At 42.1% G+C, this 71,829-nt stretch overlaps 5 protein-coding genes across 9 annotated transcripts in view; 1 reads left to right on the top strand and 4 right to left on the bottom strand.

Annotated features, from left to right (window-relative positions):
* The window catches only part of slc22a15 (solute carrier family 22 member 15), a 9,333-nt gene extending 7,581 nt beyond the window's left edge, over nt 1-1,752 (bottom strand). For 3 of the 4 annotated variants that reach the window (XM_071393299.1, XM_071393302.1, XM_071393301.1), the window contains exon 1: nt 1,561-1,752. In XM_071393299.1, the coding sequence (XP_071249400.1) occupies nt 1,561-1,644 (84 nt within the window). In that variant the 5' untranslated portion in view covers nt 1,645-1,752. The remainder of the gene's footprint in view (nt 1-1,560) is intronic. The other variant, XM_071393300.1, reaches the window with a different exon arrangement.
* Nucleotides 1,753-12,626: 10,874 nt separating this feature from the next.
* LOC139570944 (kinesin-like protein KIF11) lies at nt 12,627-33,446 on the bottom strand. Of its 2 annotated transcripts, XM_071393296.1 has the most exons (23): nt 33,298-33,446; nt 32,967-33,077; nt 31,273-31,405; nt 31,061-31,158; nt 27,631-27,709; nt 27,358-27,543; nt 27,079-27,203; nt 26,894-26,984; nt 26,505-26,747; nt 26,304-26,399; nt 26,095-26,183; nt 25,874-25,961; nt 25,574-25,762; nt 25,198-25,405; nt 24,933-25,105; nt 24,669-24,794; nt 24,413-24,571; nt 24,003-24,142; nt 22,484-22,757; nt 16,912-17,134; nt 16,654-16,811; nt 13,043-13,153; nt 12,627-12,940 (listed from the first exon to the last, which is right to left on the bottom strand). In XM_071393296.1, exons 2-23 carry the CDS (start codon nt 33,041-33,043, stop codon nt 12,827-12,829), a joined length of 3,180 nt encoding a protein of 1,059 aa, XP_071249397.1. In that variant the 5' UTR covers nt 33,044-33,077; nt 33,298-33,446; the 3' UTR covers nt 12,627-12,826. The 2 variants fall into 2 exon arrangements, with proteins under 2 accessions (XP_071249397.1, XP_071249398.1); XM_071393297.1 differs by lacking the exons at nt 31,273-31,405; nt 32,967-33,077; nt 33,298-33,446 and having other exon boundaries at nt 31,050-31,158.
* Nucleotides 33,447-39,570: 6,124 nt separating this feature from the next.
* Nucleotides 39,571-50,754, top strand: LOC139570943 (early growth response protein 2b-like). Its single transcript, XM_071393294.1, has 2 exons — nt 39,571-39,802; nt 45,247-50,754. Exon 2 carries the CDS (start codon nt 45,457-45,459, stop codon nt 46,180-46,182), a length of 726 nt encoding a protein of 241 aa, XP_071249395.1. The 5' UTR covers nt 39,571-39,802; nt 45,247-45,456; the 3' UTR covers nt 46,183-50,754.
* LOC139570942 (2-aminoethanethiol dioxygenase-like) lies at nt 49,503-50,926 on the bottom strand. Its single transcript, XM_071393293.1, has one exon. The coding sequence runs from the start codon at nt 50,633-50,635 to the stop codon at nt 49,883-49,885; it is 753 nt and encodes a 250-aa protein (XP_071249394.1). The 5' UTR covers nt 50,636-50,926; the 3' UTR covers nt 49,503-49,882.
* A 13,993-nt stretch (nt 50,927-64,919) lies between these two features.
* LOC139570941 (protein ZNF365-like) lies at nt 64,920-68,534 on the bottom strand. Its single transcript, XM_071393292.1, has 5 exons — nt 68,074-68,534; nt 66,499-67,275; nt 66,065-66,236; nt 65,654-65,697; nt 64,920-65,333 (listed from the first exon to the last, which is right to left on the bottom strand). The coding sequence occupies exons 1-5, from the start codon at nt 68,094-68,096 to the stop codon at nt 65,153-65,155; spliced, it is 1,197 nt and encodes a 398-aa protein (XP_071249393.1). The 5' UTR covers nt 68,097-68,534; the 3' UTR covers nt 64,920-65,152.
* Between the last annotated feature and the right edge of the window lie 3,295 nt (nt 68,535-71,829).

Raw genomic sequence — 71,829 nt, 5'->3', positions numbered from 1 at the left:
GGAGCTCGGAGGTACCGGAACGCATAAAAAAATAACCCACCTTTATAATAAAGCATTGAATGTATATCAACACATTTGCCGAGTGACATAGGGCAGAAGAGTAGAGCCACTTACAGATATTACACACATGGGGACATTATTTTTGGGGCCTTTATAGACGCATTTCATGCAATTCTTCGTCATTTTACATGACAATCTTTTTTTAATGCCGCGTTCAAAACTGGGAACACGGAGCTGGAAAATCTCCGACTTTAGTACATTTAAGTCAACTGGGAAATAGGGAAAAACAAGCTCCGACTGGGAAAATTTGTTTGGGACGTTTATCTAACTCGGAATTCCAAGTGGGGAACTACCTGAAGATGGATCACTGACGTCATGATTCGACCTCGTTTCCTCCCCGAGTTACCAGTTTTCTTGAAAGAACCATTATACCGCACAAATGATCGAAATGACAAGCTACTTTGACACCGAAACTGAGATCAGTGAAAACGACCTCGTCTTGAATCCATCAATTTCCTAGGCCTAGATTTATGGAGACAATGAGGAAATTATATTTAAAAAAATGCTTTACCGTTTCACCCAATGATATGCAGCTCACTCGCTGGTGATGGCATATTAGTGATCACGTTTATTAGAATTTTTACATTGCAAAAAGTTACAATTATCGTTTATGCCACTAGAGGTAAAGTATTCAACAAAATAGGTTCCGGAACGACAGCCACAGGTGTCAGATCCTGTTCCGGCAGTCATTTAGCAAATGCTCTTATCCAAAGCGACTTACAGGAGCAATTAGGGTTAAGGGCCTTGCTCAAGGGCAGAGACATTTTCCACCTAGCCGGCTCAGAGATTCGAACCAGCAACCTTTCGGTTATTGGCCCAACGGTCTTAACCGCTAAGTTACCGGTTGTGAAGGAAGTTGTCATGGTAAGTGAATTTGTGTTTATACAAGTCCTTCCGCTCTCACCTACCGTCCACCAATCATGTCAATGCAGAGCTACATGAGACCTCATTTTTACAAAATTTGAGATGCGCATGGCGATGCGGTGCTCAATTTGTCCTCTGCGTGCCTCCAGAGACTTGGCAATTGCGTCACACACCCATACAGCGCCTCCGAAAACATTTTCGGATCAAGCATAAATTGGCTCTTAGATATTGGGTTATAGGATAAACCATTTGTCATATTTCATTTATAAGTTATATTCTTCAAGAACTGAGTAAAATTAATTAAAATGGCCATTAAACAGCAGGAAATATTGCAGACTGTGGCTTTAATGGGTATGCAAATGACGGTAGAGATAGCTAGCTAGGATTCAGCAAGCTACTTCAAAGCTTCTGTGATTTCATTATCTAGCCAAATAACGTTAGCTAAGTAGTTTAGCTATGGCTGGATAACAATAACAGCGAGACTACTAGCTGGCTTGCCCCACACTAAGTTTGACGACATACTATAATGCATTCAGAAAATATAGTAAATGTATTAGATTGCTAGCTAATACAGCTAACTAGCTGTGGGTGGCATACGTTTTCCACGAAAAAAAAGGAAAGTTAATAAAAACAAACCTGTAGCAACACAAGAACCAACACCATCTGCTTCTGATATGATCCGAATTCTCCGACTAGTTGAAATGCCTCTTCTAAATCCATTCCAAGAGGAAACAATATTCAAGCACATCACACCAATTTGACAGACTACGCAAACATCATTTCGCAGACGTGGATTACTATCACATGTTTTCATATAGGGAAGCGGATTGGTCAAGGAGCCTAAACAGTATAGGGCGCATGCGCAGCAGTAACCAATTGGGCGAATTCGTTCTGAACGTATCCGGCGGATGGAATGGATAAACTGTGATCAATTGGAGGCTAAAGAAATGAGCGTATAGAACTCTGAGATAGCCTCCAGGCAGTGGCGACCCATCATTCAGGGCAGGTTTTGAGCCCCACATTTTTAGCATGTTATTTTGGCATTTATACGTGTCACATATCAGTTTGCAATAAATGTAAAAAAAAAAAAAAAAAAAAAACATTAAGTTAATAAAGCTGCATACAAACTTGGTCCCTTTTTTATTCCTTGAGTAAGCCACCTCAAAATGCTGGTGTTTTAGCCTAGCTCTGTGCTTTCAAATCAAATCAAATTTTATTGGCAACATACACATGTTTAGCAGATGTTATTGCGGGTGTAGCAAAATGCTTGTAATGCTTTTTCCGAGTTCTGTGGTGATGGGGCAGCCAGCGGAAAATATGGAGCGTAGGGGTTGGTAATGTTCTCTAGTTGCGCCGTGATTGGCTCAGTGTTCTGTCACTCATGGGGACACTACGACACCGCAAAATCGAAGGGTAGAGCTAAAAAATTCATGCCCCTTCGGTGCTGCCATAGAATTACATTAGAAGTGCCCATCAAAGAAGGCTCAAGGTCAATGGCCACAGATAAAATTACGTCAAATCACATTATACAGTGGCAAGCAAAATTATGTGAACCCTTTGGTATTACCTGGAATTCTGCATAAATTGGTCATAAAATTTGATCTGAGTCAAATCAAATCAAATAGTATTGGTCACATACACATGGTTAGCAAATGTTAATGCGAGTGTAGTGAAATGCTTGTGCTTCTAGTTCCGACAGTGCAGTAATATCTAACAAGTAATCTAACAATTTCACAACAACTACCTTATACACACAAGTGTAAAGGGATGAATAAGAATATGTACATAAATATATGGATGAGCGATGGCCGAACGGCATAGGCAAGATGCAGTAGATGGTATAGAGTACAGTATATACATATGAGATGAGTAATGTAGGGTATGTAAACATTATATAAACTGGCATTCTTTAAAGTGACTAGTGATACATTTATTACATCTAATTATTAAAGTGGCTTGAGATTTGAGTCTGTATGTTGGCAGCAGCCACTCAATGTTAGTGATGGCTGTTTAACAGTCTGATGGCCTTGAGACAGAAGCTGTTTTTCAGTCTCTCGGTCCCAGCTTTGATGCACCTGTACTGACCTCGCCTTCTGGATGATAGCGGGGTGAACAGGCAGTGGCTAGGGTGGTTGTTGTCCTTGATGATCTTTTTGGCCTTCCTGTGACATCGGGTGGTGTAGGTGTCCTGGAGGGCAGGTAGTTTGCCCCTGGTGATGCGTTGTGCAGACCGCACTACCCTCTGGAGAGCCTTACGGTTGTGGGCGGAGCAGTTGCCGTACCAGGCTGTGATACAGCCCGACAGAATGCTCTCGGTTGTGCATCTGTAAAGGTTTGTGAATGTTTTTGGTGACAAGCCAAATTTCTTCAGCCTCTTGAGGTTGAAGAGGCACTACTGCGCCTTCTTCACTACGCTGTCTGTGTGGGTGGACCATTTCAGTTTGTCCGTGATGTGTACGCTGAGGAACTTAAAACCTTCCACCTTCTCCACTACTGTCCCGTCGATGTGGATAGGGGGGTGCTCTCTCTGCTGTTTCCTGAAGTCCACGATCATCTCCTTTGTTTTGTTGACGTTGAGTGTGAGGTTATTTTCCTGACATCACACTCCGAGGGCCCTCACTTCCTCTCTGTAGGCCGTCTCGTCATTGTTGGTAATCAAGCCTACCACTGTAGTGTCGTCTGCAAACTTTATGATTGAGTTGGAAGCGTGCATGGCCACGCAGTCATGGGTGAACAGGGAGTACAGGAGAGGGCTGAGAATGCACCCTTGTGGGGCCCCACAACAACAGACAAACACAGTTTGCTTAAACTAATAACACACAAACAATTATACGTTTTCATGTCTCTATTGAACACTGTGTAAACATTCACAGTGCAGGGTGGGAAAAATACGTGATCTCTTAGATTTATTAACTGGTTGACCCTCCTTTGGCAGCAATAACCTCAACCAAACGTTTTCTGTAGTTTTGGATCAGACCTGCACAACAGTCAGGAGGAATTTTGGACCATTCCTCTTTACAAAACTGTTTCACATCATCAATATTCTTGGGATGTCTGGTGTGAACCTCTCTCGAGGTCATGCCACAGCATCTCAATTGAGTTGAGGTCAAGACTCTGACTGGGCCACTGCAGAAGGCATATTTTCTTCTGTTGAAGCCATTCTGTTGTTGATTTAATTCTGTGTTTTAGGTTGTTGTCCTGTTGCATCACCCAACTTATGTTGAGCTTCAATTAGCGGACAGATATCCTTACATTCTCCTGCAAAATGTCTTGATAAACTTGGAAATTCATTTTTCCGTCGATGATAGCAAACATTTCCAGGCCCTGAGACAGCAAAGCAGCCCCAAGCCATGATACTCCCTCCACCATACTGTACAGTTGGGATGAGGTTTTGATGTTGGAGTGCTGTGCCTTTTTTTCTCTACACATAGTGTTGTGTGTTCCTTCCAAACAACTGAACTTTAGTTTCATTTTTTGCCAGTAGCACTGCTGAACATCCAGGTGCTCTTTTGCGAACTTCAGACGTGCAGAAATGTTTTCTTTTGAACAGCAGTGGCTTCGTCCGTAGTGTTCTCCCATGAACACCATTCTTGTTTAGTGTTTCACGTATCGTGTTCCAGAGATTTCTGTAAGTCTTTAGCTGACACTCTAGGATTCTTCTTAACCTCATTGAGCATTCTGCGCTGTGCTCTGGCAGTCATCTTTGCAGGACAGCCCCTCATAGGGAGAGTAGCAACAGTGCTGAACTTTCTCTATTTATATACAATTTGTCTTACAGTGGACTGATGAACATCAAGGCTTTTAGAGATACTTTTATAAGTCTTTCCAGCTTTATGCAAGTCAAAACAACTGGAAAGTCGGAACTAGGAAATCTGACTTCAGTGAGTTCAAGACAACTGAGGACTCGGGAAAAAACGAGCTCCAACTAGGAAAATACGTTTTGAACGGTCATCCAACTCGGAATTGCAAGTCGGGAACTCTGGCCTCTTTCTAGAGCTCTGACCTGAAGATCACTGATGTCACCATGATTCAACCTTGTTTTTTCCGAGTTCCCAGTTGTCTTGAAAGCACTATAAATCCAGAGAATGCCAGACTTTGATGACAAAGTGTCAACACAAGATTTCCCCACGAAGGACCGCTGCGCTGTTCAAGTGAGCACAGCACAACAAGGTGAGTCCAAAAATGTCTTGTATGCTGCTGCATAAATGATGTAATATCCCAGGGGTATACTATCTGTAGCTAAGAAAATAATACTAAGTGTATGTTGTGTATGTAACAGTATAACTTTAGTATGTCCCCTCGCCCCGACACGGGCGCGAACCAGGGACCCTCTGCACACATCAACAACTGACACCCACGAAGCGTCGTTACCCATCGCTCCACAAAAACCGCGGCCCTTGCAGAGCAAGGGGAAACCCTACTTAAGTCTCAGAGCAAGTGACGTAACTGATTGAAATGCTAGTAGCGCGTACCCGCTAACTAGCTAGCCATTTCACATCCGTTACACTCACCCCCCTTTCAACCTCCTCCTTTTCCGCAGCAACCAGTGTTCCGGGTCAACAGCATCAATGTAACAGTATAACTTTAGTACGTCCCCTCGCCCCGACACGGGCGCGAACCAGGGACCCTCTGCACACATCAACAACTGACACCCACGAAGCGTCGTTACCCATCGCTCCACAAAAGCCGCGGCCCTTGCAGAGCAAGGGGAAACCCTACTTAAGTCTCAGAGCAAGTGACGTAACTGATTGAAATGCTAGTAGCGCGTACCCGCTAACTAGCTAGCCATTTCACATCCGTTACATGTAGTAAGCTGTTAGTAACCCATGTGCCTCACCCTAATAATTTGGTCACTTTCCCCCTCATAATTTAGCCTACTGTTCTGACTTGGTGGTGCACATGTAGCCTATAGCCTGTTTTAGAGAAATGTAATCTTCGACTAGAAGATTACAAGAGCTTTCATTGTCTGCTTATATGCCCTATTTATTTATCCAACGGTTCTGACTTGCTGTACAGGGAGAATACTGTAAGAACGGCCCATGTTCTGAATTATGTCGCTGTACATTTCAAAAGTGCTGAGCAAATAGTTATATTGACTATGTCCGTCCTAGCTCGCTCATGAATGTCTTAATTGAAATTACGGATGACCTCTTATCCGCTCGTCGTGACCTTATGCCATAGTTTGTACATCTAAATTATTCATAGAAACCACATTTGTTTAAGCAAGTCAGCCATATCAGCTGTTTTTTTTAAGGCAGTAACTGAGGCTGAATGAACTGTTTTACTGTCAGACGAGGCTCAGCTGATAACCAGGTGTAGCAGTGGTAAGGTGTTGGGACTGCTGTTGGGCCAGTTTTATTTAGACCCAAACAGTTTGTGGGCACCGCTTGAATGCAATTAATGTCTTGTTTATTGTTGTGTAGTGGCTTTGCTGGCATGCATCCACCCATTTTTTGGGGGTAGTTTGCCCCACCAAGATTTACATGCTAAAATCAGCGCTGGATCCAGGCACATGCTCATTGCTCACATTGAGCACTCAAAACTATATATATTTTTTGAAATGTTACAAAACTCGTAATGGTTATGTAATAAACCAAAACGTGTTTCTTACAAGTGTAGCAGGTTGTGAACACCGCAAACAACGTTTCCAGTCCGAGAATGGTAAATGACGAATTAATACATGCATTAACAGAAATCAATGTAACCAAATAACGGGGGATTAACAGTACATTTCCTAGGCATATTAGTGGCATATGTAATGGGGAATTGATCAAAAACAAAACAATCAAAGGGTAAACATTTCACACAATGAAACATGAATGCACAAGAATTGGCGGGAGACAGCTGAGTGCATTCCGGAGAGACTCACCATATCTTAGCCACACACCCCTGACAGTCACAACTCAATCAGTTAGACCTATTGCCACACTCACTACCCAAATTGCGGTCTTCCCAAGTAGGCATAGGCCAACACGTTTGTGATTTGAATAAATTCACAGCAAAACATTTTTAAAGAAGCTAATGATCATCTGTAGCTAAGTAATGCTCCCTGGTGAAGTATTTTGAATGATTTTATTTAGACAGGAGTAATTATAGCCTATACTTTTGGCGAAATACCAATTCTCTTTAGGGGAATCCAGCTACTAACAGTGCACTGTGCACCCGCCAATTTTCCTTTCCAATTCGCAAGAGGCTGAAACCAGAGATCTGTATATAATGACGAAATGCTCATATATCCGCAATGGGAGTCTTTGTTCCAAAGGCGGGAAGGCAGCAGTGTTGCCAATTTAGCGACTTTGTCGCTATATTTAGCGAGGATTCAGACTCCTCTTGCGACACATTTTCAAAAAAGCGTCTAGCGACAAATCTAGCGACTTTTTCTGGTGTTATTGGAGACTTTTGGAGACTCTGACGTGAAAGCACATATCGTTCTTCCTCTTCTCAACAAGCAGCCCCGTCCCAAAGCACTCACAGGCGGCCCAGTCCCTCCCGGGTCCAGTCAGAGCAGGAGATGTTCACCCCTCCGCGTCCATACTGCAAATGAATCGTGCAGCGGGAAGCGGCCTTTGGCTGATCCCGCCCTGGCTTACATAAAAAACGTTTTTTTACCTGAATTAGTGCCAGACTAGTTACCATAATTTTCTCACATTGCCATTGACAGTTTTTTCTATTGTCTCGTTTTGGTCCATTTAGACTGTATACAAAAAATAAATAAAATGTTATGGTTAAAAATGTTCATGTCTGACTGTGACTTGTTGTGGACTCCTAAGTGGACCATAAGGTTAAAAACCAAACTAAATTAAGTAAACTAAAATACAAAACCCCCCCAAAATTAAATAAAATAAAAAACGAAGTAACTCCGCCAGAGTGTCTCTTTTGGGTCACTTTTGCCGGTCCCAAGCTAGGATAAAGGAGGAGGGTTGGAATTGTGACATAAAAAAACAAGAATCGACAGAATAAAGTTCATTTGTAGTTCTAAACATATTTAGGGTGTTTTTTACTCACTTTTTGTCTCTCCCACGACGTTATTCCTTTCTCCTACAGCGTCCATCACAAATATTACACATGGTCAATTATGCAAATTAGGCGATGACATCATATAGCGACTTCTAGCTACTTTTAGGACAGCCAATAGCTACTTTCCTTACTGAGGAGTTGGCAACACTGGAAGGCAGGCGACAAGCTTAGGTCTGCATATTATGCACATGGAAACGCGTTGGGCTTATTCTGGACACATTTTGGCGAGTGAGTTCTCTCGTTTCGCCTCTTCCTATCTGCCGAAACGACACTATATTACCAAAAGTATGTGGACACCTGCTCGTCGAACAATTTATTCCAAAATCAAGGGCATTAATATGGAGTTGGTCCCTCTTTTGCTGCTATAACAGCCTCCACTCTTCTGGGAAGGCTTTCCACTAGATGTTGTAACATTGCTGTGGGGACTTGCTTCCATTCAGCCACAAGATAATTAGTGAGGTCGGGCACTGATGTTGGGCGATTAGGCCTGGCTCGCTGTCGGCGTTCCAATTCCTCCCAAAGGTGTTTTATGGGGTTGAGGTCAGGGCTCTGTGCAGGTCAGTCAAATTGTTCCACACCGATCTCTACAAACCATTTCTGTATGGACCTCGCTTTGTGCACGGGGGCATTATCATGCTGAAACAGGAAAGGACCATTATACAGTTGAAGTCGGAAGTTTACATACACCTCAGCCAAATACATTTAAACTCAGTTTTTTCCACAATTCCTGACATTTAATCCCAGTAAAAATTCCTCGTCTTAGGTCAGTTAGGATCACCACTTTATTTTAAGAATGTGAATGTCAGAATAATAGTAGAGAGAATGATTTATTTCAGCTTTTATTTATTTCATCACATTCCCAGTGGGTCAGAAGTTTACATACACTCAATTAGTATTTGGTAGCATTGCCTTTAAATTGTTTAACTTGGGTAAAATGTTTCAGGTAGCCTTCCACAAGCTTCCCACAATAAGTTGGGGGAATTTTGGCCCATTTCTCCTGACAGAGCTGGTGTAACTGAGTCAGGTTTGTAGGCCTCCTTGGTCGCACAAGCTTTTTCAGTTCTGCCCACACATTTTCTATGGGATTGAGGTCTGGGCTTTGTGATGGCCACTCCAATACCTTGACTTTGTTGTCCTTAAGCCATTTTGCCACAACTTTGGAAGTATGCTTGGGGTCATTGTCCATTTGGAAGACCCATTTGTGACAAAGCTTTAACTTCCTGACGGATGTCTTGAGATGTTGCTTCAATATAGCCACATAATTTTCCTTCCTCATGATGCCATCTATTTTGTGACATGCACCAGTCCCTCCTGCAGCAAAGCACCCCCACAACATGATGCTGCCACCCCCGTGCTTCACGGTTGGGATGGTGTTCTTTGGCTTGCAAGCCTCCCCCTTTTTCCTCCAAACATAATGATGGTCATTATGGCCAAACAGTTCTATTTTTGTTTAATCAGACCAGAGGCAGGAAACTGACTTGTTGGAAAGGTGCCATCCTATGACGGTGCCACGTTGTAAGTCACTTAGCTCTTAAGGCCATTCTACTGCCAATGTTTGTCTATGGAGATCACATGGCTGTGTGCTCGATTTAATACACCTGTCACTAACGGGTGTGGCTGAAATAGTCTAATCCACTAATTGGAAGGGGTGTCCCAATAATTTTATATATGCAGTGCATTCGGAAATTTTTCAGACTGATTGCCTTTTTCCACATTTTGTTACGTTACAGTCTTACTCTAAAATTGAAATTGTTTTCCTCAGCAATCTATTCACAATAGCCCACAATGACAAAAATGACAATGTTTTTGGCTAATTTATTAAAAATGAAAAACAGAAATACCTTATTTACACAAGTATTCAGACCCTTTGCTATGAAACTCAAAATTGAGCTAAGGTGCATCCTGTTTCCATTGATATGTTTCTATAACGTGATAAGAATCCACCTGTGGTAAATTCAATTGATTGGACATGATTTGGAAAGGCACACACCTCTCTATATAAGGTCCCACAGGTGACAGTGCATGTCAGAGTAAAAACCAAGCTATGAGGTTGAAGGAATAATCCGTAGAGCTCCGAGACAGGATTGTGTTGAGGCACAGATCTGGGGAAGGGTACCAAAATATTTCTGCAGCATTGAAGGTCCCTAAGAACCCAGTCGCCTCCATCATTCTTAAATGGAAGAGGTTTGGAACCACCAAGACTCCTTCTAGAACTGGCCAAACTGAGCAATCAGGGGAGAACGGCCTTGGTCAGGGAGGTGACCAAGAACACGATGGTCACTCTGACAGAGCTCCAGAGTTCTTCTGTGGAGATGGGAGAACCTTCCAGAAGGACAACGATCTCTGCAGCACTCCACCAATCAGGGCTTTATGGTAGAGTGGCCAGATAGAAGCCACTCCTCAGTAAAAGGCACATGACAGCCCGCTTGGAGTTTGCCAAAAGGCACCTAAAAGATTCTCAGACTATGAGAAACAAGATTCTCTGGTCTGATGAAACCAAGATTGAACTGTCTGGAGGAAACATGGCACCATCCCTACGGTGAAGCATGGTGGTGGCAGCATCATGCTGTGGGGATGTTTTTCAGCGGCAGGGACTGGGAGACTAGTCAGGATTGAGGGAAAGATGAACGGAGCAAAGTACAGAGAAATCCTTGATGAAAACCTGCTCCAGAGCGTTCAGGACCTCAGACTGAGGCAAAGGTTCACCTTCCAACAAGACAACAACCCTAAGCACACAGCCAAGACAAGGCAGCAGTGGCTTTGGGACAAGTCTCTGAATGTCCTTGAGTGGCACAGCCAGAGACCGGACTTGAACCCGATCGTACATCTCTGGAGAGACCTGAAAAACAGGAAACAGCAGAGTACACACCTATCCACATCGACAGGACCGCAGTTGAGAAGGTGAAAAGCTTTTAAGTTCCTTGGCGTACACGTCACCGACGATCTGAAATGGTCCACCCACACAGATAGTGTGGTGAAGAAAGCGCAACAGCATCTCTTCAACCGCAGGTTGCTCACAAACGTTTACAGATGCACAATTGAGAGCATCCTGTCGGGCTCTATCACCGCCTGGTACGGCAACTGCACTGCCCGCAACCGCAGGGTTCTCCAGAGGGTGGTGCGGTCTGCCCAACGCATCACCGGGGGCACACTGCCTGCACTCCAGGACACCTACAGCACCAGATGTCACAGGGAGACCAAAAAGATCAAGGACATCAACCACCCGAGCCACAGCCTGTTCACCCCGCTACCATCCAGAAGCGAAGGTCAGTACAGGTACATCAAAGCTGGGACTGCGAGACTAAAAAACTGCTTTTATCTCAAGGCCATCAGACTGTTAAATAGCCATCACTAGCCGGCCACTACCCGGTTACTCAACCCTGCACCTTTGAGGCTGCTGCCCTATATACATTGATATGGAATCACTGGTCACTTTAATAATGGAACTAGTCACTTTAATAATGTTTACGTACAGCTTTACTCATTTCATAGGTATATACTGTATTCTATTCTACTGTATTTTGGTCAATGCCTCTCCGACATTGCTTGTCCTAATATTCATATTTCTTAATTCCATTCTTTTACTTTAGATTTGTGTATTGTAGTGAATTGTTAGATATTACTGCACTGTTAGAGCTAGGAACACAAGCATTTCACTACACCCGCAATAACATCAGCTAAATAATGTGATACTTAGCAAAAATTTCAACAACAAAAACGTTTTTGCTTTGTCATTATGGGGTCTTGTGTGTAGATTGAGGGGAAAAAACAATTTCACCAATTTTGGAATAAGGCTAACGTGACAAAATGTGGAAAAAGTCAAGTGGTCGGAATACTTTCCCAATGCACTGTAGTGCGTCACCCAAGAAACAGAGCCCCACTATAGCCCATTTATCTGATGCAGTCTGGCCAGAAACATATTGAACAAAAATATAAACACAAGTAAAGTTTTGGTCCCATGTTTCATGATCCGAAATAAAAAACTCCAGAAATGTTCAATACGCACAATTGTATTTAGCAGTCAATAATATACTGTAGATATTGCCTCCTAATATTGTACAATCGGTGTGTCGCTTCACTGGCCTGGGATATTGTTTGAATTCAAGACCAGATTGATCTCAATTTGTCAGTGTCAAAGTTACCACTCATTTCAGTCATGTGTGTGGGTTTAAAAAAGGTCCAGCTAAGGTCTATCATGTCAATGATGTGGAAACAAAATATGCCTACAAAGAAATGCTAGTTTGTTAACACCACCTGCTTTAAGTCGCAAGTGTAACAGTTACTCAAGATTTAAATGCATATTCCCATTCAAATTATTGGCATGCAGTTTGACATTTCAACAGTAAAACGTGAAGAATTATCGAGACATGGTGTGGGTATATAGGTAGACGTTGCAATTGGAGGATGCATTTTAAGCACCTAGTCTAGAATTAAGCAATTAGGCACAAGGGGGGTGTGGTATATGGCTAATATACCACAGCTAACGGCTGTTCTAAAGCACGACCCAACACAGTGTGCCTGGATACAGCCCTTAGTCGTGGTATATTGGCAATTATACCACACCTCCTCGGGCCGTATTGCTTAATTATAGAAATGTTACATTTATTCGTCCAATTATGGGCTTGTGGTGCAGTTCACTAAGTGAAGGTAAGAAAGTGGTGTATATTTCAATCAGAGGACGCTGACATCTTTAAAAATATGTTTAATACAGACAAAAGAACATTAGTTAAAAAATGTTCTAGCTCATTCATGTCAGTCAATCCTTTTAAGACTGCATAATAGGGAAAAAAACATTACCAACATAGAACAGATTAAGAGAATAGTAAAAACAGACTCAAGACAGGTAAAATATTAAATAGTTAAGAAATGTAAAAGTCACATTCTACTAGTTCTGACACCTGAGTGGTAATTTGGACCTGAGTGGGGTATCGTGAGTTTCATTTTCTGCCATCTTGGATCGATTGAGGGGTTTGTTTTCCTTCTTGCCTGCCTTCTTTTGCTGAAAGGAGAAAACAGTACATTCAAACAAAGCCATAGCTGGGGCTAGGAGCGAGAGATGAAACAGTACATTATTAACAAAGAAACACTGGGGTAATCTTACCTTGAAGAACGGCACTCTTCCATTCTCATAGCACATGAGGTTTTCGTCGATGTAAGATGGCTCAGTGACATAGCTGTCGTTGTAGCCGCTCAACTCGTCCTCCAGAGAGTCCTATGGTAACAGATGTCATAACATCTATTCTGTACACTAAACTTCACCCTTTCCAATGTCATTATTGCCTGTTACATGCTGAATAGTCAAGATCAGTCAGCATTCATAGTCGGTGTATACAGTAGAGGTTGACCAATTCATCGGAATGACCGATTTAATTAGGGCCGATTTCAAGTGTTTCATAGCAATTGGTAATCTGCATTTTTGGACTCAGATTATATTGCAATCCACGAGGAGACTGTGTGGCAGGCTGACCACCTGTTACGTGAGTGCAGGCAGCAAGGAGCCATGGTAAGTTGCTTGCTAGCATTAAACTTAATCTTACATAAAAAAAATAAAGCTTAACATAATCACTAGTTAACTACACATGGTTGATGATATTACCAGTTTAACTAGCTTGTCCTGCGTTGCATATAATCAACGCGGTGCCTGTAATTGTGTCACTTCTCTTGCGTTCAGCGTAAGCAGAGTCAGGGTATATGTAGCAGTTTGGGTTGTCTGGCTCGTTGCGAACTGTGTGAAGACCATTTCTTCCTAACAAAGACCGTAATTAATTGGCCAGAATTTTACATAATTATGACATAACATTGAAGGTTGTGCAATGTAACAGCAAAATTTAGACTTAGGGTTGCCACCCGTTCGATAAAATAGGGAACGGTTCCGTATTTCACTGAAAGAATCAATTTTGTTTTCGAAATGATAGTTTCCGGATTTGACCATATTAATGACCTAAGGCTGGTATGTGTGTTTATTCTATTATAATTAAGTCTATGATTTGATAAGGCAGTCTGAGTGGTGGTAGGCAGCAGCAGGCTCGTAAAGCATTCATTCAAACAGCACTTTCCTGCGTTTGCCAGCAGCTCTTCGCAATACTTGAAGCACAGCGATGTTATTGACTTCAAGCCCATCAACTCCCGAGATTAGGCTGGCAATACTATAGTGCCTATAAGAACATCCAATAGTCAAAGGTCTATGAAATACAAATGGTATAGAGAGAAATAGTCCTATAATAACTACAACCTAAAACTTCTTAACTGAGAAAATTGAAGACTCAGGGCTCCGGGCAGCCGAGCGGAAATGGAGGAAAACTCGCCTCCCTGCGGACCTGGCATCCTTTCACTCCCTCCTCTCTACATTCTCCTCTTCTGTCTCTGCTGCTAAAGCCACTTTCTACCACTCTAAATTCCAAGCATCTGCCTCTAACCCTAGGAAGCTCTTTGCCACCTTCTCCTCCCTCCTGAATCCCCCCCCCCCCTCCTCCCTCTCTGCGGATGACTTCGTCAACCATTTTGAAGAGAAGGTCGACGACATCCGATCCTCGTTTGCTAAGTCAAACGACACCGCTGGTTCTGCTCACACTGCCCTACCCTGTGCTTTGACCTCTTTCTCCCCTCTCTCTCCAGATGAAATCTCGCGTCTTGTGACGGCCGGCCGCCCAACAACCTGCCCGCTTGACCCTATCCCCTCCTCTCTTCTCCAGACCATTTCCGGAGACCTTCTCCCTTACCTCACCTCGCTCATCAACTCATCCTTGACCGCTGGCTACGTCCCTTCCGCCTTCAAGAGAGCGAGAGTTGCACCCCTTCTGAAAAAACCTACACTCGATCCCTCTGATGTCAACAACTACAGACCAGTATCCCTTCTTTCTTTTCTCTCCAAAACTCTTGAACGTGCCGTCCTTGGCCAGCTCTCCTGCTATCTCTCTCAGAATGACCTTCTTGATCCAAATCAGTCAGGTTTCAAGACTAGTCATTCAACTGAGACTGCTCTTCTCTGTGTCACGGAGGCGCTCCGCACTGCTAAAGCTAACTCTCTCTCCTCTGCTCTCATCCTTCTAGACCTATCGGCTGCCTTTGATACTGTGAACCATCAGATCCTCCTCTCCACCCTCTCCGAGTTGGGCATCTCCGGCGCGGCCCACGCTTGGATTGCGTCCTACCTGACAGGTCGCTCCTACCAGGTGGCGTGGCGAGAATCTGTCTCCGCACCACGTGCTCTCACCACTGGTGTCCCCCAGGGCTCTGTTCTAGGCCCTCTCCTATTCTCGCTATACACCAAGTCACTTGGCTCTGTCATATCCTCACATGGTCTCTCCTATCATTGCTATGCAGACGACACACAATTAATCTTCTCCTTTCCCCCTTCTGATAACCAGGTGGCGAATCGCATCTCTGCATGTCTGGCAGACATATCAGTGTGGATGACGGATCACCACCTCAAGCTGAACCTCGGCAAGACGGAGCTGCTCTTCCTCCCGGGGAAGGACTGCCCGTTCCATGATCTTGCCATCACGGTTGACAACTCCATTGTGTCCTCCTCCCAGAGCGCTAAGAACCTTGGCGTGATCCTGGACAACACCCTGTCGTTCTCAACCAACATCAAGGCGGTGACCCGTTCCTGTAGGTTCATGCTCTACAACATTCGCAGAGTACGACCCTGCCTCACACAGGAAGCGGCGCAGGTCCTAATCCAGGCACTTGTCATCTCCCGTCTGGATTACTGCAACTCGCTGTTGGCTGGGCTCCCTGCCTGTGCGATTAAACCCCTACAACTCATCCAGAACGCCGCAGCCCGTCTGGTGTTCAACCTTCCCAAGTTCTCTCACGTCACCCCGCTCCTCCGCTCTCTCCACTGGCTTCCAGTTGAAGCTCGCATCCGCTACAAGACCATGGTGCTTGCCTACGGAGCTGTGAGGGGAACGGCACCTCCGTACCTTCAGGCTCTGATCAGGCCCTACACCCAAACAAGGGCACTGCGTTCATCCACCTCTGGCCTGCTCGCCTCCCTACCTCTGAGGAAGTACAGCTCCCGCTCAGCCCAGTCAAAACTGTTCGCTGCTCTGGCACCCCAATGGTGGAACAAACTCCCCCACGACGCCAGGTCAGCGGAATCAATCACCACCTTCCGGAGACACCTGAAACCCCACCTCTTTAAGGAATACCTAGGATAGGATAAAGTAATCCTTCTAACCCCCCCCTTAGAGTTAGATGCACTATTGTAAAGTGGCTGTTCCACTGGACATCATAAGGTGAATGCACCAACTTGTAAGTCGCTCTGGATAAGAGCGTCTGCTAAATGACTTAAATGTAAATGACTCATGTTAAAAAGGAACCACCAGCTTTCATATGTTCTCATGTTCAGAGCAAGGAACTTAAACGTTAGCTTTTTTACATGGCACATATTGCAATTTTACTTTCTTTTCCAACACTGTTTTTGCATGAAACCAAATTGAACATGTTTCATTATTTATTTATGTATTATATTAAGTTCAAATAAAAAAAAGTGTTCATTGAGTATTGTTGTAATTGTCATTATTACAAATATATATATAAAAAAAAAAATCTGCAGACTTTTTTGGGTACTTGAATAAAATTCGTATTGGTGTTGAAAAATCATAAATCGGTCGACCTCTAGTATACAGTTCCCTTAATGTAATCATGACACTAATCTGCCCCAAACCGACATGACCCAACCGGGTAAAATTGGGATCTAATGTGTACCTGATCGACCTGCTTCTCCTCCTCTACTGTGTCACACTGGAACAGGGTTGCCTGCAGCTCCTCCTGCTGGTGGCGGAAGCTGTCCAGCAGTTCAGCTCTGCTCTTCGACTTGGCCAGGAGACATGGGTACACAAACTCTCTCCTCTGAGGAGTTGTACCTGCCAGAACAAAACAAGAGGTCAGTGACTCAGACTATACACGTAGAAGAAAAAAGACAATTTAACATTTTAGATGGCATTACATCCGCGTCAGGCTCACCAGTTGGAACATCCTGTTTGAGCTGCTCGCTGAGAAAACTGTGGACACTGACCACGCCATCCTCCATGTGGGCCTTGAGTTCTACGTGGTGGTGTTCCAGAGTGTTCTGGTCCAGTGACGTCTGCTCTTTCAAGGCCCCCAGACCCTCCTCCACCAGCCCTTGCTGCTGCTTTAGTTGACCACTCACCTCCTGGACCCTCTCCTCACAGCTCTGCTCCACCCTCTGATTCACACCAGAGAAACACCGGTCAGGATTTCAGTTATGATGAATACCGACATGTAATGAGCTGCTCAGGGATTTCAAAGCTAACCATTTTTGTAAAACTGAACAGTGTAGTACCAGACTACTAATATTTTCCGGCACTGAGCAAACTTCAGGTCTGCTGAGTGCAAACTTGAACCGTGTGAAATTTCTGTGCAACTTCCAGCACGTGTTTACTGTGAACACAGAGGCTGTACCCACTTTACTGTTTCAGTGGCCAAATAGCCTACTGATTATTTGATAATAAATGTACACCTACCAGAGTGGCTTACCATTAAAAAAATATATGTTTGTTTGAAAATTCACCATGCGAAATTAACATGGAAATTGGTTATATCATTCAGCCTACAGTAGCAGCCAATGTGTGATGTTTAATGTAGGCCTACATTCCATGAAACTTTTCCTTCAGACAAGGTGGTGACTGAACATTGTTGTGTTTGATACAAGAAACCAAAATAAAAAGGCATAGTTATTCCCATATCATTATTAAAGAGAATCACACAAGTTTTGCTACTCTGTGCCTATTGGCTACTTAGCTTATTCAGACTCGTCTCAAAATACAACACTGCCCCTTAAGACAAAGAAAAGCTCCCTACCTGGCACGCTTTTCAAAGATGGCTAGAAAATGTACGCGTTTTGTGATCTTGTAGGAAGCAAGAATTTGCTATAACTGGCCTAATAATTAACTAGCAAATAATATGAACAAAATGTGCACACGTCGCTACATGCGATTGTTTTGAGATCAAAGCATCAGCTGCATAATAAATCACAACCGCTCATGCTGTAAAACAGTCCAGTTCAAAGTGAATGGCACAAATTCATATATGGCAATGTCTATTTGCACATAGGTCTACTGCAGTTCTGATTGGTTATGCCGCACTGGTCTGTGTGAAGGAATACAATAGAATCCTACTCTGATGCGCTCAAATGTTGGTTGACCGAGAATCATCCGTTCGTTCTTCCAATCTGAAAAAAAAAGGTACTTTTCCATATATAGATACCCTACGCGCCGAGCTGGTCTGATGCTTTAAGTGCACTCTTAGATAAAATAACTCTTAACGGGCGAATGTTTACTGGTTGCTCAGGAGGGAAAGTCAGATCTGTGGAAGACATCTACTGGACCTAAAGAGGGTATAGGAGCAAGCGATGCGCGAGTATTGTGCACCAAACAGGTGCGGTTAGAATACAATATTATTTTTTCTTACCATTTGGAAAAGTGCAAACACTAATTAAGTGTACCAGAGTGTCAAGAAAAAAAAATAAGCCCTTAAAACAGCAAAGACAAAGACCGTTGCATGCATTTGTGATTTGCAGTTTATTTATCGCTTAGGAAAATTATTCAAAGCTCCCTTTCTTATTCCATTTTTGAACTAAAAATGTTTGATTGCATTTCAAAGCATGAATGACTCGTATGCTGTGTCATGACATGAAGGACTGATACATACAGTAGCCTACAGTGCCTTTGGAAAGTTTAGACCCCTTGACTTTCCACATTTTGTTAGCCTTATTCTAAAATATATATTTTTTAAAGAATCCTCAGCAATCTACACACAATACCCCATAATGACAAAGCAAAAACCAGTTTAGAAATTGAGCAAATGTATTAAAAATGAAAAAAATACATTTACATAAGTATTCAGACCCTTTGCGATGAGACTCAAAATTGAGCTAAGGTGCATCCTGTTTCATTGATCATCCTTGAGATGTTTCTACAACTTGATTGGACTCCCCCTGTGGTAAATGCAATTGATTGGCCATGATTTGGAAAGGCACACACACACCTGTCTATATAAAGGTCCCACAGTTGACAGTGCATATCATAGCAAAAACCAAGCAATGAGGTCGAAGGAATTGTCCGTAGAGCTCCAAGACAGGATTGTGTCGAGGCACAGATCTGGGGAAGGGTACCAAAAATATTCTGCAGCATTGAAGGTCCAAGAACACAGTGGCCTCCATCATTCTTAAATGGAATTAGTTTGGAACCACCAAGACTCTTCCTAGAGCTGGCCGCACAGCCAAACTGGGCAATCGGGGGAGAAAGGCCTTGGTCAGAGAGGTGACCAAGAACCCAATGGTCACTGACAGAGCTCTATAGGTCCTCTGTGGAAATGGGAGAAACTTCCAGAAGGACAACCATATCTGCAACACTCCACCAATCAGGCCTTTATGGTAGAGTGACCAGACAGAAGCCACTCCTCAGTAAAAGGCACACGACAGCCCGCTTGGAATTTGCCAAAAGTCAAACACTCAGACCATAAAAACAAGATTCTCTGGTCTGATGAAACCAAGATCGAATGCCAAGCTTCATATCTGTAGGAAACCTGGCACTATCTATACAGTGAAGCATGGTGGTGGCAGCATCATCCTGTGTGGATGTTTTTCAGCTGTAGGCTCTGGTCTGAGAGACTAGTCAGAATCGAGGCAAAGATGAACGGAGCAAAGTACAGAGAGATCGTTGATGAAGTCCTGAGCGCTCTGGAGCAGGTTCACCTTCCAACAGGACAATGACCCTAGACACATAGCCAAGAACGCAGGAGTGGCTTTGGGACAAGTCTATGAATGTCCTTGAGTGGCCCAGCCAGAGACCGGACATGAACAGCTCTGGAGAGACCTGAAAATAGCTGTGAAGCAACACTTCCCATCCAACCTGAGAGCTTCAGAGGATCTACAGAGAAGAATGGGATAAACTCCCCAAATACAGGTGTGCCAAGCTTGTAGCGTCATACCCAAGAAGATGCGAGGCTGTAATCGCTGCCGAAGGTGCTTCAAAGTACTGAGTAAAGGGTCTGAACACTTATGTAAATGTAATATTTCAGTAGATTTTTTTGCTTTGTCATTATGGAGTATTGTGTAGATTGATGAGTAATAAAACTATTTAAATCAATTTTAGAATAAGGCTGTTACGTATCAAAACATGGAAAAAGTCAAGGGGTGTGAATACTTTCCGAATGCACTGTATGCATGTATACAAGCACGTAATGATACATGCACACACAGTACAGGTCAAAAGTAGACACCTACTCATTCCAGGGTTTATTTTTTCCTATATTGTAGAATAGTGAAGACATTAAATCTAAGAAACATACAGAATCATGTAGTAACCAAAAGTATTAAATCAAAGTAACTGATTCTTCAAAGTAGCCACCCGTTGCTCACTCTTGGCATTCTTTCAACCAGTTTCATGAGGTAGTCACCTGGAATGCATTTCAATTAACAGGTGTGCCTTGCTAAAAGTTAATATGTGGAATTTCTTAACATCTTAATGCGTTTGAGCCAATCAGTTGTGACAAGGTAGAGGTGGTATACAGAAGGAAGCCCTATTTGGTAAAAGACCAAGTTCATATTATGTGAAGAACAGCTCAAATAAGCAAAGAGAAACGACAGGCCATCATTACTTTAAGACATGAAGGTCAGTCAATCCAGGACATTTCAAGTAATTTGAAAGTTGCTTCAAGTGCAGTCGCAAAAACCATCAAGCGCTATGATGAAACTGGCTCTCATGAGGACCGCCACAGGAAAGGAAGACCCAGAGTTACCTCTGCTGCAGAGGATCAGTTCATTAGAGTTAACTGCACCTCAGATTGCAGGCCAAATAAATGCTTCACAGAGTTTAAGTAACAGACACATCTCAACATCAACTGTTCAGAGGAGACTGTGTAAATCAGGCGTTCATGGTCAAATTGCTGCAAAGAAACTACTACTAAAGGACACCAATAAGAAAATACTTATTTGGGCCAAGAAACACGAGCAATGGACATTAGACCGGTGGAAATGTGTCCTTTTGTCTGATGAGCCCAAATTTTTGGTTCCAACCACTGTGTCTTTGTGAGACGCAGAGTAGGTGAACGGATGATCTCTGCATGCATGGTTCCCACCGTGAAGCATGGAGGAAGAGGTGTGATGGTGCTTTGCTGGTGACATGGTCAGTGATTTATTTCGAATTCAAGTCACACTTGAGCAGGATAGCTAACAGCATTCTGCAGCGATACACCATCCCATCTGGTTTGCGCTTAGTGGCACTACCATTTGTTTTTCAACAGGACAATGACCCAACACACCTCCAGGCTGTGTAAGCGCTATTTGACCAATAAAGAGTGATGAGTGCTGTTTCAGATGACCTGGCCTCCACAATCACCAAGCTCAACCCAATTGAGATGGTTTGGGATGAGTTGGACCGCAAAGTGAAAGAAAAGCAGCCAACAAGCTCTCAGCATATGTGGGAACTCCTTCAAGACCGTTGGAAAAGCATTCCAGGTGGAGCTGCTTGAGAGAATGCCAAGAGTGCGCAAAGCTGTCATCAAGGCTACTTTGAAGAATCTAAAATATATTTAGATTTGTTTAACACTTTTGTTACTACATGATTCCATGTGTTATTTCATAGTTGATGTCTTCACTATTATTCTACAATGTAGAAAATAGTAAAAATAAAGAAAAGCCCTTTTAATGAGTAGGTGTCCAAACTTCTGACTGGTACTAATATAACACCAATACGCTGGTTAACTTTGCTATTATGTATTTAGGAACATAGGGAAAGGCGCCAATTCAACGGCACACTGAAGATTGTCCGCGGTTCTGAAACAGCGACCGCTATCCAACACGGGAGAATGCGCATGTTACAAAATATTATGTATTAGTGTTGCATAATTATTTTCACATAATATAACCATATACAATTTCAGGTTTCACATGTTTTAGAGTGAAGACTGTGCCATCCCCGTGGCCTCCGCAATTGTTTTGTCTACCGAAACAGGGGTGAATCAGACAGCTCGTGCACCATGAATAAACGATTTGCGATTGCTCGACTAAGAAAATCTTGATCGACCAACAGCCTGTCGACCAGTCAACTAAATGGGGTCAGCCCTTAATGAGGTCTGATAAAACGGTCTGATCCTGTTGGTATCCAACATGCCATCAGACTGCTAAACACTTGAACTGGACTGCAGACTCTACAAACCTTAGAGCACACATACAGTACATTCATGACACACAGATATATATTACTAATGATTGCTAAATACTGCACAATATAAAACACTCCCACCCCCCCAATCCCTGCCTTCCCCAAAACCCATGAAAATATTAGACTATAAATTGTGCCTTCCTGTATTATACTAAAACGTTTATTCTATTCTAATAAGCGATTTACTTTGTTTGTATTCTTATCTTTTATCATTTCTTACAACTGAAACTTTCAGGCCAAGAATTTGGCAAAATAGCAAAAATACATATTAGTACTCCATTTCATAAAGTACCACCAAGTACCTGTTTGAGGTAAAACTGCACAATATTCTGTCTGAGTGTATAGTTTACCTGAAGCAGGGTCTGAGCAGAGGCGGTGTTCTCTCTCATCAGGGTGAGCTGAGCCTGGGAGTCAGTGCTGTCCTTGGTGGAGGCACACCATTGCAGACTCCTCTCACACAGTTGAGTCAGAGAGCTGTGCAGGTGGCTGCAGTAGACGGAGCACTCCTCCACCGTATGCTGGGCCTCCTGGGCAGTCTGCTGGACCTCAGAGATAAGGCAGGCGGTGGTGGACTCTAGACACTCCTTTTGGGTTGCGGTCTGGTTCTCAGCTGCACTGCATCTCCTGGAAGACGGAATCAAATGAATTAGAGGCTATGCACTGGCAAACAAGTGAAAAGAGTAATATGCAGATTCAATGGACAAAGTCAACGACATGGTAGGGCGGACTCCAATTAGTCAACCGGTCGATTGTTTGGTCGTTAGGCTGTTGGTCGACCAAGATTGTGTGTTACTGCTCGACTAAAACACACGCCCAACTCCGAGAACTAATCCATTGGAGGCCAAGACTAAAAGCCAATTTATGTTTGATCCGAAAATGTGGTTTGAGGCTCCATATGGAGAGAATGACGCAATTGCGGAGCCTCCAGAGGCATAGAGGCGAAATCAAGCTCTGCACTGCATCGCCATGCGCCTCCCAAATGTTGTGACAATGAGAAGGGATCTGTACAGCTCTGCATTGACATGATTGGTTGACGGTAGGTGGGGGCGGTACATCCTGTATACACACAAACTCACTTCTTTGAGAACAGCTGTGCATTGTGCCGTTAAGCGCAAGAAGTATGAATGCCCTGACATCTGATGAGACCATATCACTGTAAATCCTGCATAGCCAATGCAGATGTCGGATTGAGCACGCACAATGCACTTCTCTCTCCAGAACGCGCTCTCTCCCGCAGATTTTTGCACATTCATAACTTCATTGTGTGAATTGTTTGCATATATCAATACCCCATTACATATATCACCAGTAGTATATTTAAGCAATAAGGCCCGAGGAGGTGTGGTATATGGCCAATATACCACGGCTAAGGGCTGTTCGTATGCGCAACACGGAGTGCCTGGACACAGCCCTTAGCCGTGGTATAATGGCCATATATCACGGACACATTGTTCGCTGAGTGCACAACCTATGCTACAGTTTTGGTTTATTTCATTCCATTTTACAAATTGTCAATTTAGTAGTCTTTTGTTTGGAGCTCTGCGGTCGATGTTGATTAAGGACACGCACACATAGAAGTAGGCCTATAAGCTACCGTGAAAATGTAGGCACAAATAAAAAAAATTGGGGGGGGAGGGTATGATAGTATTTCTGATTGGCTTAACACACCATGACTAATGACCTGTAAAAAGTAATGTTTTCACCTCAAACAGCAGCTGTTTATACATCCATTGAGAATTACAATAGTTAGACGACTTTTGGTCAACCACACACAAAAAAAAAATGAGTCGGGACAGCCCTACGCCATGGACAGATATATCACGTCACATTAGGCCAATGGCCCAGTTAAGACAGCCCAGTTGCACTTACGTTTGCAGGGTCTGCTGAAGGGACTGGACAGGGACCTGCAAGGCGTCGGAGGCACTCATCAGGCCGGTGTAGTTATTCTGGGTCTCCATGGCCAGGAGGTTGAGCTGGTTCTGCAGACACTGGATCACTTGGGTCATGCCCTGTAGGGGAGGTGATGTCACAAGGTCAGATCAAAAAGCACACGTGTTGACCAAACATCCTCGATAGTGAGAAGAGTTCTTTTTTTTGTTGTCAACATCCAGATGTCTAACAGGGACTGGACCAACGGAATAAAAGCAGAGTAGACATTGCCGAGCAACCCTATTGTGCATCAAGGTGTATTACTTCGACATCTTGTTTTTTCAGATGATTGCAGAGGGTGATAAGAGAAGACACTTTATAGACCACTCCAAGTCAATCCCAGGCCGTACCGTTCGATGCTCCTTGTCTGCTCTGCTGATCTGTTCCTTCAGGTTGTTGTGCTCAGTCTTTAGGGAGCCGAGACCTGCTGTGGCAGTCTCCCTCAGGGCAGCCAGGTCCTGGGCATGGCCACTGAAGAACGACGTCATCTCCACCTTCATGGACGCCATCTGGGAAAAAGGAAAGCATTCATTAAATTGTCTAACACATGCATACGCAAAGTATTTAGAGTATATTCAATGCATTATTTCAGCCAGCTTCCCTTACCTTAGCTGCCAGGGCATGGTGGCTCCCCAGTGTCTTCTTCAGGCTGTCATTCATGGCCATGATGGCACTGAAACCAGGCAACATCTGGGCCACCAGGACCTCCTCAAGCTCCAGCTTATGCTCCTCCTGTTAAAACAGGATCATATTGATCAAGAAATATCTCACACATCTCTTTATACAGATGTGTACAAAAACAGAAGAGACAGAAAAAAAGAGGAAAAAAACACCGGAAGAGAACAGACATGGCTTAATTTCTATCCTTACCAAAACCTGGTGCAGAGTGTTTTTGGCCTCCACACACAGAGTCTCCTGCTCCATCAACTTAGCCTGACACTTGGTCATGCCATCAGTAAACAGGTTATTGATGCCGCAGAAGGACGTGGCTACAGTAGCCATGGCACCTTTGAGCGCTTTGTCGTTGACTGTAAGAAGACCCTCTGAGGGAGCAAAAGACATTCAATCAGATATTAATTCCTATGATGCGCTCATATCACTCTTGTAAACTACCGGTCCATTTCAAGCTGCTCACCAACTGAGGTTTTGTAGGAGTCCAGCATGCTCTGGTGCTTGTTGCGCTGGTCTTCCACAGAGTTCTGCATCTGGCTGAACATAGCATCCATGTGGTCGGTAAAACTAATCTGGATTTCAGAGTTCTGCTCCTCAACTTTCTTCTTCCTCTCTAGCTTAGCATGCAGGTCAGATACGTCTTTGGTGCTCACATCAACAGTTGTCAGCAACTGGAGAAAAAAAGAAAAAGAGGTTAAATCGTGAAAACAGACAGTCATTTTAATATACAGTACATTCTCAAATGACATTTTAGTCATTTAGACTAAACTGTTAACCAGAGCGAATTACAGCAGTGAGTGTATACATTTTCGTACTGGCCGTAACGTCGTCACCCTAACCTTGTCTGCAGCGGTATACAGTTTCTCCTCGGTGGTGGCCAGCTCAGACACTATAAACGCCTCCTCAGTGAGCTTCTGCTTGGTCTCCTGCAGGTCCTTGTGAGTAACCTCCAGCTTATGGTTCTTCTCCTCCAGATCATTGATGCACTGGTCCAGCTTATCCTTGCTATCCTCAAACAGCTCAAAGACCTGGGAAGGAGGGACGGTTACAATATTTTTGGATTAGTCATGTGGAGCCGGTAGCCATTGCTCAGCTCATCCAAAAACAGGAAGTAAAATGACATTTTTAAACATGCTTACTCTCTTCAGCTCCTCCTCCACTGATGCAATCTTCTCGGTGTATTCTGTTATATGCTCCTCTTGGGAAGATATCGCGCCTGCCATGCTCCTGTGGGGTGATAAATTAAAATGTTAAACTCCTGTACTTTCTCCTTTTGAAGTGATCACATTCCAATACAGATTTTAGTAAAAACATTTGGTTCATGAACAAAATATATGTGTGTTGTACAATGGGCAATTACTCATAGTTCTCAGACGACAAATACACTCCATTCTTGTCACGAGTGGCAGCCAAATCCCGTTTTAGACGCTCAATTTCTTCTGTGTATTCCTGATAAAATACAATATTTTAGTCCAGACATTTTACCAAATAAGATATTCTTAAAAACATACATAAAGTAAACAGAGAATTCTCCAAATTTCAATTTAGAGTTTCAGTTCTTATATTTACCTTGATAAGAGTTCTCTTTGTCAACTTCTGGTTCACCTCAGGCTTGTTCATGATGTTCTTGGCCCTGTTGGCATATTCCAGCGTGCTCAGAGTTTCCTTGGCATTTCATGAAATGAAAAGTTAAGAGTATTGAGGCATTGATAAAAACTAGGCATCAATCTGGACACACGTGCCAAGAGACAATAAGACAGCCAGACACACCTCCAGGTTGATAGAGGCTGGGGAAACGGTGGCGATGATGGAGGTCTTGGTGCGGCCTCCCAGTGAGTCCTGGAGGATACGGGTGAGTTTGGACTCCCTGTAGGGCACGTGGGGCCTCTTCTCCACCAGTGCAGTGATCACCCTGCCCAGTGTCAGCAGAGACTGGTTGATGTTGCCAGCCTCGCGCGCCCGCTTGTCCACAGCCCCTGATCGGCCGATGTTCTCACTGCCAGCAAGGTCCACCTACAAGGTGAGGTCACGTTAGCGAGAATTCCTGATGGGCATCACAAGCAGGTGCACATACAGGACAAATATGTGATCTTTCTTTGTAAGTCACTGGTAGAGGATACGTGACAATGATATTTGTAGGTAATACCAGTAAACCGTACCAAATTCAGTTTTCCAATCTTGACCAGTTCCTCTCCTTCAATAGTGATCTCCTTCATATGAATCGTGACAGAGAACACTGAGTGAGAGCGGCTGAAAAACAAAAAGGGCTAGATCAATATTAAACTATTCAAACACTACAACGCCTTGCTATGAGAAGTTTAGCTGGTTAGACATGCAGGTTTACCTGGAGTAGGCATTCATAAGAGTGGAGGCAGTTTTTCTCTTGGCAGATCCACGCTCCAGAATCTGGTAAACCTCATTTTTGTTGTGTACCGTGATTTCCTCCAGGCCCTTGATGATGACACCCCTCTGATGGACATAAAGTACATTTAAATCTCATAACTAGGTTAAGAACACCACCCTATTGGTGGAATAGCAGGTTGTCTATGGAAACAGCAGTGACATGTTGACACTTGTGGAATTCAACTAATTAGGAACGTACATAAATGTGAGTGAGTACTACCTTATTACGTGGATCATCAAACAATTGAAGGCGTTCAGTGACATCGGGACAAGGACTCAGCAGGTCAAACAGCTCTTCATTGTAAATCTCCAGCAAGGAAACCTTGACAGAAAACTCTGTCCCATTCTCAGACAGCTTCTCAAATATCTGATGAAGTGTCCGGGGAATGATACCAGCAAGAGGGTCCTGAAAGAGTAGATTCAAATCACACATTAGTACACAGAGGACAGTAACAAAAACAGTCAACTGACAAATCTGACAATTATGTTATACCTCTTCCCATGTAAATTCTTCATTTGGAGATCTTTCTCCTTCCATTGTGAAGGTCTTTCCTGTTCCAGTTTGGCCATATCTACATGACAAAAACCGTTCAATCAAAAATCTTTTATAAAAACAGACAGACAAGTCTTCAGTGGCCAATGTCAGCTTCTTTTTTTGGGAGGGGGTGGCACTCGGTGTTTGGTCGCTGATCATGTTTGTTTGTTAATTTGTGGATTGCGCTGTACTCTGCCACTAAATGTTGTCTATTGCTTGCTAGTGAAGGGGAATATATATATTTTAGAATAAGGCTGTAACATAACAAAATGTGTGGAGTCGGTGTCTGTATACTTTCCGAATGCACTGTAACTGCCTTAATGTTGCTGGACTCTGCGAAGAGCCTTAATAAATATAAACACATTGCTCACCATGTCTGCTGCAGAGGGACAAGAGCCATGAGAAAACAAGTTGCCGTTTGGACACTGACGAAATGTTATTCTTGCACCAGTTCTCAGTACTTTTATTTCCATGACTCATCAAAACTTGTTTTCTCATGGCTCTTGTTCCTCTGCAGCAGACATGGTGAGCAATATGTTTATATTTATTATTATTAAGGCTCTTCGCAGAGTCCAGCAACATTAAGGCAGTTATGGTGCATTCGGAAAGTATACTAACACCTCGAATCCCCACTTTGTTACGTTACAGCCATACTCTAAAATGGATTCAATATTATTTTTCTCAATCTACAAACAATACCCCAGAATGACAAAGCAAAATCAGGTTTAGAAATTTTTGCAAATGTATTAAAAATAAACTGAAAAACCTTATTTACATACAGTTGAAGTCAGAAGTTAACATACTTTAGGTTGGAGTCATTAAAACTCGATTTTCAACCACTCCACAAATTTCATGTTAACAAACTATAGTTTTGGCAAGTCGGTTAAGACATCTACTTTGCGCATGACAAGTCAATTTTTCAACAACTGTGTAAAGACAGATTATTTCACTTATAATTCACTGTATAACAATTCCAATGGGTAAGAAGTTTACATACACTAAATTGACTGTGCCTTTAAACAGCTTGGAATATTCCAGAAAATGTCATGGCTTTAGAAGCTTCTGATAAATGATGTAAATTAGCCTGAGTCAATTGGAGGTGTACCTGTGGACATATTTCAAGGACTACCGTCAAACTCAGTGCCTCTGCTTGACACCAGGGGGGGAAAAAATCTTTCAAAAATCAGCCAAGACATCAGAAAAACAATTGTGGACCTCCACAAGTCTGGTTTATCCTTAGGAGCAATTTCCAAACGCCTGAAGGTACCACGTTCATCTGTACAAACAATAGTACGCAAGTAGGAACACCATGGGACCACGCAGCCGTCATACCACTCAGGAAGGAGACGTGTTCTGTCTCCTAGAGATGAACGTACTTTGGTGCGAAAAGTGCAAATCAACCCCAGAACAACAGCAAAGGACCTTGTGAAGATGCTGGAGGAAACAGGTACAAAAGTATCTATATCCAGAGTAAAATTAGTCCTATATCGACATAACCTGAAAGGCCGCTCATCAAGGAGGAAGCCACTGCTCCAAAACCACCATAAAAAAGCCAGACTACTGGTTTGCAACTGCACATGGGGACAAAGATCGTACTTTTTGGAGAAATGTCCTCTGGTCTGATGAAACAAGAATAGAACTGTTTGGCCATAATGACCATTGTTATGTTTGGAGGAAAAAGGGGGAGGCTTGCAAGCCGAAGAACACCATCCCAACTGTGAAGCGCGGGGTTGGCAGCATCATGTTGTGGGGGTGATTTGCTGCAGGAGGGACTGGTGCACTTCACAAAATAGATGGCATCATAAGGGTGGAAAATTATGTGGATATATTGAAGCAACATCTCAAGACGTCAGTCAGGAAGTGAAAGCTTGGTCGCAAATGGGTCTTCCAAATGGACAATGACCCCAAGCATACTTCCAAAGTTGTGGCAAAATGGCTTACGGACAACAAAGTAAAGGTATTGGAGTGGCCATCAAAGCCCTAACCTCAATCCTATAGAAAATTTGTGGGCAGAACTGAAAAACCATGTGTGAGCAAGGAGGCCTACAAACCTGACTCAGTTACACCAGCTCTGTCAGGAGGAATGGGACAAAATTCACCCAACTTATTGTGGGAAGCTTGTGGAAGGCTACCTGAAACGTTTGACCCAAGTTACACAATTTAAAGGCAATGCTACCAAATACTAATTGAGTGCATGTAAACTTCTGACCCACTGGGAATGTGATGAAAGAAATAAAAGCTGAAATAAAATAATTCTCTACTATCATTCTGACATTTCACATTCTTAAAATAAAGTGGTGATCCTAACTGACCTGAGTCAGGGAATTTTTTACTAGGATTAAATGTCAGGAATTGTGAAAAACTGAGTTTAAATGTAGTTGGCATAGGTGTATGTAAACTTCTGAATTCAACTGTAAGTATTCAGACCCTATTTCCATTGATCATCCTTGAGATGTTTATACAACTTGGTAGTCCACCTGTGGTAAACTCAATTGGACATGATTTGGAAAGGCACACACCTGTCTATATACAAAAACCAAGCCATGAGGTCAAAGGAATTGTCCATAGAGCTCAGAGACAGGATTGTGTCGAGGCACAGATCTGGAGAAGGGTTCCATGTAGCCATGGCTCTGTTGTACTGCCTTGTTCCGGGCAAACTGTAATTTTTGGCACCTGACCACACGACTGGACAGTAGTCCAGGTGCGACAAAACTAGGGCCTGTAGGACCTGCCTTGATAGTGTTGAGGCAGAGCAGCGTTTTATTATAAAAACAGACTTCTCGCCATCTTAGCTACTGTTGCATCAACATGTTTTGACCATGACAGTTCACAATCCAGGTTTACTCCAAGCAGTTTAGTCATCTCAAATTGCTCAATTTCCATATACATTACAAGATTTACTTGAGGTTTAGTGAATGATTTGTACCTAACACAATGCTTTTAGTTTGAAAGATTTAGGACTAACTTATTTCCAAACATTCTGAAACAGACTGCAGCTCCTTGATAAGTGTTGAAGTAATTTCACTTGCTGAAGTAGCTGAAGTGCACAGTTTTGAGTCATCTGCATACAGACACACTGGCTTTACTGAAAGCCAGTGGCATGTCATTAGTAAAGAAATAAAAAAGTAAAGGGCCTAGACAGCTGCCCTGGGGAATTCCTGATTCTACCTGGATTACGTTGGAAAGGCTTCCATTAAAGAACACCCTCTGCTATAGTGTGGATAAAGAGTTACTTGTTGTTAGACAACATCAGATAGTATCATGAGGTCCGTGGCCATTCCCAGTTCTATGGCTTGCAGCAATATATCAGCAAGTAAAATTCAGAATATGAGTAAATGTACTTGTCAAATAAAGGCGATTTTGATGTCAGTTATTACCTAGTACTTACGCAAAAACTGTACAGTTGTATCCACTTATCACTTCATCCAAAATGGGACAGACAACACTCTTGTAGACGTCGATTTGCTTTGCAGCTGGACCGAAAACCTGAGGGTTTGATAACATGTAACTTAAATGTGCAACCTTAAGAACAGATGGCCTTCCAACCCAAGTAGATATTAGTGTTAGTCCATTTTAGACAACATTAGCTACATTAGTTACCATATCAAAAGTGTACATTTTCCTAGCTGCCTTGTCGCCAATCCCTCCCGTTCGCACATTGATCTCTTTTCTGTTTTCAACCGTATCAATGACCCCATGGGAGGCAGACTTGCGTTCCGCGTTGTTGAAGGGTCTGAAAAAGCAAGGGCAGAAAAGTTAGCGAGACATTAGTTAAGCCTAGATACAGTGCATTCTTAAAGTATTCAGACCCCTTGACTTTCCCTACATTTTATTACGTTACAGCCCCCCCTCAATCAAACACCCCATAATGACAAAGCAAAAAAGTTCAGACATTTTTGCAAATGTTTATATATTTTTTTACTGAAATATCACTTACATAAGTATTCAGACCCTTTACTCAGTATTTTGTTGAAGGACCTTTGGCAGCGATTACAGCCTCGAGTCTTCTTGGGTATGACACTTACAAGCTTGGCACATCTGTATTTGGGTAGTTTCTCCCATTCTTCTCTGCAGATCCTCTCTAGCTCTGTCAGGTTGGATGGGGAGCGTCGCTGCACAGCTATTTCAGGTCTCTCCAGAGATGTTCGATCGGCTTCAAGTCCGGCTCTGGCTGGGCCACTCAAGGACATTGAGACTTGTCCTGAAGCCAATCCTGAGTTGTCTTGGCTGTGTGCTTAGGGTCGATGTCTTGTTGGAAGGTGAACCTTAAACCCAGTCTGAGGTCCGGAGAGCACTGGAGCACGTTTTCATCAACGATCTCTGTACTTTGCTCCATTCATCTTTCCCTCAATCCTGACTATTCTCCCTGCCGCTGAAAAATATCCCCACAAAATGATGTTGCCACCACCATATTTCACCGTAGGGATGGTGCCAGGTTTCCTCCAGACATGACGCTTGGCATTCAGGCCAGAGTTCAATAATGGTTTCATCAGACCAGAGAATCTGGTTTCTCATGGTCTAAGATTCCATTAGGTTCCTTTTGGCAAACTCCAAGCGGGCTGTCATGTGCCTTTTACTGAGGAGTGGTTTCCATCTGGCCACTCTACCATAAAAGGCCTGATTGGTGGAGTGCTGCTGAGATTGTTGTCCTTCTGGAAGGTTCTTCCATCTCCACAGACGAACCCAGACCATAACCCGATGGTCACGCTGACAAAGGCTGTTCTCCCCTGATTGCGCCGTTTGGCCGTGCAGCCAGCTCTAGGATGAGTTCTTGGTGGTTCCAAACTTCTTCCAATTAAGAATCATGGATGCCACTTCTTGGGGACCTTCAATGCTGCAGACATTGAAAGTGCCTCGACATAATCCTGTCTTGGAGCCCTAAGGACAATTCCTTTGACCTCATAGCTTGGTTTTCCTCTGACATGTACTGTCAACTGTGGCACCTTACATAGACTGGTGTGTGCCTTTTCAAATCATGTCCAATCAATTTACCACAGGTGGACTCAAATCCAGTTGTAGAAAAATCTCAAGGATGATCAATGGAAACAGGAAGCACCTGAGCTCAATTTCGGGTCTGAATACTTCCGTAAATAAGGTATGTTTTTTTTATTTTTAATACATTTGCAAAAATGTATCAAAACATTGTTTTTGCTTTGTCATTATGGGGTATTGTGTGTAGAATTATGTTTTTATTTAAGCAATTTTAGAATAACGCGCAAGGGGTGTGAATACTTGAATACCAAATGTTTGTATTTAAGTCCCAACTGGTTTCATACAAGTCACGTTTAGCTTACCTGCATCTCACAACGACTTGAATATTTCTCCCCTTCTCATCCTTTTTGGCAACATTGAACAAGTTGTTCGAAGCCATGTTTGCAGAACACTCAAAATCCTGCCAACGACAACTGTAACAAATATCGTTACCGTTTTTCAATTGAAAAACGCAAATGTTGTATTAGTTAGTTAACATAAGCATAACATAAATTACTGTTATTCTAACTAGGCAGCTAGCTACCGTTAATTAGCTAGCTATCTACTGTTGATAACTAGCGATTATCACTTCAATATATTTGCTAACGTTAGCTAGCTATGTTACATAGGCAACCAATCCAAAATTGTCATTACCAAATCTTTGCTCTCGAATTTCTCTCGAACAATTATCTTGTAGATGGCTAGCTAATTTTAACAAAAACAATTTGATTCCTGGCGCTCTTTCGTGCGGACTGTGTAGTATTTCAAACTTTAAATATTTTCATCCGAGTTCAGCCAATCGCTAAATCGGAATGTCTCAAACGCGATTTTATTGGCAGTCTGTGGTCACATGAAAAATGGAGGAGTGATGCATCACGGGAACTAAGCTATAAATTGGGACATGCTAAAATACACTACATTTGCTAACAACTTATTCCAAAAATCATGGGCATTAATATGGAGTTGGTCCCCCCTTTGCTGCTTTATAACCCTCCACTCTTCTGGAAAGGCGTCCCACTAGATGTTGGAACATTGCTTCGGGGATTTGCTTCCATTCAGCCACAAACATTAGTGAAGTCGGGCACTGTTGGGCGATTAGGCCTTGCTCGCAGTCGGTGTTCGATGGGGTAGAGGTGAGGGCTCTGTGCAGGCCACTCTCATGCCATATTCCTATTTAACGTTATAGTTATTGCTATTCCATTACTTCAGTTCAATTTCTATAGTTTCTGTAGTCTGGTGGCCAGTTAGTATATGAAAAGAAGATAAAGATTTCCATTCTTCTCATCGCGGACTGGTAGAGTTGGGACACCAGGAGGGTGCAATAATGATCAAGTAGAACAGAGAAACGACAGTTATCACAATCTCCATACACGGACCTCTGCTGTCCTCTTTAAGTTCCACGAGAACAAAATTACTAGCTGATAACAATTCATGTATGTATTTACATCATAATGTAGTGCTTAGTAGAAAGTATATTTATTGTTAAATTGTAACTAGGTTTTCCCCAATTTTCCCTCTAGCTAGCAAGTGATTGTGAAAATCAAGTCGTCTGCTGTAAAACTCGTTGCTGTGTAAAACGCAAAATATCTTTGTAGTGAACGGGAATATGACGTACCTTACAAAATCTGTATCCCTTCTAGCCATGCCATTTTTTGGTGGGAGGAATTATCCTATTTTGGTTGGCATTGTGACTCAGGCACAGAGTTTCTAAACTCAGAGATGCAACATCGCGAAATTTACGGGAACGCTTGCTGAACAGACCAAGCAGACCAGGCTGGGATTTTGGGTTTACAAAATCAGTGAGAAAAAAAACTTTATTCCGTAGTTAATTTTCTCGAAATCTGAAGGCACAACGTAGATTCGAGCCAATGTCTTAAGTACTGAACATGTTATTACTCGAACCTCTTGAAAGTGACAAACTGACACGTTTTAATTGACGTCAAAAACAACTTTATATCGAAGGAGTAACTTTGATTTGACGGCCGGAACATGCGCAGTTTGGCTTGAGACTATTATTTGTTTTAGTTATTTTTTTTATTAACAACAAATCAATACAGAAAGTACATAAGGGAACACAAGTATATATAGATTATATATAATGGACAATCGAGCTAGGGGGTACAATATCACATTACAATTACACAAGGACCTTAAGGGACATACATACACTTACAATTCTAACAGCTTTTCTGTTAGAGTATTTAACTGTTTTAAAATACAGTTAAATTTCTTTTTGTAGGGTAAGAAAATGTGTTTTTTTGTTAGTAAATTTACATTTGTGTATATGAGATTTGGCCAAAAGAATAATGAAATTAATTACATAAAAATGTTTCAGCTTATTTTTATCGTATGTAAAGAATCCAAGCAGTACATCTCTCCACAATAGTGTAAAATCTTCATAAATGTGTTCAATTATAAATCTACTGATGTCTTGCCACAGTTTTCCTACATGTATACAATGCCAAAAAAGATGCAACACTGTTTCTGAGTGGTCATTACAAAAGGAGCAATTTGAGTTGATGTTTTCCTTAAACTTCTTCATATAGTGGTTGGCAGGATAATATTTATGAATAATTTTAAAGGAAACTTCCTTAATTTTGTTAACAAGTAGGTATGTGTGTGGCAACATCCAAACTTTTTTCCAACAGATATTATCAATAAATCCATTCCATTAAGGCATGACATAAGGTATAGATACAACATCCTGCTGAAACAAGGTCTGTATCGCTCTGTTGTTGAATGGACCAGAAGAGAAACAAATCTTTCCTACTGATGAGTCAACAGGGTCAATAGAAGGTAGGCTCTGAGGGGCAGGTCTTGACACGTTCCTGAATAACAGAGCAACACCTGAGGGAATGGCGTCTAAAACAATTGCAAAATCTTTAGGTGTTACAGGGACCTTGTAAAGTGATAAGAATTCCTTATAACTGAGTAAAAGACCCTCTGCATTTACCAGTTGGCTCACCAATAGGATATTATTTATATTCTAAAAACAAAGAAGTATTTTCATACAATATATCCCGATTATTCCATATATAATATATGTGTGGAGAAAAATTGTGTTTATAAATTAAGGACCATGACAAGAAAACCTGCCGATGAAAAGCAGTTGGCTTGAGACTTATCATTAGACCCGATGATGTATTTCTACGCATGAACTTAGCTAGCCAACTTCGCCATGACATCGCCTACAAGTGTGATCAGGGATTTATTTTGGAGAAGCAGTTTCTGCCTATCTTTATACTGTACTGTCTTTGATTCAAGGCAAATAACATTTACATGACAAACATTGCACGGGAAGTTAATGTCATTTTTTTTCTCCCCGCATTTTGTAAAATTTGCCATTCACAACGTAAGTCGCCTATTTGTTTAAAAAACAGTTGTTTGAAACAAACTGTGGTCAGTACAGATCCATCAGTTGTCAATTCAACCATAGTAAGTGTCTCAATTATTGATTTAAAAAATGTAGGTGGAAGTTGCAATGTGTTGTAAAAAAAAAAAGGTATGGACCTTATCATAGAAAGTGAGAGACACACTTTAAAATAACTCATAGATATTACCCGTTCAACGAAATTATTTGTTAATACACTATATATACCACCATAGGATATCACCTTTCCAACAAGTCAATATGTCAAATTTCTGTCCTGCTAGAGCTGCCCCAGTCAACTGTAAGTGCTGTTATTGTGAAGTGGAAATATCTAGGAGCAACAACGGCTCAGCCGCAAAGTGGAAAGCCACACGAGCTCACAGAACGGGACCACCGAGTGCTGTCCTTGGTTGCAACACTCACTACCGAGTTCCAAACTGCCTCTAGAAGCAACATCAGCACAATAACTGTTAGTCCGTAGTTTCATGAAATGGGTTTCCATGGCACACAAGCCTAAAATCACCATGTACAATGCCAAGCATAAGCTGGAGTGGTGTAAAGCTCACTGCCATTGGACTGGATCAGTGGAAGCACATTTTTTGGAGTGGTGAACGTTTCACCACCTGGCAGTTCGTAGGGAAATCTGGGTTTGGTGGATGCCAGGAGAACGCTACCTGCGTAAATTCATATTGCCAACTGTATGGGGTGCATACAGAAATGGTTTGTCGAGATCGGTGTGGAAGAACTTGAGTGGCCTGCACAGAGCCCTCACCTCAACCCCATCGAACACCTTTGGGATGAATTGGAATGCTGACTGCGAGCCAGGCCTAATCACCCAACATCAGTGCCCGACCTCACCAATGTTCTTGTGGCTGAATGGAAGCAAGTCCCCGCAGCAATGATCCAACATCTAGTGGAACACCTTCCCAGAAGGGTGGATGCTAGTATAACAGCAAAAGGGGGAACAACTCCATATTAATGCCCATGATTTTGGAATGAGATGTTATACGAACAGGTGTCCGCATACTTTTGGTCATGTAGTGTATATTCGAAATGTTCATGAGAAATGTACATTTTGTTGATCTGTTTATGTGACTATGTTCTGGGTGGATCTTCGGCTAGACTTGGGTTAAAAAAGATTTGTTAGGGACATCGATCTGCAAGCTTGATGTTCTTTTTATTTTTGATAGTCCAAGATTCTCCACTAAGGAAAAGTATGTGAGTGATTTGATCATTATTCTTGCTTAATTTTACATCCATAAAATTATTTTTAAAATTAAAAAATAATCCTATTCAGGTAGATTTAAATAATTACTTTGCCACATACTATGCGCTATAAGAATAAGAAGGTAATGAAATCAGTACTCTTAACCTTTTTACATTTATTTGAATGTAAAAACCCTGTATGCGTTTCTGTTTTTGTTTGTTTGATGTTTACATTATCTATTCATCAGTTATGTCACCCTACAGACTTGAAGCTGACCAAATAGCTCAGAACATAATTTCTGTTATCTCAGTGGCCACTAAGCTACTTGACTGACTGGTGGAGGGAATCTGTGTAAAACTATCATGCCATTTTGACACTCAACTCATTATCACATTCTTTTTTTGCCCTTATAAACCAGGTTTCATTACAGGCCTGATGGAAACGGGTGAATGACATCCACACATTAATACATACCATACGTAATACCATATAATACTAAATGGATTGTGTCATATTTAGGAGCAGAATAATACGAAATGCTCTGAGACCAGATTGCAGCCCAACAGCCAGCTATTTCATTTGTAGCCAAATAAACTGCATGGTTTCCATAATCGCAGTGGGAGGACCACACACCATATCATAGTGTGAGTACAAGTTTTACTTTAATATGATGGTTACTAAATCGATATTTGTGCACTGCCATTTCTCACATAATTAATTTAATCGACACAAAAAGATCCACCTTGGAAAGTTGACCCCAAGGTGGATCTTTTTGTGTCGATTAAATTGACAAATATTCTGGCTCTTAGCCATAATCTCATCATGTAGACTAGCCTACACGCACTATCTGTTAGCTGTTGGGTAGAGCGCATGTGCCAAGACCATTTGGAATTCACTATTTAACCCAACAGTTTTTGTGACAAAACTATTGGTAGAGTTGAAAAATGTGATAGAAACACATTATTTCATGTACCAAATAAATATCTAAAGTGATAAAGTACATTTTGTGTGCACTACGTCATCACGCACTGTTTTTTCTATCTGCAACAAGTAGGTTTGGTGGAAACACCACTGGTGAAAAAATGGGCATATTTTATTTATGCAGATTTTAGAATATTCGCAGGGAAATTTGTCCCCAATTTGATGGAAACCTAGCTATAGAAACACAATATGAGCCATTTGAGGAGCAAACTTCCATCCAGTGCCAATATCCTTGAATAGACATTTAGTAGGTCGTCATACAGCTATAATATTGAGATAGATGAACAACTGTTTGAGATTAAATCTGTTATAGGCAAGTGCACTGGACTGGTGAAGTGTACTGGTGAATACAAGAGCCTAGTCTCTGTGCTTAATTCATGTGATAAACCTCAGCAAGAAAATAACCCGTCCTTCTGTGCTTGCTCAATAATTTGCTTTCAACTGAGTTTTTTTCTTGTTTGTTATGTCTGACTGTTGAAATACAACATGATTATGAATAAATGAGAAAATAGATTGAATATTCCAAATTAAAGAACAAGGGACAAGATGTATAGGACAATGTTTGATAGAATTGTTTTCAATAATTAATTGTTCTAGTATTTGATCATGTTTCCCAACAGTAAGTTAAAGTAATGAGCTGTGAGTCAATTCAGTTCTGCCCTACACCTCTATCAACAGATTCTTTTTTTTACTTGCCAAGTGAAACCTCTCCCTGTAATCTTTGTCTCATATTTTATGACATAACACCAACCATCAACCTTGCAGAGCAGTCATCCATCTCCTGGGGGGCATCCACCCACTCATCCTAGTAGGGGGGGGGGGGGGTATTCCCTCATTTGCTTCTCTCACACACACACACAATTGTCCTACCCTGGTGTGATTATTCAGCAATTAAGCACTTTCTTAAATAATCTGAGCCTGTGTTTATAAACGGTGTCAGAAAAGGGCAACTCATCTCAGTCCTCAATGGTCACACAGTCCACTGATTTACTCACTTTTAGTACAATAATAAACACATTATCTAGGTAATCAAAAGGGGGAAAACTAATAAAAGCACATTGCATGCATCTTCTGTTTTTCCTATCCAAAATCATATGGGCAGCTGGTGGAGGATATGAAGAGAATGAGGGTATATCATGAACACATGAACACATACCCCAATTATAATGTAGCTCATCTGAGATGGAGGAATCTAAAACTGTGTTGTTTGGTTATGAATCCTGCATAGATGGTTGCTGGGTCTCTGAGATGAGCCTCTCCTGGAGTTTCATCGTCATGAGAGCAGCTGTCCCCCAGGCCACGCCCCAGGCATGGGGTTTGAGTGACCCAAACACCTCCGGTTCCTCCGAATCAAAGAGACCTTTTCTTTTACAATCTGCTGGGTCTAACAAATCCACTTCATTATCATAACAATTTTAACTGCGAGGGTGGAAGCAAAGTGAAGTGGGAACAATCCTATTGTTTCTTTTTCCGTCAGTCAGAAGAGTAAGAATCTAGTCAGTAACTTTGGTTGATCAGACGTTAGGGGACTGCCACAGCAGAAGCATCTCTCTCTCCATCTATCTGAGGCCCTGCTATCACTGTCTCGGGGGCTATTACAGGTAAGCAATTGAGGGGCTGTTTCAGCTGTTTTTTTGTTTTTTTTGACTCCTGTTTTCTTGAACATGCAGAAATCTTAGGGACAGTTTCCCCAGACATAGATGAAATGTAGTCCTGGACTAAAATGCTATGGAGATTCTCAATCTGTGTCCAGGAAACTGGACCATAATAACAGTATCGTTGTTTTAGGCTTGTATTTTTTTTTTTAGAATAGATAACTTTTAAAATACACATGTAATCAACACCTTTACAATATATACTCTATATGTAAACTGTTAGGTATGAAATTAAGGTAGTATCATCAGGATCTATTACAAATACAACTTACTCTTGACGAAGCACATTATGTCACTGTACACATACTACTTATCACAAGTGCCACTATGTATTGGTAGGCTGCATGGTAATAGACTATCATTTGGATGTTGTAGTTTATTGATGCTCAAAATACTTGAGAAACAATCAGGCCTCAATTTCACAATAGAGGGTTCTGAAAGTAAATGTAAATGTCAGTGATGTACAATAACAATACTGTACTATAAAATATTCAAGTCATGGGTGATTCAAACACATCAAGACATACATTCCTCCCATTTGCAATACATGCATTTATGAATGGATATTCTCTGGTCTGTTTTTAATATATAAGAAAGCTTACTGCAAACCTCAAACATATCTTCAAATCAAATTCGTCACGCATGTAATACCTATTTTACAAAAACACAACACAATAACAAAGCAAAGCCTCCTATATCAGCCTAGTGTTATAAAACAAAGATTCATAATAACAAAAACCACACATGACATTTGATTAATCGTCATGCAGGGGTCTCCAGACCCCTAAGTGACACAGGCATAGGCAACACAAAACGCCCACCTCTAAATCCCACTCAATGTGGCGGGGCGTGGGCGTGGGGTGCAGGGAGGGCACCATTCCCCACGGAGGCACGCTGTGCAGCCTAACGGCCGGACACTGGACCTGGAAAAACTCCCATCTGCCTGAGGGAAGAGGCATTCACCCAATACACTAACATTTTTGTAACTGTGGGCGTTAAAAAGGGAACTTTTGGATTCATTTCCCCCACTGCAAGGGGAAAGGGGAGTTAGGTAGGGAAGACAGTTCCTAAACTATTCACTAGTCATTGGGATGTCTTATTTAAGTAGGTCTATCATTTTTAGGTGGACAAGTGTTCAAGTGTTATAGGCAATATGAAAAAGCCTATGGACAATTGTTTTTGTGTTTCCTACATAGTCATATGTGGTATAACAAATTACATACACTAGCCTATTGTGGCATATGTTGAAGGTTTCACAAATAGGAATACACCTAGAGAGTATGATGTCATTAGGAACATGTCAGACACATTTTGTATAAGAAAGACTAAAGATCATCACCATTATAAGGAGACGGTGTCCCCTGTGACAGAATATCAAATCAAATTTTATTGGTCACATTCACATTTAGCAGATGCTATTGCGGGTGTAGCGAAATTCTTGTGTTCCTAGCTCCAACAGTGCAGTAGTTTCTAACAATTCAAAACAATACACACAAATCTAAAAGTAAAAGAATGGAATTAAGAAATAAATATTAGGACGAGCAATGTCGGAGTGGCATTGACTAAAATACCGTAGAATAGAATACAGTATATACATATGAGATGAGTAAAGCAGTATGTAAACATTAAAGTGGCCAGTGATTCCAAGTCTATGTATATAGGGCAGCAGCCTCTAAGGTGCAGGGTTGCGTAACCAGGTGGAAACCGGCTAGTGATGGCTATCTGATTGTCTTGAGATAGAATCTGTTTTTCAGTCTCTCGGTCCCAGCTTGATGCACCTGTACTGACCTTGCCTTCTGGGTGATATCGGGGTGAACAGGCCGTGGCTCGGGTGGTTGATGTCCTTGATGGTATTTTTGGCCTTCCTGTGACATCTGGTACTGTAGGTGTCCTGGAGGGCAGGAAGTTTGCCCCCGGTAATGCGTTGGGTAGACCTCACCACCCTCTGGAGAGCTCTGCGGTTGTGGGCGGTGCAGTTGCAGTAACAGGTGGTGATACAGCCTGACAGGATGCTCTCAATTGTGCATCTGTAAAAGTTTGAGGGTTTTAGGGGCCAAGGCAAATTTCTTCAGCCTCCTGAGGTTGAAGAGACGCTGTTGCGCCTTCTTCACCACACTGTTTGTGTAGGTGAACCATTTCAGATTGGCAGTGATGTGTACTGAGGAACTTGAAGCTTTCCACCTTCTCCACTTCAGTCCCGTCAATGTCGATAGGGGCATGCTCCTTTGTTTTGTTGACGTTGAGTGAGAGGATATTTTCCTGGCACCACTCTCCCAGGGTCCTCAACTCCTCCTTATAGGCTGTCTCGTCATTGTTGGTAATCAGGCCTACTACTGTTGTGTCGTCTGCAAACTTGATGATTGAGTTGGAGGCGTGCGTGGCCACGTAGTCATGGGTGAACAGGGAGTACAGGAGGGGGCTGAGCACACACTCTTGTGGGGCCCCTGTGTTGAGGATCAGCGAAGTGGAGGTGTTGTTTCCTACCTTCACCACCTGGGGGCAGCCCGTCAGGAAGTCCAGGACCCAGTTGCACAGGGTGGGGTTGAGACCCAGGGCCCCGAGTTTAATGATGAGCTTGGAGGGTACTATGTTGTTGAATGCTGAGCTATAGTGAATGAACAGCATTCTTACATAGGTATTCCTCTTGTCCAGATGGGATAGGGCAGTGTGCAGTGTGATGGAGATTGCATCGTCTGTGGATCTATTTGGGGCAATTAAGCAAATTGAAGTGGGTCTAGGATGTCAGGTAAAGTAGTGGTGATATGATCCTTAACTAGACTCTCAAAGCACTTCATGATGACAGAAGTGAGTGCTATGGGGCGATAGTCATTTAGTTCAGTTACCTTTGCTTTCTTGGGTACAGGAACGGTGGACATCTTGAAGCAAGAGGGGACAGCAGACTGGGAAAGGGAGAGATTGAATATGTCTGTAAACACTCCAGCCAGCTGGTCTGCACATGCTCTGAGGACGTGGCTATGGATGTCGTCTGGGCCAGCAGCCTTGCGAGGGTTAACACGTTTCAATGTCTTACTCACGCCGGCCACGAACGAGAGCCCACAGTCCTAGGTAGCGGGCTGCGTCGGTGGCACTGTGTTATCCTCAAAGCGGGCGAAGAAGGTGTTTAGCTTGTCTGTGATTGTCTGTAGACCCTGCCACATATGTCTTGTGTCTGAGCCGTTGAGTTGCGACTCCACTTTCTCTGTACTGATGTTTTTCCTGTTTGATTGCCTTACGGAGGGAATAACTACACTGTTTGTATTCGGCCATATTCCCAGTCACCTTGCCATGGTTAAAATCGGTGGTTCGTGCTTTCAGTTTTGCGAGGATGCTGCCATTTATCCACGGTTTCTGGTTTGGGTAGGTTTTGATAGTCACAGTGGATACAACATCTCCTATACACTTCCTGATGAACTCAGTCACCGTATCCGTGTATTCGTCAAAGTTATTCTCAGAGGCTACCCGGAACATATCCCAGTCCGCGTGATCAAAACAATCTTGAAGTATGGATTCTGATTGGTCAGACCAGCGTTGAATAGACTTTAGCACGGGTCCTTCCTGTTTAGGTTTCTGCCTATAGGAAGGAGAAGAAAAATGGAGTCATGATCAGATTTGCTGAAGGGAGGGCGGGGGAGGGCCTTGTAGGCATTTCGAAAAGTTGAGTAGCCGTGGTCCAATGTTTTTCCAGCACAAGTACTACAGTCAATATGTTGGTAGATCTTTGGTAGCGTTTTCCTCAAATTTTCTTTGTCTCATTACCTGTGTGTCATAGTGGACGTGCAGGCATTGAGACAGTGTTTAAAGGGCCTCCCTTGCTTTATTACTAACTGCCACAGCCCTTGGATCAACAACCTTGTCACATGCACAGTATGCCTACAGGCATCAGCCATATGTCATTTACACTGAATGAGGGCAGCTTGATGAGAAGAGAGGAAGGGGTCCCAAGATGATCCCTTCAATAGTGTGGGATGTAGAGTAGGTGCAGCTATGTCATTCATACTTTCAGTCCATACAGGTTGGCAACCCATAACTCAAGAACGATTAATAGTCTATCTAATCCTAGCACGGGTCCTTCCTGTTCACTGGGTACAAATGTTCTAACTTTATGGGGTGATATGAAGCATATGCCTTATAAAGCATTCTAAAGCATATACCTTCATACATTTTTTGTTTATCCTACACTGATTTTTCCGCCAAAAATGTTTTAGGTAGCTATAGAACTTTGACCAATTCAAGTTTAAATTGTTGCACATGAAATCGCTCTTCTCATATGCCTCTGTGTGTGCTTCTTCCTTCCCACGACTCGATATTTCATGTATGCAATTTACCGGATGTATTTGATTGATATCAATAGAAATTGGGTGTCATCTATTACACCAGTTGAATCCATTTTTGGTGAAGTGTTACCAGAGTTCCTGTAAGCTTTTGTCAGCATGCCGATTATTATATAGACAATAAAATGGGAAATAAACTTTACATTGTAATATTTACTAAACTGAACCAGGATAACAAACACCATGCAAAAAGAAAAGTAATTTGTCATGTATTTTTTAAATTAATTGACAAGTGTTCTTTGATGTCGTAATCAAGCTTGAGGCCTAATCCTAGCCCGGCTTTTTCACCGTTTTAATCACCAAGTCCATGTATGGCCAGTGACGTTAAGGGACATTAAGAGACTCCCTTCAAATTCACACTACAATATTGAATCCCCATAATACAACGATATTATATTTGTCATGCGTAGGCGACACTATAGGCTATGGCAGAGAATACATCACTGGATTTGAAGGTTATATATTGAGTGCGTAAAGGCACGTAAAGGCTTGAAGCACATACTCTTGGTCAAATAAATTACAGCTAAAACTATGGATAAAGGTTGGGTACCAATCTGTGTTTTTTTTACACAACATTCACGAGGGAATCTACTCAAAGGAAGAGGATATATCCGTATCATTGCCAGAAACGGAACTGGGTTAAAAGTTGAGTCATTGTAGAAACAGCACAGCCAATTAGATAAAGCTTATTTAGAAAATATTAATTTCTATTTCGCTGCTATAGCCAATAGAAGGGAAGCCAGGTGTGCTCATCAACCTTACTGAAATGTCAGTATTCAAATGCATTATTAGTAATTTGAGATGATCGTAAATTGAGGAGAATAATCCAAATTATTGGTCAATATTAATCCAATAGATTCATTGTCTGCTATAGTAAGCCAATGTATTTTTTAGAAAGCACTATGTGACATGAAACCTAATTCGTACCCATTACAAAACCACACATTGGTGCTCAACCGCACGCAAAACCCATGCATAAAATGAAAAACCTGTGCGTAAAAGTCATAATAAACGTTTTTTTGGCCACATATCTACCAGTGCTTTTTCTTTGCTCCGCAGGTGATCGTTCGAGTGAAGAAAGGGACAATTTCGAGTTGTCTTTCCAGAGCAACTTTACGCAGCCCCCGCGCACTCAGCTTGTTCGATACAAGGACACCGGAATCCCAGGGGCTTCATTAAGTAGTTAGTGATTTAACGACAGCAGCTTCCTCCCCGGTGTCTGCCTCGCCTGAACCACAGAACCTTTATGCATGAACCGTGAGCTGCACCATGGCGCAGAGTCAACACGATATAAACCACATGTATGCTCCATCATCTTACTCTTGTAGCAGGGAGATGTACCAGGACCAATCAACCTACCTGTCAACCTCGACCTGCCCCATGTCCTACCCACAGCCGTCCCACTCCTACACGTCACCAAAGTCGACAGTGGACAGTGCGCTCTTAACCATCATGCCTGACTACAGCGGGTTCTACCAGCCAAATTGCCAACGAGACATCCAGGCTTTTCCTGACAGGAAAGGGTTACCATATTCACTTGACTCGCTGAGGCTTCCACCACCTCTGACACCTCTGAACACAATAAGGAATTTTACACTTGTGGGACCTGCGACAGAGGGCCCTTGTCAACCAAATCCCTACAACACTCCAAATTTACCCCTGAGGCCAATACCGAGGCCGAGAAAGTATCCAAACCGCTCGAGCAAAACGCCTGTCCATGAGCGACCATACCCTTGCCCGGCAGAGAGCTGCGACAGGAGGTTCTCTCGTTCGGACGAGCTGAGCAGACACATCAGAATCCACACAGGGCACAAACCCTTCCCATGTCGGGTCTGCATGCGCAGTTTCAGTCGCAGCGACCACCTCACTACGCACATCCGCACACACACTGGAGAAAAACCATTTTCTTGTGACCACTGTGGAAGAAAGTTCGCCAGGAGTGATGAAAGAAGGAGACACACGAAAATCCACTTAAGACAGAAAGAGAAAAAGTAATCATAATCACCCTGGCAGAATTGGTTTGAACATTCAGCCACAATGTTTCCATGCAGTCCAAAAATAATTTTATAACATCCAAATCACATTCACACTGAATTTAGCAGACATAGTTAACTAGGGCGACTACTGAATGTGGATATAAGGTGCTGAATGAATAACATCATAAATGGACAGGGCTATCACATGTATATTATTGAAGTTAGGCATAGAGCCAGTTAGTCATAACTGTAAATGTGCACAAACACTAGTGCTCAAGATATAAAGTGTTTCAATAGAGCAGGTTAGGAAACAGTCACATACATGCTGAATAGCAGGCAAGGAGTAAGATTCAACCCCAATACTAAAGGGTATCAGCCGGCAAGTAGCTTCTCTTTTGCCAGTGTTTAAAGAACAACTGAAAAAAAGATGATACCACAATAGATGAGACTGTGATGGGCATCCCTGCATTTTAGCTGGAAAGGAGTGCAATGACCAATATCACAGAGCCTAGAGGTCTGTTCTGTTCTGCTGAATATCATCCCCGTTCTGAGAGTGGGGGCTTGACTCCCATGTGTGCAAAAACTGGAAGTTTTGTACAGTGTCTGTCAAGAGAGACAATTAACTGAATTGATTAACCTGCTGTTTGATAACTTTTTTAAATCTCCTGTTACTTGTTGGATAAAGATGACAGAGTAACAAACAATTGATGCCACGTAGCCTCTCAGCTGTAAGATCATTACAGAACGTAACAAAGTAGAAAAATGTTGATACTTTTATTGTATGTGTTTTTTACACACTGAGTATTGATATTTAACTGACTTGATGCTTCTTACAATAATGTGTTGTAGAATATGTATTTTTGTCTTATTTTGGTCCTTTGAAAGTAGGCTATAGGCTATTGAATATAAACTCAGCAAAAAACAACATCCTTTCACTGTCAAATGCGTTTATTTTCAGCAAACTTAACATGTGTAAATATTTGTATGAACATAAACAAGATTCAAAAACTGAGACATAAACTGAACAAGTTCCACAGACATGTGACTAACAGAAATGGAAAAATGTGTCCCTGAACAAAGGGGCGTCACAAAGGGGGGATAACAGTCAGTATCTGGTGTGGCCACCATCTGCATTAAGTACTGCAGGGCATCTCCTCATGGTCTGCACCAGATTTGCCAGTTCTTGCTGTGAGATGTTACCCCGCTCCTCCACCAAGGCGCCTGCAAGTTCCCGGACATTTCTGGGGGGAATGGCCCTAGCACTCACCCTTCGATCCAACAGGTCCAAGACGTGCTCAATGAGATTGAGATCCGGGCACTTCGCTGGCCATGGCAGAACACTGACATTCCTGTCTTGCAGGAAATCACGCACAGAATGAGCAGTATGGCTGGTGGCATTGTCATGCTGGAGGGTCATGTCAGGATGAGCCTGCAGGAAGAGTACCACATGAGGGAGGAGGATGTCATTGCAGCGTTGAGATAGCTCGTTGTCATTGCAGGCAGTCCGATGATGCTGTGACACACTGCCCCAGACCATGACGGACCCTCCACCTCCAAATCGATCCCGCTCCAGACTACGCTCATTCCTTCAACGATAAACGCGAATCTGACCATCACCCCATGTGAGACAAAACCGCGACTCGTCAAATAGCACTTTTTGCCAGTCCTGTCTGGTCCAGCGACGGTGGGTTTGTTCCCATAGGTGACGTTGTTGCCAGTGATGTCTGGTGAGGACCTACCTTACAACAGGCCTACAAGCCCTCAGTCCAGCCTCTCTCAGCCTATTGCGGACAGTCTGAGCACTGATGGAGGGATTGTGCGTTCCTGGTGTAACTCGGGCAGTTGTTGTTGCCATCCTGTACCTGTCCCGCAGGTGTGATGTTCGGATGTACCGATCCTGTGCAGGTGTTGTTACACGTGGTCTGCCACTGCGAGGACGATCAGCTGTCCGTCCTGTCTCCCTGTAGCGCTATCTTAGGCGTCTCACAGTACAGACATTGCAATTTATTGCCCTGGCCACATCTGCAGTCCTCATGCCTCCGTGCAGCATGCCTAAGGCACGTTCACACAGATGAGCAGGGATCCTGGGCATCTTTCTTTTGGTGTTTTTCAGTCAGTAGAAAGGCCTTTTTAGTGTCCTAAGTTTTCATAAATGTGACCTTAATGGCCTACCGTATGTAAGCTGTTAGTGTCTTAATGACCATTCCACAGGTGCATGTTCATTAAATGTTTATGGGTCATTGAACAAGCATGGGAAACAGTGTTTAAACCCTTTACAATGAAGATCTGTGAAGTTATTTCGATTTTAAGAATTATCTTTGAAAGACAGGGTCCTGAAATAGGGACGTTTCTTTTTTTGTTTAGGTCAAGGGAGTTTAGGTCAAGGGAGGCCTATGCTGTATACAGTATTCTACTAGTCACATTGTCCTTCTCAGGTAATAATCAGTATGTCCACAAGAGGCCCCTAAGCCACAAGCAATGAACTCAATAGCGCTCTGACAAATATGAGCTAAATTCCCAAATTGATGAAGCAAGCAAAGTTATTATGGAGATTAAGTTTAATTTGTGAAGCTCGATTAACTAAGCAATGTTTAAGATAATTATTCAGTAACCCATGGCCCAATCTCAAAGAATGTAGTTTGATCCAATCAAAACATACCTATAGTAAATGATGCCTTTTGTCATTTGTAAAGTCTGATTAATCAGGCTGTAATACACAATTGGTATATACAACCTGAAAGTAATGCCTTCAAAATCATGTAAATGTTCCATACAAGCCAGAATGTTTAATAAAATTACATTTAAACTTACTCTTGGTGTCACTTGTCTGTTAGGTTTGTCTTTCAGTTGCTTAACCAATCTTTTTAGAGAGCCAGTTGGTATATGGTTCGGTTTGGCATAGAGGTAAAGTTAGGCAATGAAAATTGTATATTATGAATCAGGGGAGGATGGAGGACATTGCACACTATATTTTTTTGTTGTTGAAGGCTTGAAATCTGAATATAAATAAATACAAATCTCACAAAGGTGTGGAAATTCTCCATCCTCCCGATTCAGAATATAATTTTCATTATCATGGCATGCTTGGTTCAACAGCTATTAACTAAATAAAATGGAAAATCCAATATAAACTATTTTTTATCTCAGTGCCTGGAACTGAACAATATACCTTCCAGCTCTTTAACAAGTTGGGTAAACATTGGATATTTTGTCTCTAATTTAGAGCAGCCGAATAATAAACCGCACAGACAACTGGTAGAGTAATTTTAAATGTTATTTGATTCAACATTCTGTGTATTACAGCCAACCCCATTTAGTGAATTCTTGAATCCCTCACGATTTTCTTCTTAGAAATGTTGTTTTATGTGTAGTTTCAGTTAATTTCAAGACATGATAAGCTTGGTGTCATTTCAAATACATTAGAGATGATGTACAAAGATCACAATTTATCAACTGAGTAACTACTTTCATTACAGGCTAAATGCATAGTGACTGGCCAACCCCCAAACTGAAGAGACGATTGTGAGCATTTGTCCAACTTTAGTATAAGTGCTTTTAGTTCACACAACATGTTCTCCCATTACACACCACAGTGACAGTGATATCCATTCCATAATAATCCATCATTGTAGGAATTATGACCATCATACATTTATACCATGTTGTGACACAGCCCTGAGAATCAATGGTTCACATCAATTCAGCGTTCATAGTGCGCTTCAGATGTTGACTTCAGGGCCGGGGTAAGGTTCACCACCACACCAGAAATCAGAAGGTTGCGGTACTTCCATGAGCCAAACTTCTTTTTGCCCCTGAGCCTCAGCCTTTTTGTCCTCCGAGTCAGACTCCAGAACTTTGTAATAATGACAGTCTCTACCGTCATTTGGATCATATGGTGGTGCCAAAATATCGAGGAAAGCAGTGGGTCCATCGACTGCGTCGATTTGATGAAGGTTGTCTAGGTCAGGGGTCAAAATACACGGGCCACTCTCTTCTGTAAACTCCCCGACCGACCGGAGTATTGACATCCTCAGCGCATCTCTCTGGAAAGGTAGCAGGGGAGGCTTGAATTGCGTGTCACTGGCCACGTTAGTTGATTTGTCCAACCTGTCAAAACAGGTGATCCTGACCTTGCCATACATAACTTTTAACATGCCGTACATTCCCGGGTGGTCGTGCAAGGGGATGGAAGCACCGCTCTTCAGCAGAAACACCCCCATGCTGAATTGGTCTGTCTCGCATATGTGCATGTATGTGACCGGGGGGTTGTGTGGCAGTGGTGTAGACGCGCAGTCAACTTTCCTTGGAGCAATCTTCAGATCCGCAGCTCTGATTTCGGTCATGAGGGTTTGGAGTTTACCTTGATTATCCAAAAACGCTTTATCACCTACTAAAGATGGGTTTCTAAAAGTTACAAGCGCCTGTCTACCAATTTTCTGAACGAGGGAGGTCATGTTGTCGCGAGGCATCATAAAGCCCGTGAAGTACTGTCCTGTAATTCCACACTAGTCTCGCGCTTGCTAGCTAGCGTTTAGCAGGCTGGGCTCCAAGCACAGCTGCCGTTGATCCTGCCTGTCCCTCTCTCGGTGAGAATGATTGATTACACCCGGTGAAATATATATTCCAACTTCACATAAAAATAGAACGTCGAATACAATTTTAAGTGAGGGATACTCTGTATGACAGAACAGCAAATTTCTCTCCAACTCCCCATTTACGGATATCTTTCACACACGTCCGCAAAGGATAACGCTTCAGTTCGTGACGCGGGGCATTGTGGGAAATGTGGTTTAATAATGTACTATTGGTATTTATCTTCACCCAAACACATCGTTATTAGATAAAAATATAATGCATATGAAATGTGTATGATATTTGTTATGATACTATGTTCAAATACAAGTCTTACATTTCATATCATTGTGAGAGATGATAAACGTATTTACTTATGTACTACAATAACCAAAATACCATTCCTCACCTCCTTAAAGGGGAACAGCAGTGAGGTTGTTGACCTTTTCATACTTGAGTCTACTGATTCTGGACAATACAGAGCGCAGCAGTGTAGTATGAGTAGGCCTACCAATATAAGACTCGTTTATTATTCTATCAATTGAAAAAGCAGAGCAGCATTAGGTTTGAAATGATGGCAGGACTTTGAAAGAATGGTAGAATTTTCTCTGAAACATAAGAGGGTCTATCAATCTCACCGAGCAGCAAGCCCAATGCACATTTTAATTTGAGTAATTTAGCAGACACTGTTATCCAGAGCAATAAGAGTTAAGTGCCTTGCTCATGGGCACAACTACAGATTTTTCACTGAGTCAGCTCAATGATTGGAACCAGCAACCTTTTGGTTACGCTCTAAACGCACTTAACCACTAGGCTACCTGCCATCTCAATGTATGTTACGGCAGCCTAATTTCCTTTAACAATTTGGTCACTAAAAAATAATTCATGAAACATGTGTGACCTGTCATATGGAAGCTATTTAGCATGTTATCTAAAAAGAGTGACAGATGGTTCCACATTTGGTAATCATTCCTCATCAGGTTGTTTTTCTGTTCTTTTTTCCCCACAATTCTCCATCACACACACACACACACACACACACACACACACACACACACACACACACACACACACACACACACACACACACACACAAAGGATACACTCGTGCAGGAAATGACACTAACTCCCCCGTCCATTCCTTTGTTCCTCTTATTCTTGGCTCCCTGTAAAGTGTATTTCTGCTACAGATCATTTGAGGCATAGCCTAACCACATTTATAAATGTGTTTTGCAAACTTGATTAATTAGGTGGGTTCATGTGAGATACAACTGGATGGAAGCAGGTGGAAACTCTGGAGCTGAATTGAAAGTAAAGCTTAGCAAGAAGCATAGCTAAAGCAAGAGGACTCTGTCCTGCCTCCTTAATTCTATTGTGGTGCTTCTGTCAAAACAAAACAAACAAGATTTTTATCTGCAAGAAGCTGTTTATTTGTGGCCTTGGTTCACCAGCAAACCCCACAAACCACTTGTATATTTATCACTGTGTCTTAGAAATTCCTCGAGAGCAGCAGTAGTATCTTTCAAAACATCATTGAGTTTGTATGCTGCTGGGCCTGCAATGAGCTGTAGAGCACTCCTCCATTACTCAGGGAGTCAGCTTGATTTCTTGTGAAACAGCAGTATGGTAATAGGGCATTGTTGCAGTTAAATTACATAGAAATATTTTGGGTTTGATCTTAAACGGATATCCACTGTGCTTTGGAGTTAGGCAAGACAAGCCTATTTCTCCCCCCAAATTCTTCACATCAAATGCTACGCATTGCCAGTAAACAGGATTTATGTTTTCCAGAATCACTCTCAAGGTCATGATGGATATAATGTGCTTAGAGTTGTCGGGTCTCTCAACCCAGAGTCATTGTGTGCTCTCCCGACACTCCGCTGGGTATTTGCAGGAAGCAAGGCTGTTGTACAGTCCCCCCACATGCTATCTTATCCCTAGGGATCCATAAGGAGTGGCTAACGGCTAGCTATAGCCACAATCTTTATTACTAAACAATTGGTCCTCCCAACTAGAGTAACATCGGTTTTCTGTCTCCTGTCACCACACTTTATATGGAGTGTATCAATTGTAGATATACCAAATTAAAAACAACTAATTGATAACAAAATATTCTAGGGTAAAGGGTGCCAAAATGTTGCATGCATATCATTCTGTCAACAGAGAAACATAAAAAAAAGTCATATTTGGCATCACTGATGTCGTTTCAAGTTTAAGAATCTAGCCCACTGGTTTCATAAAGCCACTTAATGTATTTACACAGCTTCCAAGGAAAACAAAGGTTCTGGCTGGAGCCTTTGAGTCAAGCTGGCCTTTCAGGGATAAAAAGAGGAAGAGGGATAGAGAGAAGGTGGCGGGGAGAAGAGTGAGCTTAGGCATTGGCTTGCAAGTGCAGGGCCTCATGGCCCCCATCCACTAACAGCCCATCCTCTCTGCTTGTTTCCTATCGACATAGGGTCCCTGCACTGTGAACAGGGGACTCAGAGGACTTGGGATCTGTTGATAATGGGCCCTGTTTCTCCTTTGAGTAGTTTATTATCTCTGGCAGAGAAATCTTCAAACATTCTCTCTGGCCAGGCCTGGGCCCACTGACTTCATATGCTAGATTTCATATTGTCAGTTTGAGTTTGTGGTGCTGGGTGAAAAGTTATGATTTAACAGATATTTAATATCTTAACCAAGGTGGCTTTATGAATGCTATATTCAAGGAGCCATACAGTATAGATAAAATGATCAATACAGAGCCAAAGAGATACTGATTTAAATAGTTATGTGGCTGGGCACCCAAATTCAGGTCAACCTGTTGAGATTTGTTCATCTTCTCAAGGAAAGATAAAACATGCTACATGCAGTATTATTACATTGTAATGAAGCTTTGTAAATCATAATGTATGATGAGGTGTTGTCTATATCAAAGATGAGGATTCTAAAGCAGAGTGGAGGATGTTTGGATTATCACTTCCAAATGGACTACAAGAGTCGCAGGGGAGACGGGACATGTACACAATTCAAGTCCCTGTAGAATGTATCAAGCGGAGTAGAGTTGATGTCAACAGCAGGCATATGGTATACAAGACTGTAAAGGTCCAGTGATAAATGGTCATATAATATGGCACCACACAATCAACTTACTTTTGTCAAGCAATCTGCAGAAACATAACCTATTTATATCTTATTCCTGTCAATCAACATTATTTATCATTGGGAATGTTATTATTAGTTACAGTTAGCCAATGTGTTGGTACATCATTTGTGTGTGTGGTGTGTGTGTGAATGGGTGTGTGGGGGGGGGGCATTATACAAAAATTTGCATTGTGGCATCACTGGTGTTTGGTAAATAATCAGCCACCCGATGCATAGGGAAATATTGACATCAGCCAAGAAGCAACTGCATCCATGATGCAACTATTAACAAATGTCCACATCCTTTTAATGATAACACAGTGCCATTATTGCTCGTCTCTACGAGATCAGTGTTGTGTATTTTGTTGAGAATCAGCCTGTTTTGAGATGTCATTTTCCAAACAGTAGATTTCAATGAGAAATCCAGTGTGGAAGTCTAGGATGATAATATCATTCATTTATTCTACAGCAAGCCTACAGCAATCCACACAGATTTGAAAGACCTCACTCTAAACCTCCTGCCTGAACAATTGCAAACTTTCTTTATCTTTACCATGATCCATCCTAGGGCTGACCCCATTTAGTCGACTGGTCGATTGTTTGGTCAATAGGCTGTTGGTCGACCGATCATTTTTTAATTGAGCAGTTGCAAAAAAATAAATGTTTTATGGCACATCTTGATTGACGTCTGTCTCAGTGGACTAATCCATTGCGGAGGCCACGGGGATGGCACACCATTATCACCAGTAGTATATTTACTGTTAATTCACATAATTTCTCATCTACAATGTTTGTTTGGCTGCCGTAATTTCTGTTATTAATGAATTCAATATGTTATTATTACAGTGTTTTACAGTTCTTATTGTCGGAGTGGACACGTTGTTTGCAGAGCTCACAACCTAGGCTACACTTGTGCGAAACAAGTTCGGGTTTATTTCATTCCATTTACGAGTTGTCAATTTATTAATTGTGTTTTATTTGGAGCGGTCATGTCAATGTTGAGTAAGGAGGCACACCTGATTATGCATAGAAGTAGGTCTAGGCTTCCTGGCCTGCGCGCAATTGTAGGCTTATAAATGTGCCCATTTGGGGATCTGATAGTATTTCTGATTATCTTAACTCAACACCACTAATGAGCTGTGGAGCTTCTCAAAGTCATTTTTTCCCTCACCTCAAACAAATCAAATCAAACAGCAAGTAAACAAAGTCTGTTTTTACATCCATTGAGAATGACAATCGTTCCTCAATGTAGCCTATTTGAAAAATCTTTCCAGCTCTCTCCGTTTGATAACCACTTGGCATGAAAGGAAATAAAATGTAATGCGCTGATCTGGTGGAAACATCATAAAATAGGCCTACCTGATTACTTCTTATCCCTTGCGCAAATACAGCTGTGTCTGTCCAGAGCTCACCTGCAGCAGGATATTTTCTACCTGCAGGCTGCAATGTTTTTATTTGTTGGCTTTATGTAGGCTATATTGACTAGTTGGCGATGGCAATAGAAGTTACTTTTAGATTTGTATAATTTTCATTTAGATATAATTTTTATTAATCGCATGACAATGATTTTGAGATATGAAGACTTGATTAGAAAATAAAAATGTGCATATGAAAATCATAACTGGCACACAGATCGGTAGAAATTGTAAGATAAATTGGCACTCCAAATGGAAAATGTTTGCCAACCCCTGATGTAGCCTATTACCGGCAACTTCGGGAGCATAATGACAGAATCTGTGAAGGCCAGCAGCAGGTGGCAGCGAGAGGAGGGTCAGGAACAGGTTTTTGTCTTCCAGTTAGGCTATCTTGATTTCTAGCTCCCTCTTGAGTCAATTGTGTGTTTTAATTATTGAATCACGGTGTGCTTAAAGCATCAGACAAGCTCAGTAGCCTACATATAGTTGATTTTATTAAAACACATAGGGTGTTTCTATATATGGAAAAATATACTTTTTTAAATCGAATTGGTCGGACTCTTGGTCGACCAAGATTTTTTTTTTTGTCGGGACAGCCCTAATCCATCCACAACACTTTCGTTAATTATGATATGTTTGAACTTGACAACCTTTGCTCCCCAGAGGTATAAGGCAGCCCCTCATAAGAGTCTCATTCAAAATGCAGTTTTGTGAATGGATCAACAATTATACAGAATTCAAGGGTACATTTGGAGACAGTGTCGACAGAAATGAATCAAATAGTAAAAGTCTACAAAGGACTTGTCTACCATGCATCCTGTCTGACTATGTTCTGGCAATGTTGGCAGTATTGCAATAACAGTGCAACAACTACAGTGCATGTTGTATTATTTTATGGGGGATGGATATATTTTTCATATATTATTTTTGTTATTTTTTTTTTTACAGTCAGCAACTCTTTATTTGGATAGTCTGTAGAGCATCTAGATGGACTATCGGTAACATTTCAACTACACTTAACAAAAATATAAATGCAACATGTAAAGTGTTGGTCCCATGTTTCAAGAGCTAAAATAAAAGATCCCAGAAATGTTCCTATACACACAAAAAGCTTATTTCTGTTTACATCCCTGTTCGTGAGCATTTCCCCTTTGCCAAGATAATTAATCCACCTGACAGTTGTGGCATATCAAGAAACTGATTAAACAGCATGATCATTACACAGGTGCATCTTGTGCTGGGGACAATTAAAGGCCCATCTAAAACGTGCAGTTTTGTCACACAACACAATGCCACAATTGTCTAAAGTTTTGAGGGAGTGTGCAATTGGCATGCTGACTGCAGGAATGTCCACCAGAGCTGTTGCCAGAGAATTTAATGTTTATTTGGCAGTACATCCAACAGGCCTCACAACCGCAGACCGCGTGTAACCACACCATCCCAGGACCTCCACATCCAGCTTCTTCACTTGCGTGATCGTCTGAGACCAGCCACCCGTACAGCTGATGAAACTGTGGGTTTACACAACCTAAGAATTTCTACACAAACTGCCAGTAACTATCTCAGGGAAGCTTATCTGCATGCTAGTCATCCTCATCAGGGTCTTGACCTGATTGCAGTTTGGCGTCGTAACTGACTTCAGTGGGCAAATTCTCACCTTCAATGGGCACTGGAGAAGTGTGCTCTTCACAGATGACTCCCGGTTTCAATTATACCTGGCAGATGATGGTATGATTTGATTCATTAGGATCCCCATTAGCTGACGCCAATGGCGACAGCTAGTCTTACTGGTGTCCGACGCATAACAAAAAAGACATTACAGTCAAAAGGCAATTTACATACATTTAAAAACATTAACATGTAGTGTGTGTGTGTGCATCTATCAGTTACACATACATGTCAGTACATACACACAACAAGTAGGTGTATGGCGTCGTGTGGCGAGCGGTTTGCTGATGTCCCAGAAATGAAATGTCAACGTTGTGAACAGAGTGCCCCATGGTGGAGGTGGAGTTAAGGTATGGACAGGCATAAGCTACGGACAATGAACACAATTGCATTTTATCGATAGCAATTTGAATGCACATAGATACGGTAACGAGATCTTGAGGCCCATTGTCATGCCTTTTATTCACCGCTATCACCTCATGTTTCAACATGATAATGCACAGCCCCATGTCTTAAAGATCTGTACACAATTCCTGGAAGCTGAACATTTCCCAGTTCTTCCATGGCCTGCATACTCAGACATGCTACCCATTGAGCACGTTTGGGATGCTCTGGATTGACGTGTACAACAGCGTGTTCCACTTCCCGAAAATATCCAGCAACTTCGCACAGCCATTGAAAAGGAGTGGGATAACATTCCATAGGCCACAATCAACAGCCTGATTAACTCTATAGCGAAAGAGATGTGGCGCGCTGCTTGAGGCGCGCTGGTGGTCACACCAGATACAGACAGATTTTCTGATCCACACCCATACCGTCAAAAAGAAAGATGCATATCTGTACTCCCAGTCATGTAAAATCCATAGATTAAGGCCTAATGAAATAATTTCAACAGACTGATTTCCTTACATGAACTGTAACTCAGTAAAATCTTTGAAATTGTTGCATGTTGTTTATATTTTTTGTTCAGTGTAACTATCTCTAACCCTAAACCTAAACCTAACCCTTACCCTAACTATTATTATAAACCTACTCCTAGCAAGCAGTTGCTTATCAACAGATGGTCATACTATCAACAAACTATATAGAGCATCTACAGATGGAAAATCCGGTCTATCCAAATAGTGACACATTATTATAACTGTAGCAGGGGAGACACTGAGTGGCCATCAGTGAGTATTGCACTTTTCTGTGGCACGTGTGTGTTATAGGCTACAGTATTATATATTCCCAAATAAGTTCTGATAAATTGACATCAAGGTCTAATACATTAATTTCATGTTTTTAATTAATTATTAAATAAGTTAGTGACAACTCACTACCTTTGGTCAAGTAGTGGTTGACCAAAGCTCCAACTACTCACAGGATATGAAAGGGCACTAGATAAAGGGCTGACGTCAAATGAACAGAACTGTGACGCACTGTTAGTGAGATGAGAGCAACCCATTCTTCTCAAAAAGACAAGCCTGTCCTCTCCATTGTCAACCCTACTCACAAATATGCATGACAGATTAAGGATTTTAATGTCCACTATACACATCTGTGAATAATCAAACTTTAAGTTAAGTATTTCACTGATGTAGAGTAATATGGTGTTTGAAGTACAGTAGGAAGTAGCTTAATATACAACCATCAATAATGCTCGAGTCTCTAAATGTCACAAAAGATGACTGAAAAGACAGCAATAAATACACACTACAAAAACAACAAAATACTGTTGTTCTCTCCATGCACATAGGTTATTATTTTCACATCAGGAATATCAATAATAAAACAAAAATTAGATTTTTTGTATTTTGTTCTTTACTCTTCATGTCACACAGGCCAGCAAGTTTAAACAAAAGTAGTATAATTGTTCACAGTATTGCATTTTGCACAGTGTTATACAGACTACAGTGTTTCAAGTGAAGGCACAAAACAAGAGGTTATTCTTGCAAATAAACCCCACCTACAAACATAAACCAGGGAGACTAAACTTGTAGATATAAGAGTAACACATAATTAACTTTATCTCTGGTCACATCAACACCTTAATCCTCCTCTCTCTTTCTGATTGTCCAGTGTTAACAACGTCCTGACGAAACCCATAAGCCCCAAAGTGCTCTTTTGCTCAATTATGCAACTCTGATACCATTAAAATATACCTCGCTCCGCTACAAAACTACAAGTTACATCATTTTAACACGTTGTATTTGCTATATAAAAGGAGCATGCTCTCACAAAAGCTATGCACCTCATGCATCTAAGTCCAATTACTTTCACAATGCAAAGACAGACAAAGGTAGTGAACTGAATACCTGCGACAAAAACGTACTTGAAGCACACACATAAAATCATTAAAATCTGATTCAAAGTACTGTATAAGCATTCCGTTAACCACTTTTGGTAACAGGGCCCTCTATGCATTGTACAGTCGTGGCCAAAAGTTGAGAATGACCCAAATATTAATTTCCACCAAGTTTGCTGCTTCAGTGTCTTTAGATATTTTTGTCAGATGTTACTATGGAATACTGAAGTATAACTACAAGCATTTCATAAGTGTCAAAGGCTTTTATTGACAATTACACAAAGTTGATGCAAAGAGTGAATATTTGCAGTGTTGACCCTTCTTTTTTAAGACCTCTGCAATCCGCCCTGGCATGCTGTCAATTAACTTCTGGGCCACATCCTGACTGATGGCAGCCCATTCTTGCATAATCAATGCTTGGAGTTTGTGGGTTTTTGTTTGTCCACCCGCCTCTTGAGGATTCACCAAAGTTCTCAATGGGATTAAGGTCTGGGGAATTTCCTGGCCATGGACCCAAAATATCGATGTTTTGTTCCCCGAGCCACTTTGTTATCACTTTTGCCTTATGGCAAGGTGCTCCATCATGCTGTAAAATGCATTGTTTGTCACCAAACTGTTCCTGGATGGTTGGGAGAAGTTGATCTCGGAGGATGTGTTGGTACCATTCTTTATTCATGGCTGTGTTCTTAGGCAAAATTGTGAGTGAGCCCACTCCCTTGGCTGAGAAGCAACTCCACACATGGTTTCAGGATGCTTTACTGTTGGCATGACACAGGACTGATGGTAGCGCTCACCTTGTCTTCTCCGGACAAGCTTTTTTTCCGGGTGCACCAAACAATCGGAAAGGGGATTCATCAGAGAAAATGACTTTACCCCAGTTCTCAGCAGTTCAATCCTTGTACCTTTTGCAGAATATCAGTCTGTCCCTGATGTTTTTCCTGGAGAGAAGTGACTTATTTTACTGCCCTTCTTGACACCAGGCCATCCTCCAAAGGTCTTCGCCTCACTGTGCGTGCAGATGCACTCACACCTGCCTGCTGCCATTCCTGAGCAAGCTCTGTACTGGTGGTGCCCCGATGCCGCAGCTGAATCAACTTTAGGAGATAGTCCAGCAAGCGCCAGGGCCATCTTGGGCGCCCTGAAGCCTTCTTCACAACAATTGAACCGCTCTCCTTGAAGTTCTTGATGATGCGATAAATGGTTGATTTAGGTGCAATCTTACTGGCAGCAATATTCTTGCCTGTGAAGCCCTTTTTGTGCAAAGCAATGATGACGGCACGTGTTTCCTTGCAGGTAAGCATGGTTGACAGAGGAAGAACAATGATTCCAAGCACCACCCTCCTTTTGAAGTTTCCAGTCTATTATTCGAACTCAATCAGCATGACAGAGTGATCTCCAGCCTTGTCCTCGTCAACACTCACACCTGTGTTAACGAGAGAATCACTGACATGATGTCAGCTGGTCCTTTTGTGGCAGGGCTGAAATGCAGTGGAAATGTTTTTGGGGGATTCAGTTCATTTGCATGGCAAAGAGGGACTTTGCAATTAATTGCAATTCATCTGATCACTCTTCATAAAATTCTGGAGTATATGCAAATTGCCATCATACAAACTGAGGCAGCAGGCTTTGAAAATTAATATTTGTGTCATTCTCAAAACTTTTGGCCACAACTGTAGACAATTAACATATTAGGCTTTGATCTTGTCCCATCGACATCCCCATGATCCATGAAAACTTCCCGTGAGAAAGGCTGTCGTGTCACAGTTTATGAAATCATGAAATGTCAGAAAAATAACCAAATAAAAAGTTATACTTAGCCACAAAGCACAGTATTGTTCAACATTCAATATCAATGCCAGAAGAGGACTTGGTCTACATAAGGGTTGGTGACAATTCTATTTAAACTTCAGTCAATTCAGGAGTTCTGCTTTAGAAATCCAATTATTTTCCTGAATTTTAACTTGTAATTGACTTCAACCCTGGTCTACACAGCAGCACCATGTAAATAAATAACTATAAAAAGATTGGGTATATTCATGTGTTTGCTACATTGCCTTAATTTCATAAAACTACATTTCACTTTGAGACATACAGTAGCTCTATACAAAATATCAATCAACACCAATAACAAAACATACAATTACAACAAATACCAAAAGAGACATTTGTTTTATATTGATTTCCATTCGAATACATTCTCATGGTTTGATGGAGTGCATTGACTTGTAAACATAGATACAACATCACAGCAAATAAGGATGCACGATTTCATTCAAATTTACCCCCACGTTTCGCTACATTCACCTAGTTTCCATTTCTTTTTACCAGAGAAAGGATGACCCGTCACACATACATTTAAATGAAAGGACATATCTGTTATCTGTGCTTGTTAGGCCTAGAAAAAAATTACGTGTTTTGGTTAAAAATCACGGGCCTTTGATTCAAAGTATGCATCTCTGTACATTAAAAAAGAGGAATGTGACATGGAACCTTAAAGCCCGTTATGAAATATGACATAGCAAGCATGATCAGCCTGTTCTTGATGACCACAGCTTCAGGCTATGTGCTTGACAGATACAGCTGCATGCTCAGGATACCAGAATGTTTTTATTTCATAGATTTCTATTGCAAATCACTACTGTTCCTCAGTTTTTGCAAAGCTAGGCCTACTGTATATGAATTGTTAATAATTAAATTACACTAGTATTATGATTATGTGCAGAAGCGCAATATAGACCTGTATACTAGGGCTGGAATAAAACACTTAGCTTTGTATTAGCTGTTTTGCGCTCCTAGAGGCAGTGCAGTCAAATATATATATATATATACACACATAAGTTTGGGGTCACTTAGAAATGTCCTTACTTTTTAAAGAAAAGCACATTTTTTGTCCATTAAAATAACATCAAATTGATCAGAAATACAGTGTAGACATTGTTAATGTTGTAAATGACTATTGTAGCTGGAAACGGCAGATTTTTTATGGAATATTTACATAGGCGTACAGAGGCCCATTATCAGCAACCATCACTCCTGTGTTCCAATGGCACATTTCCAATGGCACATTGTGTTAGCTAATCCAAGTTTATAATTTTAAAAGGCTAATTGATCATTAGAAAACCCATTTGCAATTATGTTAACACAGCTGAAAACTGTTGTCCATATTAAAGAAGCAATAAGACTGGCCTTCTTTAGACTAGTTGAGTATCTGGAGCATCAGCATTTATGGGTTCGATTACATGCTCAAAATGGCCAGAAACAAAACTTTTTTTTTGTTTTTGGAAACTCGTCAGTCTATTCTTGTTCTATTCCATGCGAGAAATTGCCAAGAAACTGAAGATCTGGTACAACGCTGTGTACTACTCCCTGCACAGGACAGCGCAAACTGGCTATAACCAGAATAGAAAGAAGTGGGAGGCCCCGGTGCACAACTGAGCAAGAGGACAAGTACATTAGAGTGTCTAGCTTGAGAAACAGACGCCTCACAAGTCCTCAACTGGCAGCTTCATTAAATAGTACCCGCTAAACACCAGTCTCAACGTCAACAGTGAAAAGGCGACTCCGGGATGCTGGCCTTCTAGGCAGAGTTCCTCTGTCCAGTGTCTGTGTTCTTTTGCCCATCTTAATCTTTTATTTTTATTGGCCAGTCTGAGATATGGCTTTTTCTTTGTAACTCTGCCTAGAAGGCCAGCATCCCGGAGTTGCCTCTCCGACGTTGAGACTGGTGTTTTGCGGGTACTATCTAATGAAGCTGCCAGTTGAGGACTTGTGAGGCGTCTGTTTCTCAAAGTAGACACTCTAATGTACTTGTCCTCTTGCTCAGTTGTGCACCGGGGCCTTCCACTCCTCTTTCTATTCTGATTTGAGACAGTTCCCCCCCCCCCCCCAGAGGAAGGTAGTATATCTCTCTCACACACACTACAAGATTGGAATAATACTGTGAAAATTATGAAAGAGCTGTTTGAAAAGGTCGCATGAACTTTCAGCTCGTTTTGCATGGGTGGAGTTTGGCCTACCAGGCGGTATAAGTTAATAGACCAATAACAAAGAGTTTCAAACCTCTCTGCCAATAACATCTAGTTTTCAGGTTACATATCCCTTCCATTCGGCTTCTCTCATTAGGTCCTTCACTCAGACCAGACAGTTTAAGCAAAAGTCTTACTTATAAAATGGCTTTTTGCTCAGAAGCAATTTGTTTGTTTTTTACCATTTTAAATTGAAAACAATCACATTGACGTACTTAATTGTTACTGATAGATGATTTGATAGAGATAAAAAAACAGCTGCATTTGACCTTGAGTTTAAAGGACCCCCCCCCCAAAGGTAGTTGCCGCCACTATATCGATGTAATCTCCTGTCCTAGAAAGGAAATACACGTTAGGTTCCTCCGAAGAATGACAAAATATATATATTTTTTTACTATTAACTATTTTTTAACTATTCAAAAGATTAGCCAGCTGGCTCTATGGCTGGTTCTGGACCTGGATTTGTCATAAGCAATGATTTATGGAAAACTTCGCCACAGACGGAAACCACTGGCCTATTTTTGACTTCATCATCTATTGTTATCTCCAAAGTTTTGTCATCATCCATAAATTGCGTCCGCGAATCCACGATAGAAATAGTTAGAAAGACAAAGCTCTGGTAATATGTATAAACATGGAAAGATAGCTGATATGCGTTTTTCTACATTGTAATAGACACGGTGCAACCTTTAGTAGGTACTTTAGGCTGCTAGCAGGCTTCAGTACAGCAAAGCCATGTAAGCCCATGCTCATAAAGTGAAGTGATTGGCTACAATGACTTTACCCATGATCATGCACACCGCAAATGACATGAAACTATAAATTCCTTTAATTTTATTTTGCGGGTGCCTTTTCATTATCTGGATAGACAATTGTGGTTTTCTATGCTATTATCTCACGCAATTATACCATTTATAAAATGGTCCGATTTTAAATACAGACTAGCAAAAAAATTTATTTAAATAAAGTGAAAATGTACGAATTATCCAACGGATTATGATAGTTTTCTGGTATAAAAAAAAGTGGAGGTGTAAAAACGTTTGAACCCCCTATTTAAATTTGCTCAATGGCTCAGCCAGCCAATTGGACACAATACTGTTCGGCTCATCTCAGTCACAAAGAGGAATAACTTTCCAGCTGTTTCTGATTAATAAAAATAAAATATATGCTTTTATTGTCACATACACCAGATAGGTGCAGTGAAATGTGTTGTTTTACAGGGTCAGTCAAAGTAGTGCGGTGCCCCTGGAGCAAATTAGGGTAAAGTGCCTTGTTCAAGGGCACAGACAGGTTTTTCACCTGGCCGGCTCGGGTATTCTAACCAGCGACATTTTGGTTCTGGCCAACGCTCTAAACAATGCCATGCTGGTGGGTGGTAACATTCAAATAAAACCCAGCCCTGAAACATAGGCTGAAAATAATTTGTATGTCATATCACAGGAAGAAATACCACATTCACACAGATTTGCAAGAAGTGGGAAGTTTGGATTTGTCACTTAAAGCCCAAATATATAGTACTTTGACTAATATGATGACTTATTGACTTAAATTGTTGTGCAACATCTTGGGTAAGCTCTGGCCATCTTTCACCTCAAAAGTGGATTTCTACTGGTGTGGGCAGTTAACAATTCCATTATCTAGTTTAAAAAAAATAGATCTACACCCATAAATAGTATGATTTAATACTAATTAAAACATCAATGACGATCAGAAATACATTTCCATCAAGTTACTACAGTACTTCCAAAATTGAAACTAGGACAGTAGCAACTTCTAGGACAGAATGGAGCAAAAACTAGCGTACACATGGCCATAAAGCATCCCCTGCTCAGTATTATCTATACATTCAGTAAATACATATCATATATACATTCATTTGTCGGGCCCTGGTCAGGTTACCTAGTCCTCAAATCCAGCTGATCTGCGGCGCTGGGTCCAGGCTTCATCCCTGCGATCAGGTCTGAAGTAGCCAGAGTTACCCACTCTCTCACTAGGGCCTTTGGGGAACGCCCGTCCTAACTGGGAGGGGTGCATTCTACCCTCCTGGGGACAGGACTGTGACAGCTGATAACCTGCTGACCTAGAATCAGGGGACAGTGCAACAAACCTCAGACACAAAACCAATGCTTCAACAGGCAGCACGTAACGATGACAGACTCAGGATTAGTAGAGAAGATAAAACTCCGAATCATTACTAATGAATGAGGACACAGAATCTCATTTGCGACAAGGGATCCCTATGTATAATTTATATGTAACCATGTCCTAACCTTTGAAACTGGAAACTCAGCATTGTAATCAAAGTGAGACACTAAGGCACAGCCCAAAGCTCATGGCCCCAACTATGGAAAACGTAGATCATGTATATCAACAGTAAAAAAGTGAAGTTCACAAACTCGCCTGCTTTTGGTTATTCTATGAGGTCCATTTTCAGCTGTCTGGTGCTGCAGGGGAGATGAAAAGATGTCAGGTATTTATACTGTTTACACCAAAGCTCAAACGCTGATATTATCCAGTTCTGGAATGTTATCATGTTTCCCTTTTCTAGATAAATACGGAGGAAGAAAACATATCTGAATAGGCTTCCTCTCAACTCCACAACTGAATCTGGGAGGCCAGTTACGATCAACAGTTCTCACGAGGGTTCAAATGTGTAACAATTATGATATTCTCTACTCTCTCCCTAACCGTCTTTCCGTTGACATCTAAAAAAAAGTAAGAGCAGCTGCCACAAAATACTTTGAAAAGGAATCTGTCATTGTAAACACATTGCTGTCAGTAGTAGGAAACAGGCTTGATATTGTACAGTACCATGTAATCGGTGTAGGTTGGTGGACTGGGTGAGCTCTGGTAGTACTCCAGTAGCCTCTCAGCCAGGGCGATGCGTTTGAGCAGGTTCTCAATGAAACGTTGGATCCGAACTTTACCACATATCTCATGCTGGGCTGCAGCCTCCAGAAAATTCTGAATGGTGATGACTTCTCTGAAAAAAAAGAAGGAAAGAAAAGAAACAAAACTAAGATACAAATTCAAGACTTGAGGGGGGAACAATGGGGGGAGTATCTAGTAACATGCTAAAGAATATTGCTACTGCAAAAATTACAGAAACTCCATTAGCAACAGCAACAATCTAAGGAGTTACCAGATTAGTGTACTGTCTGCCACTTGAGCTCATGATTATGATTTTAACTAACAATACCGTAAGGAAATGTTAAGACTGAGTTACTGACTCAGACACTACTCACTGTTCTCTCCTCTCCAGCTCGTACTCTGACTCGTTCAGCTGCTCCTTTAGTGTGGCGATCACCATCACGGCCATGTCCACCTGGTGGCTCAGCGCTCTCTCCCTCTCCTGTACCTCCTGCCTCTCCTGGGCCAGGTGCTGGGAGTGGGCACGCTCACACAGCAGCTCTGTGTCCGTCTGGGCCAGCTCCGTGCTGACCCTGTGCAGCCTCCTCTGCATGGTGCTGTCCGCTGCCAGCAGGACCTTGGCAAGCCTGCGCCGGACCGACACCTCCCCAGCACAGACACTCCACTCTGGGGACACCGCCTCAGGCTCGCTGCCTGGGTCTGGAGGGTTGTCAAATGGAAATGGGATATGATCTCTCCCAGGGCTGGACTTGTGGAATTTTAAATCATCTTTACGGGCCTCTTCTTCCTCTTCCTCAGTCTGTATCTCCTCCGCTGCCTGCGTCCCCACACTATGCGTACGACACCTCTCTATGCAGCTAGTGACCTCTCGTGTGTCACTCAGGGAGCGCACATGCAGGACTCTCTCTGGGTGAGAGTGCCCCCTGCGGGTCGGGAGGCTCAGCTCGTGCATGGTGTGGTAGTAGCTGTGGCCATATTCCAGGTGGTCTCTCAAGGAGGCCAGGCTATGGAACCTCTCACACTCCCCACACCGAGGGCACCTAAATGGGAGCTGGGAGTCCGCAGATGCCCCACAAGCCTGCCCATTCTCAGTGATGAGAGAGGTCCTCCTGGCGCATACCTTCGCCTGCATTTCACCTACAACCTGGAAGCTAAACACACAATGGTTACAGTCAGCTGATATATGACTGATATACGTAATCCAAATACAGTAAACTTACGACAGCAGGTAGCCTAGTTGTTAGAGCATTGGACTAGTAACCGAAAGGTTGCAAGATCAAATCCCCAAGCCGACAAGGTAAAAATCTGAACAAGGCAGTTAACCCATTGTTCCTAGGCTGTCATTGAAAATAAGAATTTGTTCTTAACTGACTTGCCTAGTTAAATAAAGGTAAAATAAAAATAATAAAATGACAAGACTGATATCTCATGCATACATCAATCACTCAGCTATATTACTGCAATTAAGTAATATTCAACAATAGGCTATTAAATCAAGCCTACATTTGTTTAAATCAAATCCAATTGGCTGTTTAATTTATTCAATCTGTCACCTAACTGACAACTAAGGTTGCAAAAGCCTACCTTCGTAAAACGAAGTGGCCTGCAAATCCTTATCAACAACCAGCAAACAATAGATGAATATGGCAATATGGTTGACGGCAGAGTCATGTAAATACAATTAAAGTATTTAGCTAAGCGATGGCACATAAGGGCTCTCGATATTAACAGCTTGTCGTAAATGTAACAGGTCATTTTTAAAAGGCTTAACTATTAGCTAACGCTGGTAGAATTTCTTCCTACCCCATGCATGGCTCATCACTACTAACGTTAGCTAGCTAGTTAGCCAGGCTGCTGCTGCCAATACACAGCTCCATGGTGTTTTATATTACACCATGATCTATTTCGAGCTACTGATGCAGGTAATCTCGCATAAATATATAGTTTACCTGTATTTGCATGATGATGTCATGCAAAAGAGCAAGAATTCCCCACACAGATTTCCTGCGTAGGGTTGTGAAAATGTTAGTCAGCTGAGAGCAATGAACACAGCCTCCCCTACTGTAGGCCTACCTGGGACTGGTTATGTATAAGCTAGTGACGATGAGCAACCAAATATCAATGGAATGTTGCTAATTCAGTAAAATAGCTACAATATCGCGTTTACTGTCTACCAATTAGAACCAGAACAGTGCCTTCATTGGTCATTGTAATAAGCGTTGCACATGATGGCATAAATATTCTTCGCCGTCAAATACATTTTTGAATGGAATTTAAAATAGTCATAATTTCCAACTAAATTAATAAGAAATTATATGTTATTAACTGTCAGGCCGTTAAAATCGTATTTTTTTAATTGAACTCCACAATGTGCATCTCAGATAATGGTGAGGAGGAGTCTACCGTGTCCGGAAGCGACCCTTAATTTTCTGGATTCAGACAGTGCGGAAGAGGCAAAGGAAGTGGCCCAACTCGACAGAAAATCTGGCTCCCTCCAGCAGGTGGCGTTTTTTTTTTACCCCCCAAGGAAGGATAGAAGTTTCGTAACGCTTTAGGTTGTTACAAGTGTACTGATATGAGTAGGACACGTGACTTCCCGGCAACTTTGAGAACAAACACTTTGGCTGCATTCCAAACACACACACACACACTGGCTGCGTTTCAAACTCATAAAAGACACACCCTCGATTTATGCCCTTGGGGCAATCCCCGTCACCAACTTGGACGTTGGTCCTAACGATAAACCAAACAAGGGAAGTTCGCAATGTAAGTTCTTCAGCCCTTGGTTTTGATTGAGTTTGCAATTATATTCACTTCGGGCCAGAAACACCCCATAATTAAATTCTAGATTATTGTACACCCGCTAAGAAAAGACCGCCAAAATGTAAAACCTCAACATACAAGTGTAAGTAAAAACGAATGTAAATTAGTTAGAAATTGTGCTACTAATAACCATGACGCACAAACACGCCTCGTAAAAGTAATGAAGTTTTTGTTTGGTTAACTTTTGGAAATTGTAGAAATAAAACATTTTCCTTCAGAAGTTCCAGCTAGGCAGGTTAACGTTAGATAGCTAATTAATAGCTATCATACAGTAGGAGTATATGAATAATTATATAGTTAATATAAGTAGACATGCAATCATAATTGACTGTAGAGTATATATAAAGCACCCACAAGCTAATGGTGGCTGAAAACACAATCATCCCGGGATGAACAGTGACGAAATGCCGGGCAAGATGGTCCATTTAAAGATCATTCCTTCCTCCCTCCGTTGCCCTACAAGTGTATACTTATCAGACATTGTGTTTTCAGCCACGGGTAGCTTGTGGGTGCTTTATATGCGCTACAGTCAATTATGATTGCATGTATACTTACATAACTATATCATTATTAATATAGGGTGTGTCTTTTATGAGTTTGAAATGCAGCCTTTATATTGGAGTTGTCTCGAGATGGCTATACATATTCTTGGCATGAGGCTGATAGCGTAGCATTTTAGATATTTTTTTTATTAATAACAAACAAAAGAGAAATAATCACATGCAAACAAGAATATATACAAACTATTTACATTGGAAGGAATACTAAACAAACAAATCATATTAATAATACAACAAGTTTAGGTTTTGATTTAGACCATTTGCATTTGTGAATAGGAAATGTACCTAATATTACCAAATCAAATTTTATTTGTCACATGCGCCGAACACAACGTTTAGACCTTACAGTGAAATGCTTACTTACAAGCCCTTAACCAACAATGCAGTCTTAAGAAAATACATACAAAAATTGAGAGATAAGAACAACAAATAATTAAAGAGTTGCAGTAAATAACAATAGCGGGGCTATATACAGGGGGTACCGGTACAGTTTCAATGTGCGGGGGCCACTGGTTTCGAGGTAATTGAGGTAATTATGTACATGTAGTTAGAGTTATTAAAGTGGCTATGCATAAATAACAGAGCAGCAGCAGTGTTGGGGGGGGGGGGTCAATGCAAATAGTCTGGGTAGCCATTTGATTAGCTTTTCAGGAGTCTTATGGCTTGGGGGTAGAAGCTGTTTAGAAGCCTCTTGGACCTAGACTTTGTGCTCCGGTACCGCTTGCCGTGCGGTAGCAGAGAGAACAGTCTATGACTAGGGTGTCTGGAGTCTTTGACAATTTTTAGGTCCTTCCTCTGACTCTGCCTGGTATAGAGGTTCTGGAAGCTTGGCCCCGGTGATATATTGGGCCGTACACACTACCCTCTGTAGTACCTTGTGGTCAGAGGCCGAGCAGTTGCCATACCAGGCAGTGATGCAACCCGTCAGGATGGTGCAGCTGTAGAACCCTTTGAGGATCTGAGGACCCATGCCAAATCTTTTCACTCTCCTGAGGGGGAATAGGTTTTGTCGTGCTCTCTTCACGACTGTCTTGGTGTGCTTGGACCATGTTAGTTTGTTGGTGATGTGGACGCCAAGGAACTTGAAGCCTCAACCTGCTCCACTACAGCCCCATCGATGAGAATGGGGGCGTGCTCGGTCCTCCTTCTCCTGTAGTCCACAATCATCTCCTTTGTCTTGATCACAATGAGGGAGAGGTAGTTGTCCTTGCACCACATGGTCAGGTCTCTGACCTCCTCCCTCTAGGCTGTCTCATCATTGTCGGTGATCAGGCCTACCACTGTTGTGTCATCAGCAAACTTAATGATGGTGTTGGAGTCGTGCCTGGCTGTGCAGTCATGAGTGAACAGGGAGTACAGGAGGGGACTGAGCACGCACCCCTGAGGAGCCCCCGTGTTGAGGATCAGCGCGGCGGATGTGTTGTTACCTACCTTTACCACCTGGGTGGGCCTTCAGGAAGTCCAGTATCCAGTTGCAGAGGGAGGTGTTTAGTCCCAGGGTCCTTAGCTTAGTGATGAGCTTTGATGGCACTTTGGTGTTGAACGCTGAGCTGTAGTCACTGAATAGCATTCTCACATAAGTGTTCCTTTTGTCCATGTGGGAAAGGGCAGTGTGGATCTGTTGGTGCGGTATGCAAATTGGAGTGGGTCTAGGGTTTCTGGGATAATGGTGTTGATGTGAGCCATGACCAGCCTTTCAAAGCATTTAATGGCTACAGACGTGAGTGCCACGGGTCGGTAGTCATTCAGGCAGGTTACTTTAGTGTTCTTCGGCACAGGGACTATGGTGGGCTGCTTGAAACATGTTGGTATTACAGACTCAGACAGGGAGGTTGAAAAGGGAAGTTGAAAATGTAAATGAAGACACTTGCCAGTTGGTCAGCACATTTTCAGAGTACACGTCCTTGTAATTCGTCTGGCCCAGCAGCCTTGTGAATGTTGACCTGTTTAAAGGTCTTACTCACATCGGCTGCGGAGAGTGTGATCACACAGTCATCCGGAACAGCTGATGCTCTCATGCACGTTTCAGTGTTACTTGCCTCGAAGCGAGCATAGAAGTTATTTAGCTCGTCTGGTAGGCTCGTGTCACTGGGCAGCTCTCGACTGTGCTTCCCTTGTAGTCTGTAATAGTTTGCGAGCCCTGCCACATCCGACGAGCGTCGGAGCCGGTGTAGTACGATTCAACCTTAGTCCTGTATTGACGGTTCGCCTGTTTGATGGTTCGTCGGAGGGCATAGCAGGATTTCTTATAAGCTTCCGGGTTAGAGTCCCGCTCCTTGAAAGCGGCAGCTCTAATCAAATCAAATCTTATTTGTCACATAC

The sequence above is a fragment of the Salvelinus alpinus genome, chromosome 3, assembly GCF_045679555.1.
Source record: "Salvelinus alpinus chromosome 3, SLU_Salpinus.1, whole genome shotgun sequence".
Lineage (NCBI taxonomy): Eukaryota > Metazoa > Chordata > Actinopteri > Salmoniformes > Salmonidae > Salvelinus > Salvelinus alpinus.
Note: the sequence above shows the minus strand (reverse complement) of the source record. Positions and strands in the feature narration are given on the sequence as shown.

What these genes read in the sequence shown, in the direction of transcription:
- LOC139570941 (XM_071393292.1), bottom strand. Translation starts at nt 68,096, where the DNA reads ATGACATCATCATGCAAATACAG. An exon ending in GAGCTGGAGAGGAGAGAACA is followed by an intron (nt 66,237 to 66,498) that starts GTGAGTAGTGTC and finishes CTTTTTTTTCAG; the next exon opens with AGAAGTCATCACCATTCAGA. An exon ending in CATAGAATAACCAAAAGCAG is followed by an intron (nt 65,334 to 65,653) that starts GCGAGTTTGTGA and finishes CCCTGATTCTAG; the next exon opens with GTCAGCAGGTTATCAGCTGT.
- LOC139570942 (XM_071393293.1), bottom strand. Translation starts at nt 50,635, where the DNA reads ATGATGCCTCGCGACAACATGACCTCCCTCGTTCAGAAAATTGGTAGA.
- LOC139570944 (XM_071393296.1), bottom strand. Translation starts at nt 33,043, where the DNA reads ATGGCTTCGAACAACTTGTTCAATGTTGCCAAAAAGGATGAGAAGGGG. An exon ending in AAATGTACACTTTTGATATG is followed by an intron (nt 31,159 to 31,272) that starts GTAACTAATGTA and finishes TCAAACCCTCAG; the next exon opens with GTTTTCGGTCCAGCTGCAAA. An exon ending in CTTATGAATGCCTACTCCAG is followed by an intron (nt 26,985 to 27,078) that starts GTAAACCTGCAT and finishes TTTGTTTTTCAG; the next exon opens with CCGCTCTCACTCAGTGTTCT.
- LOC139570943 (XM_071393294.1), top strand. Translation starts at nt 45,457, where the DNA reads ATGGCGCAGAGTCAACACGATATAAACCACATGTATGCTCCATCATCT.